Source organism: Tachypleus tridentatus, chromosome 6 (genome assembly GCF_004210375.1).
Source record: "Tachypleus tridentatus isolate NWPU-2018 chromosome 6, ASM421037v1, whole genome shotgun sequence".
Classification (NCBI taxonomy): Eukaryota; Metazoa; Arthropoda; class Merostomata; order Xiphosura; family Limulidae; genus Tachypleus; species Tachypleus tridentatus.
In genome coordinates this window covers 42,428,897-42,500,985 of record NC_134830.1, presented here as the reverse complement: position 1 = coordinate 42,500,985, position 72,089 = coordinate 42,428,897, and the positions used below count along the sequence as shown (strand labels likewise).

Below are 72,089 nucleotides of genomic sequence, written 5' to 3'. Positions count from 1 at the left end.
AAGTCTTCGTTGTTGTTAGATATTTTTATATGATAGGCCAAAGATAGACAACGAATTGCTGTTTTCTATACTTGTGATTGAAATACCTTATTGAACTGTCAAATGCAAAAACAGGTACACAGGCTATAGCTAATTTCGTCATATTTCTTAGCATAATAGATTAACTACAGAACTTGAAATATATGCTAATAGAAAATTGCATATAAGTACCACCGTTTAGTTTACAACGGAAGAGAAATGCGTATTAAGATATAAATATATATCGAAAGATATTTTTATGGCCACATTACGACAGATTTATTACGGTAAGCCTACAGCGTGAAAATGTAATTCATTTGTTATTTATGTGTGTGTTTTCTGAGAGCAAAGCCACATCGGGCTGTCTGCTGAGTCTACCGAGGGGAATCGAATCCCTGATTTTAGCGTTGTAAATCCGTGTTATTTATGTAGCCTTATATGAAATAACGTGAATAAATATAGAGATATATTTGCTACGAAAAACAAGTATGTCAAACATTAACTGATTACTTTTATCATAATAAGTATTATTTCGTATTTTGTTTACCGCGAATCTCCTTTTTTTACATATACGTTTTCGGATATGCAAATCAAAAATATTGTTTAACAAACCGAAATGGCAAATAAGGAGAAAGTGGTCGAAATGTACTTAGCCCGCCCAAGCCGTTAACGACGTAAAAACCCGGTAGCGAATAAAATGAACGAAATATTGCGTACGCTTTCATTGTTTTCATTAACAACAAGCTAATACAATAACAATTAATTAATTTTCTTAACAAGGCTTTTTTTTTCACGAAAAGGACTGATATTAGCATTTTATTCCAATCGGATGAACGACATTTATTTCTTTATTATTTATATATTTGAGTGTATTCAAAATTGTTGTATTTTTTACATCGACAGATGACTAACTTTCAATCATGGAATATTATAACTGTTGTTATTTGCTATGTACTATTCCTGTCATAAACAGCACTCAAAGTCCAAGTTGAAGCACGTACACAACACAGTAGCTGTTATGGTACTACTGCTTTCGTCTTAACCAATATTAGCACTAACCCTTTTTCCATACGAGATTCTTCAAACGTATTGTAAACACATCAAGATATTATTATGAATACGCGTGGCAACTATCTGTACTTGGCAGAAATCCAAGCTGAAAATCCGGCAAAACCTCTTGTGTATATTGAACCAATATGGCTGCACCTACAGGGTAGCCCGTAAGTCCCTACTCATCCATGTGTTATTATGTTATTTTCAATAATACTAATGATAAGTTGAAGGCAGCTGTTACTGCGGTTTTCGGAACAATAACCCCTGCTATGTTGAGGAAAATGTCTCAGAGAACATGGCGTCGCATAATATTATGCAGCGAGAATGAGGGACAGCACACAGATACACTGGATACATAAGATACATGGAAAGGACTATTAAACTTGATACAATTATTTAAATCGATGTACTTTTGTTCTTCTTAACCTCTGTTATATTATAATGAATGTTATGACTGAAACAATGACCTCGTTACCTTTGAATACAACTAAAAACATTTCCTATGTTAATATGAACACAAATATTTCATTGAAATTAGAGCATATAACGTAATTCGTAAAGTTTTGAATTTGGGGTATATAAACATATTAAACGCATATTTAAAATCAAGGTTCCCTCTCATGATGAAAAAATTTCGTTGGTTCTCATTCATTTTTTTATCACCAGAGATATTTTTGCGTTAAGCTTAGTGTTTGTAACTCTTCTCCATATTTTAGCAATTTTTCATTGCTAACATAATAGACGTCTATTTTATCCATGTAATTAGTTGCCCAGATGTACCCTACAACCAGTTTTGTTATTCTTGAGATGTTGCATCTTTTTACGTGCTGATTCTGAAACGAATATTGTTGAGGTTTACGTATAACTCTTATCGAAATAGCAAACGAGTGTAAGTGAAAAAAGATACGACTTTTTTCTACGGCACGTGAGAGCAATAAAACCTTTCTGTGTGTAAATGTTGCTGGGTAAAAAACACACAATAATCCACCCCATTGTCGTTCCTAACCGTTTTATGGATGAAATGAAAAACTTTCCTATACGGTTTGCACTTTCAAAAATTCAAAACACAGAGTTCTCCATGAGACACTGCGTTTACAGTTGTCGTAAACAACATATACACAGCATTTCCTCCTAGTATCAACCATATTATATACAAAAAATTATTCTAAATAAAATCATTTTCCAGTATATATGCTGTGTTGTATTAAATTTGGGGTATATTAGTATTTACTTGGTGTGTACAACATAACGTTTCAGTAGTGTTCAAGAAAATCATTTTCAAGTTCACATGTTCCATCCCTTCGATGGACCCAGCAGATAGCCCGATGTGGCTTTGCTACAGTAACACACACAACGCACGTTTTCCGTTTGCAACAATTACGTAATTTTCTGATACGGTGAAACTAATTTTGAAATTCTCTGAAGTCAACGAACCACGTCTGAAATCTAGGGAATACAAGGTAAAGGAATATAATTTTAAAACCTGAATATCATTTATGAACATAGACACTGAATAAATAGTACAGATAAACATTTTTCTTCGTGGGTTATTTCCATTTTTTTTCAAGCAAAACGATTCCTTTTTAATAACAGCAACATTTATAATTTATATGTATTAACATGGAAAGTTAATTATTTTATCATTAATGTAATTCGAATGTCTATTTAAATGTAAAACACCTAAGCTGGAGAAACCAGAACGGTTTTTGTGTTCAATACGTTGGACTATATCATAATGTTGCATCTCTGTCTAAAACCTATTTCTTCTTGGGTAATTGTCGTATTCCAAAGTTGTCTTAAAATTAATCTCAAGTGATTAATACACTGTTTAAAAATAAGTGCTATTTTGCAGAATTATCCAAAATGTTTTTATGTGGAATTGTTCGATCAATAGGAGGAGAAAGCATTGCAACGAATTTGTTAGATTCACAGCGAGCAATACTTAAACCCTTAGAGACATTGAAATAGATGAACTAATTTGTTAGCTGAATGCTGTGGATCTACTACTAAAGTGTCAGACTCAAAGAAATATATAGTAAATAGACAAATACTATTTGAAAACAGTGGTATTTGGCATTCCAATAAGCATTGTTGTTCTTTGTACGTCATAGATACCCAATGATACTTTAAACATATTTAGTCAAAATCGTTCATAAAGAAAAAACTGTTGTAAGCAATTTATTTAATATTGTAGTTTCTTTGTTAGCAAAGGGAACTTAGGGTTGTAATGATAACAATATGATTAGATATGGCTAAAACACTCGGGAAGTTCTAAAATATTTAACGTAAAATTTTGTAATTTGTTTGTTTTTGAATTTCGCGCAAAGCTACACGAATGCAATCTACGCCAACCGTGTCTAATTTAGTAGTGTAAGATTAGAGGGAAGGTGGCAAGTCATCGCCACCCACGGCCAACTTTTGGGATACTCTTTTATCAACGAATAGTGGGATTGTCTGTCGCATTATGATGCCCCCACGGCTGAAAAGACGACCTTCAGACTACGAATCGAGCGTCCTAACTACCTGTCCATACCGGTCACAAGTTTTTAGTAACTTCAAGGTGCGGCTCCGTTTCTGAATCTTTTGTTTTGTGAAAAGTTGTCCAAATGCTTGAAAAAGTTGTAGTCAGTGGGCGACATGTCTGGGAAGTAAGGAGGATAAGTCAATGTTTCTTAGCCCGTTTCGTTGAGCTTCTAGAGCGTCATTTTCACAACGAATGGCCGAACATTATCACGAATCAAGATTGATCCTCTTCGATTGACTAATGCTGGACTTTTTTACGCAACTTTCAATGCATATCTTCCAATTCTTGACAGTAAGCCTTCTAAGTGATATTTTGGACCTGGTTAAGCAGGTTGTAATGAATAATAACGGCCGAAAACCACCGTATAGTAACTATAACGTTTCATTGGTGCATCTTTGGCTATTGGAAGTTTTGGAGCCTTGTCACGGTTGACCCATTATGCAGATCGCTTGTGAAAGATTCACTATTCGTTGCAGGTGACAATTCGATCAAGAAATTGGTCATTTCTGTCACGCAAAATCAGCATAGAGCACAGTTGAAAACGGCCATTTTTTTTTATTCTCACTGAGTTAGTGTAGAATCCACTTGTCATGGTTTTTCACTTTTCTAATTTGCTCGAGATGGTACGAAATTGTGAAAATGCTAACAGTTCGTGTGCCGTTTCTTGAACAGTTTGATATTTTGATATTGATTCCTTTCCACTAATGCTCTCAGTAGAAGGACGTCCTCTGCTCTCCTTATCTTCAAGACTCACACCTCCATTACAAAGCTTCTGGAGCCAATTTAATAATTGGCTCGTCATGGCCAAGCGTGTTAAGGCGTGCGACTCATAATCTGAGGGTCGCGGGTTCGCATCCCCGTCACACCAAACATGCTCGCCCTTCAACTGTGGAGGCGTTGTAATGTGACGGTCAATCCCACTATTCGTTGGTAAAAAGTAGCCCAAGAGTTGGCGGTGGGTGGTGATGACTAGCTGCCTTCCCTCTAGTCTTACACTGCTAAATTAGGGACGGTTACCACAGATAGCCCTCAAGTAGCTTTGTGCGAATTTCAAAACAAACAAACAAACTTTTATAATATCCAAGTTCAGTTAACCGTAACCGTCATGGCCAGGTGGTTATAGCGTTCGACTCGCAACCTGAGGATTGAAGTTAGAATCCCCCTCACGCTACACATGCTCAATCTTTCAGCTGAGGGGGCATTATAATGTGATAATCAATCCCACTATTCATTGGGGAAAGAGTAGCTCAAGAGTTGGCGGGGGTTGGTGATGACTAGCTGCCTTCCCTCTAGTTTTACAATGCTAAATTAGAAACGACTAGCGCAGATATCCTTCGTGTAGCTTTGCGCGAAATTCAAACCAATTGAATTAATTATTTTTGTCACGCTATTGATCCTAATATAATAACGTTTAGCAGCACATGACTGTGTCCTTGGTCAACTGCTGCGTTAGTAGTAGCTACACACATGAATCAGGTTAAAAATACATAAAACTTGAAAGGGGCAAAGTTAACGATCCAAAGTTCAAGAATAAAAAAAACCAGATACTATTGGTTAAACCTCGACTTTTATTCTTTGCTCGGTACAAGCACGTATCAGTTAGTAGATTTTCATTTGTATGGGATTTCAACTATGAACTGTACTTACTAACTTCTAAGTTATATATATATTATAATAAGGAATACGTGGGTATTTACCTATATATTAGGTAGATAAAATCACCTTGAGTGGATAAAGTATACATGTTTTAATGTTAAAACCCGCTTCAAAAGTGATACTTAGATTTTATTATTTGTGGACCCATACATTTTATGGACCTAATTTTTAACGATATCAGTTCAGTTATCTGGTACTTTTCAAGTTGGTCTCTTAACAACTGATTACATTTTTTTCTAATAATTAAATATATGTATGTAAAGTTGTTTATCTAAATCAATCTGGGATTTGATTGATACTTTTATTTTACCGTCTCTCCTTCGAAATTATTTCGTTCAAGAAATTACTTGAGGTGGCTACTGGAAATTAAGACGATGATTTACAATAAATAAACAGTAAACTTTATATTATTCACTTCGTTGTAGTGACTAAAATTTTGGTTATCGATATATAAAGAGTCTGAGTACGTTATATGCAAACGGTTTTGGATCTTCACTTAGTCGTCACAGTCCATGTCGCCACGTTCAGTCATGCTTTTTCTTCGCAATATCCATGCAGTGTAGCTTCAACTACTATCATGTTCAAAGCACACTGTTACGTATTATAATTCACCTCGGACGAGTTTCCGATTAAATATGTTACGTATTACGATTTCTAGTGACCTGAAACTAAAATTAATTTAAATTTAAATTTAAAAGTTAATTAGATGTAGAAATGTATCAAAGTTAAGATGTTTACCAACAAGATTGATACACACAATTTTCTTTCCTATTACAAATATGTTTTGATATACAAACAATAATACAATTTATAATAAAGGTTATTATAAATAGTTTTTAAAATTATTGGTTTATATGCAAAAGTTTTACAAATTTACGAAGAATAACGAGTCTTCTATCTGGTCTGGAACTGAATATGTTAACATCAGTTCAGCCAGTCATCACCACCCATGCTACTCGAGGGCTACTCTTTTATCAACGAACAGTGGGATTGACCGTAACATTATAACGCCCCCACGGCTGAAAGGGCGAGCATAGTTGGTGTGACGGAGATTCTAACTCACGAACCCCTAATTACGAGTCGAGAGCCGTAACCACCTGGTTGTGCCTCCTACAACTCAAAACTTGGTTCTACTGAAAAAAAACTAATTTTACTTTAAAAGTTTTAAGACAAAATAAGCACCAGAAATTTCTTATTTTTTCTCAAACAACAACCTCGTAAAGTGTGATTAGTTTGTATAAAAACTAATTGAAATCCTTATTAAATACAAGATTTAGTAACAGGTAAAAAAATTGCTATTTATTTTAGGGATTTTTCTTGTGTATTCTTGTCGAGAATTTATTTGCATAATTATTTTCCTAATTAATTAAAAAATGTTAGATTTACTTATATAAATTACATTGAATTTACATATATATCACTTTGCTGTACTGTAAGGAAGCTCCCTACAGAAGGTGCAAGCTATTTTTTTTATGTTTGGTTAAAGTATACCTCAAAATAAAATGTTGATAAATCGGACATTTGCGCTTTTGGATATTTCTTTGCTTGTTTTAGAAATTATCTACACCGCCATAGTCAAAGGCCACTACAGTTACGTTTGTTTTTTGTTAAACTCAAATCAAGGTCATGGGTTAACTGTGGCGTGCCCACCGTGATTATTGAATCTGGGCCTTTAGTGTTATTATATAAGCCTGAGCCGCTACAAAGGTAAGAGGCATCACCACGGGAAGAAAGGAGACACGAGCTGTATACCTTAACAAATGCACGCGCATACAAGATACAGATAATTTACATAATTAATGTAGCATCCTCTACATTTAAAAATTATACTTCGAAAATTAATTTATATTATATCCGAATTATAATATTTATTCAGTGTCATGCACCATATTTTCATGATTTCTAAAGATTGTATAATATTTAATTCGTTTTTGATTCGCTCTAATTAATCAAATCAACATTACTTTAATTGATATAACCGAGCGGAGTTTGCCACGCGTTCAGCGAAAGATGATGATGGTTCAGCGAACTTCGATTTATCATCTATTTTGTAACTTCATGCTTCTCCTAACGATGGCGCTGCGGAATACAGCCTACACATGTAAAAAAAATAAAAATAAAAGTCCAATAAGACTTGATGGTGTGTTTTAGATTTTAATTAATGCTCTAATTGAAAATATATATATATAAAAACAGAAGTATTTATTTAATTACTTTAGTTTTTTGGACTGGTGAACAACCCTTCGTTAGGGGTGAAAGGTATAGAAAAAATAACTTAGTGAAAGAGAAAACAAACAACAAAAAGCATTGTCATATTGTTCCCGGGCCCGGCATGACCAAGCGCGTTAAGGCGTGCGACTCGTAATCTGAAGGTCGCGGGTTCGCATCCCCGTTGCGCCAAACATGCTCGCCCTTTCAGCCGTGGGGGCATTATAATATTACGGTCAATCCCACTATTCGTTGGTAAAAGAGTAGCCCAAGAGTTGGCGGTGGGTGGAGATGAATAGCTGCCTTCTCTCTAGTCTTACACTGCTAAATTAGGGACGGCTAGGACAGATAGCCCTTGAGTAGCTTTGTGCGAATTTCAAAAACAATATGTTTGATTCCCCAATGTAAAATGAATCACAACGTATTTGCAACGAAAAACTCCCGAATTTTTATACGATGCTCACATGAATTCTCTACCTTAGACAGAAAATTCTAACAAGGCTAAACTCACTTTTGAAAACAATTCTAAATATAAATTTCCAAAAAGACTATTTGGAAGTTAAACAATTTTCTTTTATAAAACAGTTTTATCACAATCGTTTCTCTAAGTTGTTTAATCGAGTATAATATAGTGAAGGTTCATAACAGGAATAATTTAGGTATGAGCCGTCATAAATCTGATTTTTCTAAGATAATAAAGTCGTATGGATAATATTTATTTCTGCGTATTCAAACAAAGACGTTGTTCTAAAGATATGAAAGCGTCGATAATACAGTGTATACATATTGTTTGTTTGTTTTTTTGAATTTCACACAAAGCTACTCGAGGGCTATCTGTGCTACCCGTCCCTAATTTAGGAGTGTAAGACTAGAGGGAAGACAGCTAGTCATCACCACCCACCGCCAACTCTTGGGGTACTCTTCTACCAACGAATAGTGGGATTGAACGTAACATTATAACGCCCCCACGGCTGAAAGGGCGAGCATGTTTGGCGCAACGGGGATGCGAACCCGCGACCCTCTGATTACGAGTCGCACGCCTTAACACGCTTGGCCATGCCGGGCCTTGTATACATATAATGGCTTTAAATTTCACAATAGCATTTATTATTTTTATTTGTAATAAGTTCGGAATTATTTTATCAATGCGAACTACTGATGACTTCGAGCCACAATAGAAGAGGGAACAGGAATGTGAATGGAACATCTGCAGATAGCTTGTTTTTAAAAGAAAATATATATTCGCCATTATTTCTTCATCAAATTCATATGATCTTTATAAGTCTTCGGATTGACAACACTAAAACCGGTGGCTTTGCTATAAGAAAATACACAGACACATACAAATGATCTTTTAACTTAATCTAGCAAAATGCTAATATTAAATTCATCAAGGCATTAAAAAATGTATCTCAACACAATAGATCATCGCCTAGAGCAACACGAACTTGATCGTGGATTCCAAATGCATAACAAATTTATTTGAGTATATTTTGAAGTAGGTATCGATGATGTAGGAAAACATCAAATACATCATGTTGCTTTGTTTTAAAAAATAATTGGTATATGAGTAATGTATCATTTTTACTTTACTGGTAATATCCTAGTTATATAACCCATCTAAAATAATGAAGGTTAATTGTATTTTATAACAATGATGTTTCTCATTTTCTGGTGGTCTTGGAACTACATTCTCCAACATAATTGTTCTTACTCTGGTGACCTTGGAACTACATTCTTCAACGTCGATTGTATTTACTGTGGTGGCCTTGGAACTACATTCTCCAACGTCGATTACGCTTACTGTGGTGCCCTTGGAACTACATTCTGCAACGTCGATTGTGCTTACTGTGGTTGTCTCGGAACTACATTCTCCAACATCGGTTGCGCTTACTGTTGTGACCTTGATTATATACAATTTAGCAACATTTGAGTTATTATCTTAAGAATTTTGTTTGAAGAATAGCAGGACAAATCTTAGACCACACATCTTGAGGTTGATTTGTTAGTTTGGTGTTTTATGGCACAAAGCACCTAGACTATCTTCGCCCACATCTTGAGGAAAATTCTATAGATTACACATCTTAAGGAATGTTCTCTAAACCCTTCTTTGGCCATTTTTGTTATCCTTCATTTCGAGGAATGGCCAGCCCTTGTGAGCTTTAAATCCTGGTTTATTATTTTGTCAGTTGCACTAAGAAATATACTTAGCTTCATCATGATTTTTTTGGGGATTATGGGGTTTATTTCAAACCTATGGCCTTAATTTTTGAATACAAGAGTTATATTAGTACATGCAGTTCATTCTTATATACAAAATATTATTAATCCTCGATACTTGCCATGATCATACAGGACATGTGTGATTCTCAGAAAACTATTCATCTGATGTTACCATAACATTTATTTTCCGAAGCTCTTTGCGCTAATTTCTCTTAAATTTATCCACTTTTAATGGCACGATAGAGAGTTCGTAACATATGATATAACAGTATATCGCTAAATGGTGCCATATTACCGGTAAATGTTTTCCAATCCATCTAGCGCAGATAGCCCTCGTGTAGCTCTGCGCGAAATCGTAAAATAAATAAACCAAGCTATCTACACTAACACTGAAAAATAATAATAATTACGTATTAAAGTTGGTTTCTTTATTACTTTTACGTAAATCTGATGGATAATTTCACAGTGATATTTTAAATTAAAGTAATTCAAATGGATAAGTTTTAATGTGTTTTTTCATATAGCAAAGCCACAAAGGGCTATCTGCTCAGCCCACCGAGTGGACTCGAAACTCTGATTTTAACGTTGTAAATCCGGAGACATACCGCTGTACTAGCGGGGGGCCAAATGGATAAGATATATTACATTAGCTTAATGAATTTATACTAGATGGTGCAAAATATTTTATAGCAATATTATTCAGGATTAATTCATATTTCTGTGTTTAATTAATATCAAATGAAATTTAAAGTATGAAAAACATCACAAAAATTTTGAAGCTTTTTCACTCATGGTATTCTGCGTTATGGAATAATTAATACACGGATTGTATACTTTACACATTAAACTTCAAAGGTTTTCGCTGGCGAATTCTGCATTAATGATTATTTAAACAGACAAAAAACAAATATTTATCCACTTTCAGACAATCATATAAAATAAATTCCACAGATAAAAACATTCGATGAAACAAACCGAGTGAACAAACCGTAATTGTAGCTTACAAACAAGGCAGGGGTGGACGTAAAATGCTTGGTCATACAATTACACTATTTAAATTACTTTATAGGTTAAACAATAGTAACTAGCATATATGTACCACCTTTTCTGTTTCAAAGAAGTTCCAGTGATACCTAAGTCCGCTCTCTAGAGTAAAGAACCTAAAATTATCATTGTCAAAAATGTCTCTGTCATGTGGTTCTTTGTCTGTTGATGCACACTCAGTGAAACGTTGGAAGATTACGTCACAGCTTGACAATGATGTGGCCAATAAGAGTCATTCTAAAAGGTGGACGTGATGCAAAACATTCATTCCATTGTGTTCTCCTGTTCTAACTTCTTGCAAGGTTTGGAGAATATTTTGCAGATTGTAGTAAAAATACAACATCGTAGTTTTCACTTCTGTATGCTCATCAATGTGCCAGAGATTCCATGTAGCGTCTGCTATTTTGTAACAGTTACATTTTGATAATTGTTGGGTCGCTACAATTACTATACTATAAGACTCGGAAGCTTTGATTGTGATTAAAGCTTATTAATCGGAACACTACAGAATTTGGCCAGGAACGTTTATAGATTTGGAACATTACAAACCATTCAACTTCAGTGAATTAACTTCAAACATTAGCATTTCTACGAGTATATTAAATATCTTCGTCGGTGAAAAGTCAGCTTGTAAGCGGTGTGAGGCCAGCCAAGAATAAATAACTAGCTAGCTTAAGCAAAGTGTAACAATATCAACTTAGAATTAATTCGCTCCTTGTAGACCTGGACAGTCGATAAAATATTTGGTTCTAGACCAGATAGATTGTTTGTTTGTTTTTTAATTTCGCACAAAGCTACTCGAGGGCTATCTGTGCTAGCCGTCCCTAATTTTGCAGTGTAAGACTAGAGGGAAGGCAGCTAGTCATCACCACCCACCGCCAACTCTTGGGCTACTCTTTTACCAACGAATAGTGGGATTGACCGTCACATTATAGACCAGATAGAAGACAGAATATTGTTTGTAAGTTTATAAAACTCTTGCATATAAACCATTATTTGTAAAAATTATTTGTAACAACCGTTATTATAAATTGCATTGTTGTTTGTACGTTAAACTATATTTGTGTTAAGAAAGAAAATTATGTGTGTCAATCTTGTTGGCAAATATCATCAATTCGATACATAATTGACATTCAATTAACTTATAAATTCAAATTAAAAATTTCGGCTATTTAAAATTGTAATACGTGCGTATCGTAATAAATCGGAGACTCGACAAAGATAAACTATAATATGCAACAACTGCAACAGTACTGCTACTGTCAACAAATGTGACCAGAAAGTATTATTAAAAAATAATAGCTGGGCCAGGACTTTGACCGTAGCGATCTTTGAAAGACACTTAGGTACTCTATCTCTGTTTAATAAACTTCATTAAAAGCGTACTTGTGTATATCGTAATGACATGTTTTCTTTGCACCAGTTTCTGGCTGGAGTGCCTGAACAATTTTCTGTTTTTCAAAGTGGGTATACAAAAGAGTAATGTGTCACAAACATAAATACGACATTATACTGTTTGCATGGTGCCAACAATCGATGGGCTTACAACAGAAGTGCATGTATTTTGATATCCAGACCGTGCTTGTGATAATTACCGAAGTAAGTCCATCCTAAAAATGTTGATGTGATATAACAATGATTCCAAAATTGTGATCAATTCTAAATCACTGCATTAGCAAGAAAAAGTATAATATCAGACAGGAGTAAAAGTTTAGATAATAGTGCTTAATACATAAGGTTGAACACAGTCCAGACAGTCCCTGAATCTAATATAATCTCCGCATTGCTTTTATACACATGAATCAGTGCTTTTGTAACCCAGTTGTCTAGGCCTTATTCAAATGACAAAACTCACCATCCTTTCTCCAAAATAAAGAAAATTCCCTCAATTTCTTTGTGATCTAATGAGATGTCCCACCCTTGAACTCATTACTAAGAAAGGTGATGTTTCTGATTTACATGGTAGATCTAATTATCCTAATAGACAGAATTTAAACTAACTTGTATACTAGGGTGACCTTATGTCTACCACAGCTATTTCATAATATCTTTTCCTTTGCAAAATAAAAAAAAATACTAATTAGCTGTATAGGTAGACAAGTTATCTTTTAGTTCTATCTGGTGAACCTTAAACACAGCCCTATGATTCAAAGTTTTCCACATGACCAAATCAGGACTTCAAATTTTCCACTACTATGTCGAAATAGCAGAGCTAATTTCGCATGAGATGATTGACAGAATCAAGGGCCAAACTTTTTAACTTGAACAGTAACTTGAAACAAACATATGAAGTAATTACGCTGTCTTCTCTGGACTGAATCTTTATTACTATTTGTTGCTGGTGGCACTGAACCCAGATGCCCTTGGTCAGTTGTATTGTTTAATGGCTTTACTATGGGCATTACTTACAGCAAAGAACTATTAAGAGTTCAGCAAGTATTTGTTTAAACCCGATTTTGGCTTAGTATGGCCAGGTAGTTAGAACGCTTCTCTCGCAGTCTGAGGTTTTCAGATTTGAATCTGCGTCTCACCAAACATGCACCCGCTTTCAGCCTTGGGGGCATTTATAATGTTATGGTCAATCTCACTATTAGATGGTAAAAGAGTAGCCCAAGATTTGGCGGTGGGTGATGATGACTAGCTGCCTTTCCTCTAGTCTCTCATTGTTAAATTAGGGACGGCTAGCGCGGATAACCCTCGTGTAGCTTTGCGCGAAATTCACAACAAACAAACAAACTTGAGCAGGAATATCGAAGTAGCAATTTTTTTAAAGTTATTTCATCTTTGTGTCCTATTGTAACAAATGAACGTGGCATGGTTTATAATCTATGCTTTCTGTTCCTGGAAGAAAAAAAAAACGTTTCTATTGTACTTCTTGCTTTGTTTGTTCCGCTTTGGACGATATTATACTAAGAATGTGGCGGTGGTTACATGAGGTTGAACTACAAATAGACTTGAGAGTATTACTTGTTAAAAAAAAAAGTGACTGCTCAACAGTTGAAACCAGGTTACTATATTCAGGGATTCCTAAAAATCACAAGGACTATATTTTTTCTCGGATTTTACTCTATAACGTCTGTGGGAAATAATTCATTGATCACATGCAAGTTCCTCGGGCTAACCAATAAACAGTTCGTCCGGAAAATGACTAAAACCCTGAAATAAAATGATTTCCTTATTGGGATCAAATCTTTGACGCTATATTTCCACTAACAGCAGTTTTTTTTACTATAGAGTAAGATCGCACATGAGTAATCACATCATTGAACATAAAATCAATTCCTGACAGTCAAGCTGCAGGAAAGACCACGTGAGTTGATTCTTGTACTGATGAATCACCTTCCTACAGTCATACAACACGAGCCAGCTAAAAATTGAATAAATAGGAACGTGGCTGACGTCGCTATGAACTCTCTCAAAGTATGGAGGCGTAAGTATACACAGAAAGAATTTAAAATTTTACACGCTGTCATTTTGACGTAATATGTGTCAAGCACGTGAACGTCAACTACATCTACTGTTGCTAGGCTCAGTCGTGATCGATGTAACCGAAGTGAGTTTGCGCAAAGCGTTGGCGTATACCCAGGACAACAATACGTGTACCTAAATCATTTACTGGCTTATTTTCATCTCAGTGAGCTGAAACTAAAAGAGGGTGTAAGATCACGTGATATATCACGTCCTGAGAACGTGCCTTTTTTACAGAGAAGCAAAATGGGATTTCAGTCAACCATTTTTATTACTCTGTATAACTCGCTATAGTTTAGGTTCATTTTTCTATCATCTTCACGAGGGGGAAAAATAACCTTAACAAATACATTACAACTTTAAATACAGGATTATTGGATTATGTAAACAGTGAAATTAGTAACTGATAAACGATATTCGTTTCTAAGTTCTGAAGATAAGTTCTTATGAAATTTGATTTGTGAACTTTGTGATTATTTTAAAACGTTGTTTTCGTTACACTTAACATAGCACATTGGCATCTTGCAAAAACCACTAGACATCGCAAATGATGAAGAAAAACGTACGAAGGAAAATGAGACAATTTCTCTAAGCGTCTGTCATGAGTCCGACTCAGTTGGTATCACAAACGATCTAATGTGATTAATCTATTCGATGTTCTTCGTTTTTGTTTTGTTTTTCTCAACGAAAAAACAAACAAGCAATGGACTATCTGTACTCTTTCGCAGGGACTTGAGCCCCGGATGTTTAACGTCGTAAGTCCGTAGGCTTACCGCTGGCCATCCATGAGATTCTTAATATTAGATTATGTTTCTTTTTTCTGTTCTGTAAATAAGTTTTTATATCTTTACTTATTTTTGTAGCTTCCGTTACACTGTTAATGTGAGAATCTCGTGTGTGTGCTTACGTTTTGAACATTGTTGGCTTGTTTACAAAAATTTTAGTCATTATATGATTTATTAGTTCCGTATATAAATTACATGCTTAGAAATATAGGTGTTTTTATTTTTACTACTAAACCTAAATTATACATTATCGGTTTTGGCTATTAGTGTAACACCACGTTATTCCAGAAAAGACAGTTGTAGACGGGAAAAACTTGAGATTAAAAAACAAGATAAAGCTAATGAGATTATGTTTGCAGAAATTGTGCAAATAGTCTCTTCTGCGCAAGTCCATACTAAGTTTGGAATAAGTTGAATCTACACAATCCATGTATTCTAATTTAACAAAGAATTTTTTAAAGTCAATCAACCTTAGGATTTTTTCATGAATACTAACCAAAAAAATGTAATAACCAGTTTTTGTTTTGTAGGTGCACAACTTTCATTACAATCCACTTAATATAATAGGAAAAAATGAAACGTATTACGGCTGGGTATCAGCAACTCTTAGCTAACACGAACCTCAAAATTTTAAATCAATAAGCAACAAAATAATCTTACTCAAAACGATATAACCAGTTAAGTTGAAATAAAAAAAAAAAACAACAAATCTAGTTGGTTTGTTTTGAATTTCGCGTGAAGCTACTCGAGGGCTATCCCGGACCAAAAAAAAAAAAAATCTAAAATAATTTACACCTTGGTCCGGCATGGCCAGGTGGGATTAAGGCGTTTGACTCGTAATCTGATGGTCGCGGGTTGGAATCCCCGTCGCACCAAACATGCTCGCCCTTTCAGCCGTGGGGGCGTTATAACGTGACGGTCAATTCCACTATTCGTCGGTAAAAGAGTAACCCAAGAGTTGGTGGTGGGTGGTGATGACTAGCTGCCTTCCCTTTTGTCTTACACTGTTACTTAGGGACAGCGAGCGCAGATAGCCCTGGTGTAGCTTTGCGCGAAATCCAAAAAAGCAAACAAATAGTTTATCATGTTGCAACATAAAATGATGAGTTTATTTTACACATTGTTTCAATTCTTGTCCATTCTCTAGGTTTCGACGCTTCCAGTTATTGTAACCATCTGGAGCAAAACAACTACTATGATTTTTAACTCTGAATGTAGTCTACACTTTAGGTGTTTTTTTTATTTTCAAAACATATAAATCAGATATACAGTTTATAATTAGTGTTAAATTATGAATCAAGTACCTAATCACTAGGCCAGTTCATAATACGAAATACTACGGAAGACAATGAAATTAATTTAAAAAGAAACTTAGTTTTAAAGTATAGTTTGAGCAATACTATTTTGTGCGCGTCATTTCCCGTTAAAATAATTGCGACATATTCTGTCTACAGATCATGGTTATCATGTGTCGGGCATACACAAACTATAACGCCATCTGTGATGCTGGAATAAGGTTCTATATATTTGATATTTGTGTGAGTCTCGTTAGGATTTTTAGTAATACCTCCCAAGGTTGGTATACGTGTGTGTTTGTTGCTTGATACTTTAATTATTTATTTAAACAGCCCTAACGTTCCATTAAGGTTAAGTTTTTTTGTATTTTCAACCTCCGCCCCAGAAAGTGGACGAAGATTATGTTTTCACCCATGTGTGTATGTGTGCTTCTCGAAACAGATTGAATGGATATGGACGAAAGATGGTACAGATTTAGACTATGACCTAACTTAAAAGTTACTAGTTTCTAGAGGGTCGAGGTCCCAGACAGGTCAAGAAAGAAAACTGTCTGTAAACATGGAGACTGATTTTTCACACTATTTTTGTTATTTAACTCAGTCAAAATGATCGGATTTTGCGGAAACGTGGTGGGCATATGTAAAATATTATTACCACCAAATATGGTGAGCATGCGTTGATAATGACAGACACGTTCTTTTATTTTTGGGAGTCAAATATGATCGAAGCTGCATTGCGGAGATATGCACTCTATTGAGGCACCTCCAGTTTCTCACTTCTTTTACGTGTTGTGTCCAATAGCCTACTTTATCTTAAATAGAAGAAAATAAAATATACTATAAATGCATGTAATTAAAATTTTAAACACAAATGTGGTAATTTACAAGAGATAACTTTTTATCACTGGTCGCCTAGTTGTAGCCGCTTCGATGTAACTCCTAATAATTATGGTAAAACCGATAATGTTTTACCTACAAAGCTATACCATCTTGAGTCATATAATATTAAGCGTTTTATCTGTTATCCTAACATGATGCATCACGAGCTTAAAGTACAAAATCAGATATGAAATAAAAATATATTTAAGTCAGTAAAATCGACGAATTTCTTCCTGGTGATATCAAGATTAAACAAAACAGTGACACGTTTTAAGTTTGTTTGAAATTAAGTACAAAGCTACACAATGGGCTATCTGTGCTCTGCCCACCACGGGTATCGAAACTTGGTTTCTAACAATGAGTCCGCAGACATACTGCTGTGCCACTGGGGACCACGTTTTAAGTATCACTTCATAATATCAAGTTAACAAACTCTGGCATGTTCTAAGTATCACCTGATAACATCGAGATAACAAACACTGGCATGTTCTAAGTATCAACTACCAACATTAAGATAAGAAGTAATGACATGTTCTAAGTATTAAAAGGCATCAAAACAACAGATGCGGCTGTGTTGTACATACCATCTTCAATGTGAACCAGTTAAAAATTGTAGGCTGAAAAATGTTGCACCTACAACAAAAAAATTTAGTAGGCTTATAACAAACTAAACATGAATTAAAGTTCTCATATGAACTTAAGTTTAATCTACAGTGCTACTTTACAATAAGCATATGTACGGAGGCACTTAAGATGTCAAAAAGTATTGAAAATAATGCACTTGAAGGTGTGGTTATAAGAATGAATTTTGTATGATTAAACACTCTGGTTTATGATGTACCTTACTGAATACACACTGTCGTATGTTTTCGACTTATAAAGCAAGAAGCCGTGTAACTATGTGATCCACTAGCTCACATATTAAAGTATAGAAATCTATGTATATTTATATGTATAATACTACCATAATGAATCATTTTCACAGGTTACTTAAAACTTCTAAGTAACGTATAAACAAATACCTTTTCAAATAATACTTATTGACCCAGACCTCACCTCTTGTCACTTGAATACTTGATTTATTTTACCAGTATTTCAAGATTTACTGCAACATAAAATCGTAACTGCTAGAAATTGTATTTAGTTAAACTAGCAAAGTCGAAAAAGGATATGTTACTGATCAGACAGTAACCAAGGGACATTATCACGTTTGTGTGACTTGTTTTTATTCACAAAAAAACTGTGGTATTTATTTTATCGTATTTTTGTCTGTGGAGAATTCATTGATACGTAATAGGTTATTGTCAACGTTAAAGTTTATCCATACGAGACATATTTCTGGAATAAGAAACGCTACAAACTTTAAATATTTTCTTTGGAGGTCAGGACATCACAAAAGGCATCCTACGGATCGACGAATATATCAATCGATAATCTCAGACACAAATGGTTGGTTCTTTATTTAAAGACAGGGTGATTTTATTTATAACCTGAGACCTCTAATATCGTACTTTTTTGAGCTATGCATCCTGAATAGCAACATGCCAATTTGTTTTAACGTCCATGTTTATTAGCTCAAGTTTCAAAGAACGCCATTTTGTAGTGATAATAACGTTTCAAAATAATTCTGAACATTTTTCGTTTCATACTACAAAATTTGCTGACTCAAAGGGCACTAGATAATTGCTACTTCCCTTTATTTCTTTTCTTTTCTGGGGTCTAACGTCGTCGTCCCTTTAGAACTGATGTTGGTAATGGAAGGGGCTCTCTGTGCAGAAAATCCTTAAGAAACAGATGGAGTCCAAGAAAGCTTTCACTTCAAATATCTACATGTATATAAATAGCCAATAGTTTGAGCTTTTCTATGCAAATAAATGTCCTTTTATTAAAGACCGTTTTCTTGATTGTGATTTCGCTAAATTGTAGGTAAGTACAGTGGGAATCTTATTTGACAACCTAAAGATTATTAATTGTAAAAAAAATATAACATCCGACGTCTCTTGGTACAATGAAAGGTAAAATCTTTATGATTGACTATATTCGACTAGTTTCGATAAAACAGTTGCCTTTCATCGTGTAGAAAAATCGAAGATTGTATTCTTACTCTTAATATATATAAAAACAAAGTGCCTGAAAGGAAATTGCCTAAAGATTATTATATATATATGTTTAAGAGTACAAATATAGGTAATTATTTTCAGTATCTGTTTTATTTGCAGTCATAAGTAAGAAGAGTTATTTAAGTTGATGGAAATTCGGAGTGAAAACTTGCGATTGTCATAAGTTGAGACCTCAAATTGGTGTGTCATTGTTGTGACTCAAAAAATTTCAGTTTGAAAACCTTTTTATTGCTACTTTCAATTTAAAAAAACCTTTTATTGTTCCTTTCAGTTTGAAAACATTTTTATTGTTACTTTCAGTTTGAAAACAATTTTGTTGTTCCTTTCAGTTTGAAAACCTTTTTATTGTTCCTTTGAGTTTGAAAACATTTTTATTGTTACTTTCAGTCCTAATGAAATATATATATATAAGGCAACTATGCAAAATGTTCTCTAAAATGAAATTACAAAAAGGAGAAATTAAAAAAAAATAAACATTGGCAATGAAAGTAACAAAAGGTTTTAAAAACTGAAAGTAACAACAAAATTGTTTTCAAACTGAAAGTAACAATAAAAATGTTTTCAAACTGAAAGTAACAATAAAAATGTTTTCAAACTGAAAATAACAATAAAAAGGTTTCAAAAATGAAAATAACAATAAAAAAGTTTTAAAAACTGAAAGTAACAATAAAAGGTTTTCAAACTGAAAATAACAATAAAAAGGTTTCAAAAATGAAAATAAATAACAGTAAAAAAGTTTTAAAAACTGAAAGTAACAATAAAAGGTTTTAAAAACTGAAAGTAACAATAAAAAGGTTTTCAAACTGAAAATAACAATAAAAATGTTTTCAAACTGAAAATAACAATAAAAAGGTTTCAAAAATGAAAATAAATAACAGTAAAAAGGTTTTAAAACTGAAAGTAACAATAAAAGGTTTTAAAAACTGAAAGTAACAATAAAAGGTTTTAAAAACTGAAAGTGACAATAAAAGGTTTTAAAAACAGAAAGTAACAATAAAAAGGTTTTCAAACTGAAAATAACAATAAAGAGGTTTCAAAAATGAAAATAACAATAAAAAAGTTTTAAAAACTGAAAGTAACAATAAAAGGTTTTCAAACTGAAAATAACAATAAAAGGTTTAAAATGAAAATAAATAACAGTAAAAAAGTTTTAAAAACTGAAAGTAACAATAAAAGGTTTTAAAAACTGAAAGTAACAATAAAAAGGTTTTCAAACTGAAAATAACAATAAAAATGTTTTCAAACTGAAAATAACAATAAAAAGGTTTCAAAAATGAAAATAAATAACAGTAAAAAAGTTTTAAAAACTGAAAGTAACAATAAAAGGTTTTAAAAACAGAAAGTAACAATAAAAAGGTTTTCAAACTGAAAATAACAATAAAAAGGTTTTCAAACTGAAAATAACAATAAAAAGGTTTCAAAAATGAAAATAAATAACAGTAAAAAAGTTTTAAAAACTGAAAGTAACAATAAAAGGTTTTAAAACTGAAAGTAACAATAAAAGGTTTTCAAACTGAAAATAACAATAAAAAGGTTTCAAAAATGAAAATAACAATAAAAAAGTTTTAAAAACTGAAAGTAACAATAAAAGGTTTTCAAACTGAAAATAACAATAAAAAGGTTTCAAAAATGAAAATAAATAACAGTAAAAAAGTTTTAAAAACTGAAAGTAACAATAAAAGGTTTTAAAAACTGAAAGTAACAATAAAAAGGTTTTCAAACTGAAAATAACAATAAAAAAGTTTTCAAACTGAAAATAACAATAAAAAGGTTTCAAAAATGAAAATAAATAACAGTAAAAAGGTTTTAAAAACTGAAAGTAACAATAAAAGGTTTTAAAACTGAAAGTAACAATAAAAGGTTTTAAAAACAGAAAGTAACAATAAAAAGGTTTTCAAACTGAAAATAACAATAAAAAGGTTTCAAAAATGAAAATAACAATAAAAAAGTTTTAAAAACTGAAAGTAACAATAAAAGGTTTTCAAACTGAAAATAACAATAAAAAGGTTTCAAAAATGAAAATAAATAACAGTAAAAAAGTTTTAAAAACTGAAAGTAACAATAAAAGGTTTTCAAACTGAAAATAACAATAAAATGTTTTCAAACTGAAAATAACAATAAAAAGGTTTCAAAAATGAAAATAAATAACAGTAAAAAAGTTTTAAAAACTGAAAGTAACAATAAAAGGTTTTAAAAACAGAAAGTAACAATAAAAAGGTTTTCAAACTGAAAATAACAATAAAAAGGTTTCAAAAATGAAAATAACAATGAAAAGTTTTAAAACTGTTGCCTTAATATATATATTTCATTAGGACTATCCTACTTTTCCTAAGCTGGCCAAATGTGGTAAAATTCGATTGATTTTATGACCGAAATATCGTTAAAAACGAGTGTACGTAAGTAATGAAACTAATGTATATTAATCTTTATTACTAAGAATATAACAAAAGTATAAATTTTTAGTTTGGATCTAAGTAGCTAGGTTACTTGGATCGAGTTTAACATTAACTTATACACACACCCACAGTTAATAGTTATCATCTATGTGTCTACACATATGTAAGTCAGTCTTTTACTTGTGTGAAATGCGATACCTGTCATCGTTGAATTTGTCTCGATCGTTTTCTCTGAATATCATGAAAAAGAAATGTGTTAAAACCACCCAATGGTAAGGTCTCATCCTAAAGCCTTTAACTTCAGTTCCTCTCCTAAACTGTACCGTACCCCAGTAAGGCAGCGATAAGTCTTCATATTTGCAACGTTAAAATCGGAAGTTTGATTTCCCCTCAGTAGATACAACAGATAGCCCGGTGTGGCTTTGTTGTAACTAAACGCACACATACACTCCAAAGCAGTAAACTTAGTATAATTTTTACCTTTCTCTAATTAGTTACATTATTGTGGATTTTACATATAATGAACTCGTGCATTTTAATGATTTTTAATTAAAATGTTTTTGTTTGGTTTAACTTTGAATTGTTGTTGTTATTTTTGGTACTGTAAGTATACCGTTTTAAATACATTTGTCTCTCCTTTACTTAGTTTAATAAACCTACTGCATTTTCATGTATATTTCATAAACTATTATTCATGTTTCACATAACACCAAAGAACCAGAATATGACTTTCTTTTCTCTCTCCTGGCGGTACAAAAACCAAAACCAAAACCAAAATACGTGAAAGCTTATTCTCATGCACACTGTTGTATTTTTTCTGTTCTGTCTTCAATAATTATTTGATTTATTTATACATTTTATGACCAACTGCTTAGTTTATTGAGTGAACGAATGAATAACATTTTTTTATTTAAATTAGGCTAAAACGGAAGTGAGAATACACATCTCCGGAGTATTATGTCTCAGTGTTAGTATCAATAGGGAAATATGAAAGTTTCTCAGAGCTTGTGAAGTTATTCAGAGGTGATTCGCCTTTAGAGTTAGAATTGAGTGAGAAGGCCTAGTGAATGAAGAGAAACTATTGTTTACTGCATTCCACAAAGACAAACCAACTATAATACATGCGCCTTTATTATAAGGTCAGAGCAAAATTAAACTGCTCATCAAGGTATGGATAATGAGTGAGTTTCTTTGCTCGTTTCACACTGTTAATCACAATAAATGAATTTCTCGCAGATAAGAGTTCAATATAGTCTGAGCACATTGCGAAACACAGAGACGAGTTTAGAGAGCTAAGGCCTGGTAACACAATTAACCAACTCTTATTGACAATCAAGACCCACATTAATGAACAGATTAAACAATAAGAAAGGAGAACAGGTGAGCTAACAATTATAGACTTTATTGTTCTGCACGCATTGTTGAGAATCAATTTTATTAACTTAAATGGTTAATGTTTTAATTAGATATATGAAAATGAGTCACTGGAACGCATACAGTTTTGGTTTATTCACAAAATAGCAAGTGAACAACAAATAACTTTTGAACCTCAGCTTTGGACTGCATGTTGTTAAGGGGAAACCCTTCAGTCTGTGAGATGTACCTAACAGATTCAAGTGTTTCAAGGAACCGACTAAACTTTAGACGAGCGACCCGACCCTGCATTACAAGTGACATGTTTTACAGTGCCTACTTGAATCTGACTTGAAGCTGAAACCACTTAAGTGAACCTCAACAATGACCCGAGTGGCTATTGTGGACGTGTAGGGAACCGTAAGGGGATAACTTCCAATTCTAAGAACGTTACTGTAATGGTCACATTCTACTACAAACAAGGTTTCCACTTTCAACGTGTTTGTCTCTTATAATAGTTACTTTATGCTAAAGTTTCCCTCTTGGCTGATGAAGAAATCTGGGATGATGCAACTCTGGATAAGGCTACGAACTATGAAGCTCCATTTCAGATATTAAGAAACCTACGTATCCGCTGGCTGCCTACCACAGACTAATCTACGTTAGTTCTGTTCAATAGTTGATATTAAAAACCGTTTTTGTTATGTCAGCGTGCCAATTTTAATGTTATTTTATCAAATGTAGTACATGAACAGCATAACAAGATAATATACAGATGACGTCTTATACAATCATGTAGTCTTCCAATAAAAAATATACATACAAGATTGGGAACAGTTACTACTATCAAAAGCCCATAAATCAACAGAGTAATAATACGATGTTCGAAATTTTTGGTACAAATTAACTATCAACAGAATAGTTTTTTTACTTCTTAAAACATTTAATTTCTTATCTCGTAATTAACGTTGTCCTCGTTGTTCTGATGCTAGCGGTAACAAAACTTTAATTTACCATGGCTTTATATATATATATTTATTTTTTAGGAAAACAACGCACACCAAATGACAAATCGGGTCACGTTTGAAAGCTACAAACCCGATGTTCGGAGTGTCTGGAGTAAAACGCTGAAACAAACCACTGCATAGACCGCGTATAAATGTTGTGACGTCACAGCTATTCAAGCCCAGGAAGGAAACACAAGAGTGGAGTCTCGTAACAGTGACCTTGGTTTGAGCACGCGCACTGTTGCTGTACTTGATGGCTAAATTGTAGCTGTAACAGACATGAAGGGGGAGGGAGAGTGGGTGTCAATGGGAATGATGAACATTGAGTTGAAGGTGGGGTGTTAGCGAAAACCAAATGCTTGCACAAAGGCTGTAGTCAAATAAGTTTCTATTTATTTTCATTTCCTTTTTCCTGTGTTGTTTTCTACGAGAGGATAGTATCTGTTACAAGAAAACGTCATTATTCGATACGTGTACTTGGGTACAGACCTACAGAAACACGACAGGCCGGATGTACGCTAGACATAATATGAAACGTTTTATTCTTAAATAAACCGGTACTTGAAACTCCAAAAGAAACGAATCTGAAGTAGCGACATTGCCTTTGTGTGTATTAGACTCTAGACAGCAGTTTAAGTACTAGTATTTAAATATATAGCTAAAAATTAATATATTTTGCAATAGTTTCATTACTTAAATAAAAGAAACGTGAAAAAGAGAAGATACCAATATTTATCGTGGTATGTTTAATCAAGTTGGGGTTATCAAATCCGTTTGTGTAAACGAACGTGTTTTTGAATCATTACGAAAGGTACCACAAATCCTCAATAGTCGTAGAACAAGTGTATTGATGAACGAAATCTGTGAAGACAATTCAATAGAAGTACCACAAAAGACGTAAGACATCAAAATATTGAATGATTCATCAGAAAATAATACGTTGTTAAAAGTTACTTAGTACTGAAATTTTAACACGATAATGTTTGTAACTTTTACACTGAAATAATAAAATTATCTTCAAAACGTCGTTGACATGAACAAAGTAGTTATTAGAACTTACTGCACTTCTCAAGGTAGTGTGAATAACAGATTCGGCTCACAACGACATTGGGTTAAGATTACGTAAGACTCAGAATATCGCTGAGAACGAGGGTACCAGCTAATGACCAAATGCATTTTACTAGTCAGTTTACTTCACATTTTAGGTTACGCTAACTTAACGTTTCTTTTGAATCATAGTCTAAATAGTTAGCTAACTTTGATGAGAAGTTTTCTAGTGTTTGGAAATTCTGAATGCTGTTTCATAGATTAACAACCTTCTGGATTCGAAGTGCTTCAACATTATACTTTCTTTGTGTCAAGACAAAACATATTGTAAAACTACCAAAAGAGTGACTTATTTCTAATGTAAAAATAAAACTATATAAAGAAGCAGAAGTGTAATAAAGGCCCAGCATGGCCAGGTGGTTAAGGCACTTGACTTGCAAATCTGAGGGTCGCGGGTTCGAATCCCCCTAACATCAAACATGCTCGTCCTTTAAGCCGCGGGGGCGTTATAAAGTTACGGTCAACCCCATTACTCGTTAGTAAGAGAGTAACCCAAGAGTTGGCGGTGGGTGGTGATGGCTAGCACAGATAGAACTCGCGAATTTTTGCGCGAAATTCTAAAAACAAGCACGGAATTCGTAAATTTTTGAGCGATCTGATTATACTTTTGTATATACAGCTTCGACTCTTTTAAACAATCACCAAGAAATGAACTAATCTTTCTTTCACTTACTATGAACCCAAATCTTCTTAATTAAGAATTACTGGATTTAATTATTTACTTCCACATTTCCAAGTTTTTAAATAATTCTTCCATCAAATACGTGTGGAAACTATTATCTACTCTTACCGACAAACAACACGTGTAACTTAACAGTAATAGGAATACATTTGAACCTGTTAAAATGGTTCTAATTAGCATGCATAGCTCCTAGAATTTTATTTAAGTTTTTTTCTAAACATGTGATCGTGCTAAAGAGTTCATATTGCTGTATTCTTTAATACAGTTCATGTATACTTAAGTTATTTCACGTGAAGGTAAATAAATAGTTTATAAACACTACATTTTGTTCGTTACACCGTTAGCTAAGTTTACAACGGTTCAACTGATTTTTCGATTTATTGTGCCTTACACTGCGACGAGTCTAAAGAAATAAACGTCAATCCACGTCCATGTCTGTGTTTCTTATACGTTTCCACATTTCTTGATCAACCAGCACCAAACTTGACACAATGATACAGGATGATCTAATTTCGTATTGGAAAAATTCCTGAAAACACTTATGTCTTTCTTTTCAGTATTGGTAGCTTTGTGTATTTATATTGCATTTCTAATGTTTATTATGTTAAAAAAAACAAATAGATGCACAAATTCTCACGAAGTTTTAGTTCAGCCTTCCAATGGACAGTAATCTAGTTATTGGTTTGCAAGCGTCGCGTATTGTTCGTTATAACGTTAACTAAATTTACACAGTTTACTTACGGTTTATATGGTAACACCTGACTTACTTTAGTTCCTTCGATATAGTTTGACTTACTAACGTATAGTGTTGTTGTTTACAGTAATTCACCCAATACTGCTGAGAAAACTTAAGGTGTTGGTCAGTATCTTATATAAGCTATATTGTGTCTTTTGCTGGAATCAACCGGTGAGAAGATTTGAAACATCAGCTAAGAAACTTACGGACTTTTCATCAGTTTGATGACTTTTTGATTTGACCGAAGTAGTTTCTTTGCCTCCAGGTACTGTTAAGCTATCAGATAGCAACCACTAATTTTCACTGAAAACTACCACTTGGCGTTTCACTTAAAAGTGTTATGATCTACGGTTTGTTGCCGTATACGTTCCATGGCGAGATATTAGGCATAAAACACACGAACTTGTTCAAGGGAAATAAAAACAATGTATTAGTTATTACTATCTGTATTGTGTTTATTAAATGTTCAAACAACAAATAAAAACCTGAACTTTTTTAAAACTTTACATTAATCTGATATCTAGTTCAGAGGATGTTATGAAACAAAGCTTTCTTCATAGTTTGATATCAGGGTTCGGATACTTTGAAGACAATTCGTACCTGAGAAGTTATTTTATTGGACAGTAAGAAATGTATCAAACCGAACTATTTTTATTTATCTTTATTTACTTTCATGAACAATACGAGCAGTTACTGAAAAAAAAAGCACAACTAAATAGTTGTAACAAAAATCAAATAACGTTAACTTCGAGTTCGAAGCTCACATGACTAGTTGAAACACACCAGAAATACAATCGCGTTAAAGCAAATTTCTTATTACATTTTGTAAAACAGTTTCGTTTTTAACGAAAAAAAAAAAAAAAGAATGTTAAGAAAAGTAATATAACGTTTGGCAACAGATCGAAATGTTCAGTGACAGAAGAACATCAAGAACTGGACACCACAACTTCACGCTCACAAACGACTATTACAATACCAGCACAAAATATACAATTTTCCAGAATGTATTAATTCTTATTAGCGAAATATCTAACAATCGATATTCAAACACGTAAACAATTTTCAGGCGAATGCGTCAAACGTACACTTACACAGTAATAACAAAAATGTTTCCTACAGTAAGCGGAAACATTATTAATAATCAGATATAAATCATAATAGCCCTCTTTACATTGAACTGTAACAAGGACACAAAGAAACGTGGAAACGACGATTACGTCGTTTGTCGGTTTTTTTCCCAAACTTATTTTTATTCCTGTATACGGAAAAACCTTTCCTTCTAAACTCATTTTCCCTCTTCTCATATTTCGCTTTTAACATTTGCTCCAAAAGACCAATAACTGGTCTATCAAAAGCTCAAAGGAATTCGACTCCTTTACTTTTACTCTTTCTGGGTTTCGTCAGCTCCAAAACTAGCTGGCCAACAAATACTACTTCCACAAAACCAAAGCAGACGTGGTTTCTTTCACGAATTCCACACGTGGGTTTCAAAAGGAATAACTGTGACACTGTTCCATTTCACATATATTACTTTCTTCAAATTTTTCTGTTATTATTTTTCTTTCTTTCGTTGTTTAAGTATCTCTCTCTTTCTTTCCTTTTCCTGGATTCAAATCATCACCTAGAATAGTGGCAATTTCTCCTTGCATGAAAGCCCATGGGACATTGGATCCCACCAGAGGGCACTTTTCTCCACTTGGACAGTAAACTTCATTTCCATTAGCTGCACCCTGGCTTTTGATACTCTCGCGAGAGCATGGGAAACAGAACTTGTGATGTTGTACTGATGGACACTGGACAAAATGAGTGTCCTCCAATCTCTCGTTACAAAGGGTACACTTGAGGCCAGTGGCTGTGTGTGTATCGGGAGATGTAGTTGTAGAAGTCGTGCTAGTGTTGTTGTTTTCCCCTTCTGAGGCGGAATTTCCAGAGTTATGACGAACTCCAGTAGATGTTTTCTTTCCAGCAGTAGAAGGCGCTACATTAGGGGAATGACGGGCAGCAGATGATGGCCTAGTCGCTCCACCAGGCTGTGACACCAGCTCTGAACTAGGGATAGCCCCTCTTGGTGATCCAGGAGTGAGATTGTCAGCAACAGACATAAGAGCCGCCATTGGTGATGGTCCATTCTGCGAGGTCGCTGGCGTAGCGCCCTCTGGTGATGATGTAGAGCGACTGTTCATAATAGGTGCAGATGTAACCAATGGACTAGAAACGCTTGTAGAAGCTAATACAACAAAAATAATAATACTGATCGTTAAATAATTATTAATATCACTCAATATTTTAGCCAGACATAATTATTTAAATTTTAATTAATACAAAATATACAAAAAAATTCTGAAGACCAAAGTCCATTTCAACTGTTCTTTGATCATTACATTTTAAATATATTTTTATACCGTCATATGGCATTATCTTATGTGTAAACAAAACACAGACACAAGACAATAAAAGAAACATTTATAATTAACGACTAAAAATATTCATAAATCATATTTTAAATTTAATTTTATATACCAATGTCGCTATGAAGGCTAGTTTTTGTTGTATAATGGTACCTTCATATGTAAGTAGGTTGAATAAACCAACCAGCGAAGGTGAATATCGTCATTTGACGCTATATCACACAGTATATAAGTAATACGTGATTTTAACGTGAGACCGTAACACATCACATACAACCATAACAACCAACAAGACTGACTTCCAACGTTTTTTCTTGACAGAATAACCGCGTGTCGCAGCATGTCCTCAGCTAATTTAACATATGCATTTATTCACTTATGACTTAACACGACATTTCGGTTTTTAGTTTATCACGCAAGTAGACACAAAAACTGTTATTCACGAATCACGTGGCACTTGGTATCACATTACACTGTCATCATTTATATATACACAATTAAAGTGAACTTTTGTATGTTTCCTCAGGAAAAAAAGAAAGTGTGTGTGTGTACGGATTGTTTCCTCGGAAAAAATTTAATGTGCAAAAATGTCGTGTAATTACTAGATTTCACTAAAGTAAAACGTAATTTAAGGAGCTACAATTTTTTCTTCATTTAACTCAAAATATTAATTTAATATTTCAGTACGTTACAGCCAGTTTAGTCGACGAATTATCGCCAGTTATTATTTCTCCTTAGTTAATCTCTGTGATGCACACTCGTGTGTAGAAGACTGTAAAACGAAACGTTGTGTCTAAATAAAAACAACATTTTGGTGTTATAAAAGTCATTTATCCTAGTGTTAAATATAATTATTTATTCTCATACACGTGAACGGCTGATATTGTGCATTACTTGAATTCACACGTGATCCAAACTGTTATCATCTCGTGAATTTACGAAACAGAACAATCTGTCGTATCGATGGTGGTGGATTTGGCGTTTTAAGGTGCAAAGTAACTTGACCATCTGCGCCCTGTTGTATTGTGTCTTTTAAGTTATAACACTACAACATAGTGGAACTCGACAAAATTAAAACTTGTATGTATGTATATATATATCATTCTATATTGTAGTTTTCATCATTTAAATACCATACTGTTAGTGCATGCATTATACGCGCATTTATTAACCCGGAAAACCGTTTGGAGCATGTACCATGCAAAAAGTTCATGGATTAATTTCATCACGAGAATGAACGTTATCTGCAATATCTATCAATTCGGGCCATGTATAATATCTATATTATCTCATGTTTAGAGGCTCGTGTTTCAACATAGACACACAACATCATGTGCACATCAGCACATACACCTTAATATCGTGAACTAATATTAAGTTACACTCAAACCAACAAATACATTTATTATCGTATGTATATTGAAAAAAAAATTGAAAAAGTTATAATTAACAACGCATAAATGACTTCGTAACAAAGGAACAGAGTTTTCAGCACTGTTTAAAACAACATTGGTTTAACAACACTTACCAGTGGCGGCTCTTAAGCCAGACACCGAAGCCCCTTCGAAGGAGTACATCCGACCAACCATGGGGTGATCCTTTTTTGTACCTGGCGTCAAAAGGCATACCCATCACTGCAGTTGGAAGACTTTCTCCCCGCGTTAAGGGTGGACGAACTGCAACGTGTTCATCCTGAAAGATTCGTTTGTGGCTACTCTCGGAACTGCTAGAATGATTCGAGTTTTCATCTTCGTCTCTGTCATTTGGCCTTTTGCCTGATATGGAGTTTTGACGACCGCCTGAGGATGACAGTGCTACGTGTGCCGGGGGATGGGCTATAGCTAGTGCTGCGAGAGGAGGTGTTCGGGCAACTAAATTCGGGCTTTTTCGATTCAGGGCAACTGATGTAGCATCGTGAGGGACTTCTTCTATTCTCTGAGCTTGTAAGCGCTGGTTACTATAATCCAACAATGCACGTGATCGAACGTCGTGAATAGTAAATCGGTCTACGGCCACAGCTGTCCGCGGGATGGCAGATGCAGTCACAGTGATGGCATGAGAAGGCAAAACCGTCGCCTCAACAGACACTGCTGCTCCATTCAGAGAGTCGTGATGGTTTCTACCAGTAACTGCCGACGGCTGAGATTTGTAATTCTGCCGATTATCCTGGAACCCATGAGCCCGTTTCATTTGGCGGGCCGTTTCTATAACAACCTCGATACGATCCGCACCTTCGTAATTCACACAACCTCGGCATACGGGTTCCGAAAAGTCATGCAGCATAGCCCATGGCATTCTAGGCAGATCGCACAAGTAGCATTGCTGCCTATGGCCACGAGATAGTGTCGACATCTTCACCATGGAGATTGTACAACTTGGTCCGGTTCTTTCCAGTCCTTACACTGTTTGCACCACCTAGTGTCGCTTCCTATCGCTTCACGATTTACTTAGTTAAGACCGACCGTTTGCTCTAACTAGCGCACGCGCAGTGAGACCCGCCCCCGGTTTCTGTTAAGTTTAATACCAGTACTGAACGATGATGTCATAACTACAACGACAAGAAACGGAATGTGGTCATTGGGGAAGAGGGAATGGACTCGTTCGTTAAGAGAAGGCCCAACAAAACTTAAGATGTCACAACTGTAGAGTACGTATTGGTGGATAACTACAAGAAACTGGAAAACAAACAGCAAAGTTTTAACTGTTCACGATTTTGCGTCAGTTAATGAGACATTTTAAATTGTACAGTTTAAATCAGTAATTATATTGATTAGTTAACTAAATTTATTGTACATTGACAAAAGATTTGGAACGAGTTTACAATAAATACATCAAACTAGTTAGAGATAACAAAAATATAATCTCGTTCTTAGTTAGCACTGAGTCAGTTGTAGAATGTATAAAATATAAATATATCGATGTTCGTAATGCTTCTAGTAAAATAACGAAAATGCTTACTTCTAAATTTCTTCTTTAATTTTAGTTTCCATCAACTGCCGCAGCGTGTAAGGACTGGCGCAGTATTAACATCAAGAATGCCGCAGCTGTCTATACGCGAGTGACGTCACAATATATTGATCGTTCTGCGCCGCTAGTAAGACCATGGCAATGTGCCAAAACGTGACGTTCAAATCTCAACATGAAGATACTGAGAGTAATTTGTGCACACGACACTGTACGAAAAACACGTCAGATTTGAAATACAGTTATAATAACAATGAATTCTCAAAGTAACAAACAGAGCAATATATTTAGTATTGTAAGAAAGCGTAAGAATAATATTACATACCTAATATATTAATATTTAATTTGCGCATGTTAGTAATATCTGACAAAAACTGTTAAATTAAATATTTTTTTCCTCACATGTACAACAACTATCTGTGATAGTTATAACAACACACAAAATCGACCGTTATATTTTTAAAGCACTGGGCTCAGAAATAAAAGTAATATATATATATACACGTTGTGTGTGTGTGTGTATATATGAATATGTGTGTGTGTGTGTGTGTGTGTATTTTAAATTAATACCAGTAAATAAAGTAATATACAAAACTGCACAATTTCACAAATGAATTTTGTAATCAGGTACGGTTTATGAAACCCGGAAATCAGTTGTACGTATATGAGAAATATTTTCCACAACCAGTCAGTAACGGATTTCCCTGTATATTTTATAAGTGGGTTAACCGTTTCAACATGCTATAATGCCTTAAGGGTGTTTTTAGTGCCAGCAATCACAGTTTAAAGTACCGAAGACAGGGGAGATGTAAGTAAACTAAAATCTTGAGTTTTGTATTGTTTGTAGGCTGACCTGCCTTAACACGCTACCACAATTGAATGGGGAAGTTGTGTTTTTGTTGAGCAGTAGCGTGAAACGAACATTTCGGGTATGGGTGACGCAGTCACGCGTGACTCGGAACTATTTATACACAATGTATGATTTCTCTTTTCCAAAACAAAATGGTGAAAAATAATAACAAACAAAAGAAAGGCGCACGAACTAGCGTAAAGAGTCGAACCTTCATTTCTGGTGATACAGATTTCCCCAGACAAATCATTAATAAAGCTTTCAACACGAGAGAGAAAAAAACAAACAAACAACAACAACACGTAACTTCCCAGTAATTTCTAATTCTGCTTTCATTTACTGTTAATATTTTAATGAGTTGGCAAGAACTTTATTATAGTGTTTGTTTGAATTTTTAAAAAAGCCACATTGAGCTATCTACGGTTTCTATCGCACGGAACTGAACACAGGATTTTAGTGTTGGAAGCCCATATTTGTATAGCTGTTCCACCGGGAGACTTTTCTTGAAATAATTATTTTAAATACATGTTATTGTTATTTACTTAAAACGTTAAAAGTGACCAAAGTTATCAAGAGATATCAACGATTCTATTATTATTCTATTATGTACAACTTTGTGGGTCATATAAATTTTATTTACACACACCTTCAATGACAACGACCTGTGTTGCAATATTACTCAATAAGCACAGCCCCAATATAGATAAAGAATAAAAACGGCAAAAAGGATACTTGGCATAACTTCCTTCTAGAAATGCCAGACTCATGTTTTCCATATTAATTAGGTTCCCAAGATCCCTTTAGGTGGTTCTACTAAAAGTTTTATAATTATCAGAAAGAAAGGTTTGCATATCCCGAAGAAGTGGACGTTAGAAAACTTTAAGAATTCAGCTATACAAGCAGGAGTAACATATATATAAATTAAATGGAAATCTTTAAAACTCTACGTAATATGGCTTTTGAGTTTAAAGTACGAAAATGCATTCCTTACTTGGTAGTCTTCGCCTACTGTAAAATAATGTTTGTTTTTGAACTTCGCACAAAGCTATATAAGGGCCATCTGCGCTAGCCATCCGTAATTTAAAAGTGTAAAGCTAGAGGGAAGGCAGCTAGCTAGTCATCGCCAATCCTTCGAATACTCTTTTAACCAACGAATAGTGGGATCGAATGTAACATTATAACGCCCCCACAGCTGAGAGGTCAAGCGTGTTTGGTATGACGGGATTCGAACGCGCGACCCTCAGATTATTAATCGAGCGCCCCAACCACCTGGCCATGCCGGGTCTATAAACTAATGATGATCTGTCTGCGGGTTTCTTTAGGAAATATGAATAATGTTGGTTTGGGGTGGACAATAAGATCAGAGGGTAAACAAAAATGCTTATATCCAAATTGATTATTTGGATTCAGAGAACTGGAGAGTATACAGAACTCGAAGACAAAGCACTTTGTTTTCTGGTACATTTTCTTCAACTACACAATTACATATTAACTTCGTCATTTTTCAATACGTGATGCCTTATTGCACCTCATGTTTACAGGCCTGACAACAAATGATACAAAAAAATTTAAAAAATATTCTAGTGAATACATTTATTTATCAACTCTGGAACGAAATTTTATAATGTTAACTATATTTTCTTCTTTTTTAAAAAATATTCGTTTGAATTTATGTAGGTGAATTTTCAAGTCCGTAACTCATTTATCATTTGTAGCTTTAAAGTCTAAATACAGAAGTAGAATGAATGGTGAACATGACTCGAAGCTAAAGTTGACCTAACGTTACAGAACTTTGCCCACAAAAAGTTATTTTGTTAAATTGTACTAGTGTTACATGGTACACCGAGGCTGTCCACCTTCCTCATTAAATCTGGTACAATCCTACTATGAACGTATAAATTTAACATACTTTAATATCAGTTTATCATTCTTTTGGTTCAAAATTAAAAAACGTGACCTACACACCAGTACTAACAGTGTGAAGGCACGACTATTACTAGCTAGTCACTGAAGCGGTAATCTTGTAGTCTTATAACGTGACATTTGAAGGTTCGATCCCTGTGGTGAGCACAGAACAGGTAGCTCATTGTGTAGCTTTGCGCTTGGATCCATAAATAAAAATATATTCCCACATATATACAAAGCGTTTTCAGCACATTTGTGTTATGTCATGTTTAATTATATCAATATTTCTTTAAACGGAATATTTATGAGTCATAACGTTCCGGAAACTTAGGTTGAAGCAAAAAAAAAAAATTTGTCTGAGTGATATAAAATTACAATTACCTTTTATTGTATTAATAATATTTAATGTTTACACAGGGTTTAGTGGTGAGTTCAGTCTTTCTGGGTAAAGAAATCACAATAGTATAAATCCAACGTCAGATTAGCATGTTTAAAGCTCGTGATCGCTGAGATTTGGTCCGCGAAATATTCTACAGCAGATAATACATAGACGAAACCCTTTATTAAGTTCAAGTTCGTGAAATCGCAAATAACTAATATTAATAAAAATAGGGCTACAAAAACAGATGAACAGATTATACCCGGTGGTTCTTTCAGTTGTATTGCCCTATTTCTCGTCTAATAACGATGCATGATTTTTTTTTCATAAATTAATACTCTTGAACAAAAAATGTCCACCATCCAAAAACCTTATTTTTTTTTTCTCTTGTTTTCATTTCAGGAGCGTATAAATTACCTTGCTTTCCACCTACCATGTCTCTCACTTTAACCATTACTCAGTTGTTTACGAGGGTTTTCTTAACCATATAACAGGGAAGAAAATTTTGAGAAAGAAAAATGTTTTTCGAAACGAGACAAGCTGTACTAGTGTTGAAGTGCGAAGAACTGAAGGACGTTTGGTCCCTAAGGCACTGTCCTACCAACACAGCTGGCTGGTACGGTGTGTACAGATTCGTTGTGTACGAGCTGAATGTTCAGACTAAAACGCCACGCAAACGAAGCTGCAGGGCGTGAACTTGCCCTAAAAATATTTAAATTCGCCACGTGAGCAACCGAGCGTGTTGCATACTTCTTTTGCTATTATCATAGTTCTGTTTGAATGTGTGCGTTGTTTCAAACCTGTTAGACCAGACGAGTTGCTGAAAAGTTGTGGGATGCGGGAATGGAATAATAATACGTTTAATATGTTGCATAATACGTTCTTTCAAGCTGAAATATCAGTAGGTGTATCTGTACTAAAAAAAACTCAACGGTTTACAGCTACATATTTGCACGTTGAAGCACTGGGAAGAAAAAAACTAAAACCAATGAGTGGGAGATGAGTAAAATTTAGTCTTAATTTCAATTCCGAACCAATAGGAAGTTTGGCAAATCAAATGATAGTAACCGAACGCAATAGTAACCTTCTTCAAAACTGGAAATTAATAAAGTCATTTCTCCAAGTCTACGCAAGATTTTGTATTTAAAATTCTATCTTTTACACACAAACAACCTATAAAAAGATTTGGGTTATGGAAGATTATAAGCATCTCTTTTACTACAGAAGTATATTACCAAGAACACTGAAAATTAGTTGTAAATTTGAAATAGGATGGCTTTCGAATAAAGGAATGTGTAAAAAAAATATCAAATCAACCACGTGGTAGGCACATATTTCAGAGTTTTTTAGGTGACGTTTTTATAAATACACTTGCGAATAAAGGCGATTTTTTATTATAAGTTCTGGTTAGCCGACCGTGTAACCGTTTGTGTTTTCGATATTCTAGAAACAAAAACAAAACGTTTTATGACGCAAAGCAACTAGGCTATCTTCGCCGTGAGGGGTATCAAAATATGTATGCACGAGATGAACTTTTACGAGTCAATAGACTAAATGTTTCGTGTGTGCTGAAACGTAAACATAAGTTTACAAATCTGAATAAAAATTACATAAAAATAACATATAAACTTACTTGCAAATTGATAACAAAGCACCCTAACCTGTTTAGTTTAATAACTGAATATTTCACTAAGTGAAAGACATTGAACTGATTCACTCACGGAATACTTCACTTACTAACTAATTCACTACCTGACATTTATATTATCACTCTTTTTCTACTTAATACACTAAACTTAGAGATCACTAGCTTTCCCAGAATCTTTCGATGACGTTATCATACGCTGCTTCTAGCAACAAGCATCTAAATTAAACCATAGCTTACAACGCTTCTTCATTCCTGGATTGTAATATGTGCATCCCATAGTAACTGTGCGTTTTCGTTTATGTACCTCATTGTAGCCGAAGCTAATCACTGGAGTTTCCACCAAATTTACCATATCTCAATTATTTCATGTCTAAATTATTCATTCGTCTGAACAGCTGTAGTCTTGTAGATTTTTGATACCCATGGTGGGCAGAGCACAGATAGCCCATTGTGTAGCTTTGCGAGTCTGCAGACATGCAGCTGTGCCACTGAACAGTGTACTCTCATAAATATCAGATTCATGTACGTAATAAAATATATCTCAGCTGATTCAAATATATAACAGAAGACACGCCTGTGCTGTTGCATCAAAACGTGTTCACCAACATGTACTTGCAGTACATGGTATCATTTAGAAGCTAGTCTAGTTCTCATGTAACCAACGTCATATCTGTCACTCAGGCACTACCTAAAGGACTAAACCAATTCCAACTCAAACAATATCAAAGAAGCAAAGGTATTCAGAAACAAAAATGAGCAGAAATGGTCTATCTTGCTGTTAAAATCTACCCAGATCACAATTAATGGGGACAATTGCAAAATACATTCTTACAAATATCGTCAATGTAAGAGGCAAAGACGTACAACATCAGAATTGCTTTTCTCATCATAACATAGCAATTTCCCGGAGTAACTACGTCTGTTTTAATAGTATTATCACTTACGGTTAACTACGTCTGTCTTGGCAGTATTATTATAGAGGGCAGGAGTCCCGAACTTTGCCAATTGGCGGAGTCCTTCATCTTCTTCACTGTACCAACAGACCACCTCCCGTTAAAAATAGTTTTTATCATGTGTAACTGGTGTACCGTATGCGTATTTTACTACCTTTACAGAGTCATTCTAGTTTTAAGAAAAGATAATAAAATATGGAAAAATAAAATATCTTATGACTTACTTTAATGTAAACGATCTTGCGAATTTCTGGGTTAATGTCTGACAGCTTTGGACGAAGATCCGTATGTTGTGATGTGTCAAGCCAACTGGAAATCAACTGTCTTGTTTTTGCGAACGACAGACAACGGTGCCAGGCGCACAACAAATTTACATAACTCAATTTATATTAATTACAATCATTAATTTGGGATATATATGACTATATTAGTTTCAGAATATCTTAGCATTTTATCTTATTCAGTAAATGGTAATTTCATAAATTTAACGTATTGCTGATGTATTACCATTACGTACTATCGTGGACCACAGGGGGCTGCTGACTACAGTTTGAGAACCTCTGATTTATGGCATATGAAAAACCACTACATCAGATAGGTATGAGAAAGAACTTAGATTTGTCGTCTAGTAAAATATTGTAAATTTTTATATGAATTACAAAGTCTATGTTAATATTTCTTTACCTCCAGGTGTAATTACGGAACACACTTTAGGAGGACTGGTATGTAACCACCAGGACATCAAGTACAACCTTACTTAGTGACATAACACAAAAGTAAACCACATTGATTTATAAACAAGACCTATACAAATTTACATTAGCAAAGTTTAGCCACTATTCGCCACGAAATTTAACCTGAGTGCTCGGAGCGTAAGAATTGCGCTTTCTTCCATCGTGTTGGTTTGGTTTGTTTCGAATTTCGCGCAAAGCTATACAAGACTTATCTGCGCTAGCTGTCCATAATTTAGCAGTGTAAGACTAGAGGGAAGGCAGCTGGTCATCACCACCCACTGGCAACTGTTGAGCTATTCTTTTACCAACAAATAGTGGAATTGATCGTAACATTATAACGCCCCCACAGCTGAAAGGGCGAGCATGTTTGGTGGGATTTGAACTCACGACCCTCGGATTACAAGTCGAGTGCCTTAACCACTTGGCCATGCCGGACCCATCATGTTGGTTAGTTAGAATTTCTGGTTGTCATGAGGCCTGGCATGGCCAAGCGCGTAAGGCGTGCGACTCGTAATCCGAGGATCGCGGGTTCGCGCCCGCGTCGCGCTAAACATGCTCGCCCTCCCAGCCGTGGGGGGTATATAATGTGACGGTCAATCCCACTATTCGTTGGTAAAAGAGTAGCCCAAGAGTTGGCGGTGGGTGGTGATGACTAGTTGCCTTCCCTCTAGTCTTACACTGCTAAATTAGGGACGGCTAGCACAGATAGCCCTCGAGTAGCTTTGTGAGAAATTTCAAAACAAACAAAACAAAATGGTTGTCATGAATATTCCCATAAACTGTCAGCCACTTTAAGGTTTTACCAAACAGCCTCGAGAGTTTGAATGGTATGCTCCACAGCTTGTTTGTTTGTAGTTAAGCAAAAATACTACACCAAGGGGGTTATCTGTGCTCTGACCACAACCGGTATCGAAACCCTGCTTTTAGCGTTATAAGTCCGTAGACATAACGCTGTGCAATGGCCATTTATATTTGGAAATGGTAACTATCCAATTGGGAAAATAGAGTATGACTATCAAAAATATGTATTAATTAAATATATTGTATATATATATATATATTCAAATATATAATATGTATATTTAAACACTTGATAAGTTATTTTACTTTTCCATGTTGTTTTAATGTTATAAACTTAATAATATTCAATAAATGAATATTTTGTTGTTGCTAATGGTACTCTCTAAGCCTAACAAGGCTTACTTGATGTCTTGCCGTTGAATTAAATTTTTATAACTTTCATACAAATAGCACATTTCTCGTTTCGTCACCTTACTAATTCTTTACTGAGATGGTCTGGTGGCTTAGGAGCTCAGCTCCTAATTTGAGGGTCATTGTTCAAATGTCTCTCACCGAATATACTCACCCTTTTAGTCATGGAGTGCGTTATAATGTCATGATCGATTCCACTATTTGTTGGTAAAAGAATAGCTCATGAGTTGGCGGTGGGTGGTGTTGACTAGCTAGCTGCCTCTCCTATCACTTTATTTCATATCCTTAATTCAAAAATTCAAACAAAACGAAACTCAACTGAGTTTGTAATCTGTTCTAAACCATAGTATTTAAACTTTGTATGTGGCTGTTTTCAAAACTGATCTTCATTAGTGGTGTCACAAACGAATGAGAATAAAGTTTGAAAAACAAAGGAAAATCGGGAGATTAATAAGACTTGGGTAGTTTTATTTTCAAGGGACAGTAGTTTCTTACGAATCCGACACACCAAAATCAGTAATTTTCCCAGTTTATTTGGTTACTTTTTTTTTTACACCAAGTAGTGTAACAGGTTAAAATATAATATTGCTCAGTACGTGAACCTAGTTATGATAGTAAATAGTTTAAAAACAAAATCACTTATTGAAGTATTAAATAATTATGCAAGTTATCACAAGGAAGCGAATCTTACGAATGGTTGAGATAATATAAAGTGAATCATATGATTGAAAAATATAAAACTAACGAAGAACTATCGAGATTCATCTCACTGAATTTAATAAAACAAAATGGAAGAAACACGCTGGTTCGTCATTCATTCAGTCTTTGTAATGAGTGGATAATTAAGAACACGTGAAAAATGTTATATATTTATGGATAATAATGCTGTATTTACTGAGACGGTATGTTAAATGTATGTCAAGAGAAGTGCATCACAGCGTTTGTTATTTCAGATTTTACACTCATGGTGAGTTTTCTTACGCCTGTTTTCAAAATATGTGACTGGTTGTAAACACTCGTGTTTTAGAATTTATTTAGCGAATAATTCACAATATATATTTAAGTGTGTATATCGAATTTGTTTTCTTTTAAGCTAAAGCTTCATTTGAGTTCTTCAGATATTATTATCTGTAATCGTAACATGATTTGGTAGCATGATACAGCAACAAATACGCTAAAACACATCGCAAATGAATGGGTAAAATCCTTCCTGCATCCTCAGAGCGAGAAGAAACTTCCAACCATCATCTTAAGGGTATGTACATAGTTTCAAATTTAAATTTGCAGTGTAAGAAATAGATTGACTATTTTTCAAAAGTTCGTTCTCTTATAAGTTTCCTAGTGGGTCAGCGGTAACTCTTCGGATTTATAACGTTAAAATCAGTGGTTCAATTCCGCTTGGTGGACACAGGAAGTATCATGATGTTGTTTTTCGATTAAAAAGGTATAACAATAATTCAGTTATATATATACTATAACATCACGTCTGTAAGTATTTTTAATTCAGCACACACCACATGGAAAATTTTGTTTGTTTGTAGTTAATTAAGCACAAAACTACACAATGAAATATCTATGCTCTGCCCACCACGGGTATCGAAAGCCGGATTATAGCGTTGTAAATTAGCAGACATTCCGCCGTGCCACTGGAGAGCTGGCTGAGAAATGAGCAAAGTAATTCCACCATATGTATGAGCAACTTGTTTGTTTTTTCACTTTTAAATTAGGACACGAAGAAGCTAGTTTTATGTACAGAACTGGTTTAATCATGTAGCTGGGAGTATCTTTATTGGTTTATTTTATCCGAAACGCGAAAGCTCTGGATTTATTATACTTATTAGATTAATATTTCAACGCCTGTGGTAAAAACAAACGAGTCGCTTTTCTGAACAGTTCAAAATATTCGTAATCATATAAACAACTGAACCGCAGCTATGAATTTTCGTCCTGTTCGAGCATTGTGGCAAACTTAGGCGGTAGCGAGTTTTAATGATATTTTATCGTAATTTAACAGTTGAATGTTTTGGTTGGAGAACTCGAACAATTGATTTTAAGTTATATCTCCTAGTATACTTAAACTTTACTGGCAAAATATACTATTAGATTCACTGATGGTAACTTTGAATTTCCATAGTATTTTTTTTATTCTAACTAATGTTTCATAATGTTTATTAATCATGCAACAATGATGTATATGTGTGTAAGATCAAACATTAAATATCCTTTTAGAAAAATTGAGGTAAAGTCCCTTGTTGTGAACGGGAATACCAACTTTATCTTCCTTTTTATTTGCCGTTTATATATTACACGTTGCTCTTAATTTATGTTTTTTTACCAGGAATATCCCACTTGCTCTACCATGTGCATGTATAATGCGTAATGTCAACCAACCTCAGCAAACGACTTTCCTATTGGGTTTGTCTCTGGAAAGCGGATACCTTACTCTATTTACATGCACCAGAGGGCAGCAACACAACATAATTCCTGGATGAATTAAAGGATATTTTATTTTATTTGTTGTTTCTATTAATGTTTGTTTATTTTTAAAGCACGAAGCTAATGCTCTGCCTATAGAAGGTATCAAAATCCGGCTTCAGCGTTATAAGCTCTAAGACTTACCGCTGAACTATCGAGGAGGCGCTGTTAATAGTTTGTTTATTTGTTTTGAAATTAAGCAAAAAGTTACACAATGGACTATCTGTGCTATGCCTACAACTACAACTGGTATCGAAACCAGGTTTCTCACAGTGTGAGCCCACAGACGTGCCGCTGTGTCACTGGGTGGGTTGCTGTAAATATAAAGCGGATTTAGCAAGGTTTCTATGAAAAACAATAAACATAGTTATGTATCCAAGTTAACAAAATATAAAATTTTACAATAATTAATATCAGAATATGTTTCAATACCAGTGTTGTTATAAAACACCTGTCTATAATGGCTTTTTATTATTAACAAATAAACCACATTTCTTTCACATCTTATTTTGTTATGATGCACTTGTATATTTTAGATCCTTAACTGATCCACACGAACTTAAATTGCTAAAATTTAGGGTTTGATTCCGCGTGAAGGACACAACAGATAACCTAACGTGGCTTTGCATTAAATTTAATAATTAACAAACAAACGAATAAACGTTTAATGTCACCAATCATTTTTGGACGATGCGCCCACATTTTGCCTGATTACGTATATCGTTTGTCTGACTGAGGATCACGGGTTCGAATACTCGTGGCCCGGCATGGCCAGGTGGTTAAGGCAATCGACTTGTAATCCGAACGTCGCGAGTTCGAATTCCTGTCACACCAAACATGCTAGTCCTTTCAGCCGTAGACGCGTTAAAAATTTACGGTCAATCCCACTATTCGTTGGTAAAAGAGTGGTCCAAGAGTTGGCGGTGGGTGGTGATGACTAGCTGCCTTCCCTCTAGTCATACACTGCTAAATTACGGACGGCTAGCACAGATAGCCCTCGAGTAGCTTTGTGCGAAATTCAAAACAAACAAACAAACCATCCTTACGCCACTGACCTTAAGTTTAACTAGCCTAACGATTAAGGCAAAATAAAGTTTCTTTAACACTGTTTCATCTTCGGCACCACCTATCAATAAAAACAAGAGCTTTGATGAGATATTTTATTTGTTTTAATAGTAAAACATATGATTGAGATTGTACACCTTCGGATAATCAAATCTCGATTGTTTATGGATCGCTTAAATATTATTGCTGAATTAAATAATGGCGAATATTGCTTATTATAATACTGTGTATTAAAAACAATAAAAGAATAGTAGCAATTTTCAACAAAGTCTTTGGCACCAAACTTAAACGTATTTGGAGGAACTTTAACCACAAAAACTATAAGCCTAGATTAGGTTTAGCTACTATTTGAAAACATTAAAAATTGGACCTTTTTTTCTTCTTGAGACTCCCTCTGAAGGACTTTTAATAGCTTGTAAATGCATTTTTACGTTATATTACGTCTTTTTTGCCATTTCTTGTTAATGTTGCATTTATGACTAAATCACTATTTGAAAGTATTCTTACATTTGTTCCTTACTGAAGCAACTACAGCGCTATCTAGTGGATTTTTCAAAACTATAAGTAACTAATCACATTCCTTTTTAACAGTTGTACAATTACACATAAACCTTTTCTAAGTGTTAGCTAAAACATTTTAAAGTCATTATTTGAACAAACGTAAGACATTGTTTTATGGTGTAAGGTAATGGTAGCAATGTGGTATTAAACCATTTCTCTCCAGTTGTCACGGTAAACATAATATTAAAAATAGTTAACTTATAAAAGGGTTGGATAGAAATTTTTCCAGTCTTTACAGAAATAAGATAGTTAGTGTTAAGATGTGAGACTGTGTTCTTAGTTCCCTTCAAAACACCATTCGTGCTTTAGAGGGAGTTCTAATTTCATTCATTTACACAATAGAAGTCCTCTGTTTGGGGGAATAACTTGGCTGACACTTGATTATCTGACTACAGAGTCACAACTCTCCATATTATAGTTCGTTCTTTAGATAAAATTTCTTCATAAGATCCATGTCTCAGCCACTTACGTTCACAGACCTGATATGACTGCTTAATTTACATAATAACATCCCCATGGCTGAAAGGGCAAGCATGTTTGGTGGGATTTAGATTGCGAGTCGAGCGCCCTAACTACCTGGTAATACCGGGCTCCAAACTACATAGGGTTAGTACTTTTAACTATCAATTCACTGTAGTACATTACGGGTTATGATTTTTGCATGTAGTTCAGATAGTACAATTGGGAAAGAAAACCACATATAGGAAAAAACAAATATTGTGGTGCAGGAACAATAATGTCTCTCGTTCATGTATTGTTCTGTATACACGTATGTTGATTAAGGTGTGAAAACATTTATTTTATAAACAATAGAACAACTCAATCAAAACTATTACACAAACAACAGAATACAATACCTTAAAAGATGCTAATGCTTTATCACACAAACAATAGAATACAACATCTTAAAAGGTGCTAATACTTTATTACACAAACAATAGAATACAACATCTTAAAAGGTGCTAATACTTTATTAAACAAACAATAGAATACAACATCTTAAAAGGTGCTAATAGTTTGTTAAACAAACAATAGAATACAATACCTTTAAAGGTGATAATGCTTTATCACACAAACAATAAAATACAATACCTTAAAGTATGTTTATAATTTTATCTGTGGTGGTATTTTTTTAAAAATGTAAACACACATTTCATGAAGCGTGTTGCACCAACTGATTTTAATAATTATTACTGATTTTTCATATCTAGTTTGTCTAACGCTCCCTTTTCTTTTTTCCTTCTCCCATCCCTAGAAACCGGTTTCTATACCCATAGTGATCAGAGTACAGATTGCCCATTGTGTAGCTTTCTGCTTCAGCAGGAAGCAAACATCTTTTTTTTTTTTTTTTTTTTTTTAAGCTGTTTTCCAGGTTTTTAAGACAAGTGGACTACTTTCTATTTTATACAATGAAATATAGCAGTTACATGTTTTACACAATGAAATATAGCAGGTATATGTTTTATACAATGAAATAAATCAGTTGTATGTTTTATACCAGGGGTCACCAAACTTTTTTCACAGGGGGCCAGATTACTTAGAAAATGAGAAGCGCGAGCCGCATGATCATTATGTTCAATACTCATAAGCTAGAACTAAAGCTCTCTGTAAAAGACTTAACACTAAGTTTAGAATGCCACATTAGCTATATGGGAGTAGCATGCAATACAAACATAAAATAAAAAACAAACAGAAATACAACTAATATTTTTATTTACCAAAAGGTTATCAAAGAAGGTGACATTAGCAAAAACAATTGTCACATCGCACAAAGTGAGTACATATCTGAATTTTACTAAGCCGCAATAAAAGTTAGTGAGATTTATGAAATTGGAGTTTGGCTTTCAAAATATCTTCAATGTTCGGTTTTGAATTGCTTTCAAATGTTCATCAGTCAACCTTGATCGATGTACCGACTTCACATACTTCATTTTGAAAATGCTTGTTCACAGACATAAGTTGTTCCGAACACTGATGCCATACCAGATGCCAACTGCTTCAGGTTTGGAAAATCATCTTCAGGTATGCAGCTGTAAAGTTCAATAAGTTGCCCCTCTCTGTGTTTTACTTTCAACAAGTAATTTCCTTGCAAATCGATGACCTCCAGTTGAAGTTCCATTGGCACGTCATCAATGACACAGTCAAAAGGATTCTGAAAAAGGAGAATGTCACTTTCGATTCTGTCGAGATCCAAAAATCTCTCTAAAAATGCTTATTTAAATCACCAATAATCTTTTACTGAAACTCCAGGTTGACATTTTCTGTGATTCCAGCATGAAACTCATTGAAACACTGAAAATGAGAGAGGTTTCCTCCTTCCAAATGTGATTCAAACAATGACAGTTTTCTCCGAAAACCTTTAATGATTCTACAGAGATCACAGACAAGGTTATTCTTCCCCTGATGTTTCAAATTCAATTTATTCATGTGGGATGTGATGTCAACCAAAAATGACAACTTTGACAAACAGGTTGGATCCGACAGAAGTGGATCGGCTCTATATTTCTCGATAAGAAATATATCTATTTCTCTTCTCAGCTTATAAAAACGAGACAAGACTTTTCCGCAGCTGAGCCACCTCACCGCCGTGTGATAAGGCAAGTCACAGAAATCCGAATCAATTTTTTCAAGAAACGCCTTGAACTGGCGATGATTAAGTGCATGACTCCAAATGAAGTTCACTGCAGAAATGACTGCTTTCAGTACGCAAGAAATATTAAAGTCTTTTCCACAGAGTGCTTGCTGATGTATGATGCAGTGTATGAACAGAGAGCTTGGGAGTTGAACATCTTCCAGCTGTTTCCTGATTAGCCCCACCAGACCCTTCTTTACTCCAGCCATGTTTTTTCCTCCATCAACTGTTACACCTCTAAGCTGATTCCACTGAAGGTTATAATTTTGCAAAGTTTTATGCACTTCCTTGAAAATGTCTTCTCTAGTTGTTCTTCCGTGCATGCTGCAAACTGATGCCAACTCTTCCGTGATCTGAAAGTCCAAATTAACTCCACGAATGAACACGAGAAGTTGTGACGTACTCGAGAGATCAGTAGACTCATCCAGTGCCAGAGAATACCATAAGAAGTTTCTAGCTTTTTGGCGTATCTGTAATGCGATGTTCTCTCCAAGTTCTTCTGCTCTCCGTACAACTGAAGTTGCTGAAAGGCTGATATTTTCAAAGAACTTGGCTTTTCCAGGACACAGCTCATTTGCTGTTTCCAACATACACTCCTTGATGAAGTTGCCGTCAGTAATAGGTTTTCCTCGCTCTGCCATCCTATGCACAATTTTGTAACTTGTACGAGTGACAGATTTATATTCAGCAAACTTTCTTGTGAAGAGATTCTTTTGAGATTCAAAAACACGTTTCATGGATTCAAATTTCTCATAACTGAACTTTCTTGAAAATGTCAAATACGTTGATAGATGTTTTGTTTCATAGTGACGCCGAAAATTGTACTCTTTCTAAACGGCAACACTTTTGGTTCATATCACACAAGTAGCTTTCTGGTTTTTTGTTTCCACAAAGAAACACTTTTCTCCCCATTCTTCATTGAAAGCACGACACTCAGAGTCCACTTTTCATCTTTTAAAAGCAGCCATAACGATGGGTGGAAAAAAAAAAAAAACAGGATATGAAAAAGAAAAACACAGAACGCTGTGAGAAAAGTATTGTACTGGTCCAAGAACGCACAAACAAAATATATTGAAACGTACGTTTGCCAGACACTTACCTAAAAACGAGTTACGAAAAACGCATAACCCGACTACTAAGAGAAATGAGCTTGCTGAAGCGGTAACTCTAGGCCGCTGAATTTACAAGGGGAGTCGATAGGACGAGGGTTAAGTCTGTACTTGTTTTCGAAATCCTAATGTTTTCATAGATACGTGCATCGATATGAATAAACGGGCAGCAAGGACGAAAGGAGAATTTTCCTATTGGTTAAAAATGCGAGTGACAGCCTTGTTTCTTTTTATCATAACGTCTTATGTTTGCCAGCTTAAAGCAACCATCGGTGTGATTTGTTTTGTTATGACAGTTAGACATTTGATGAAATGTCACTTTTAATTTTCAATCGGCTAGCTGCTGGCAGGCCGGACAAAATGACCTCGAGGGCCATAGTTTGGTGACCCCTGTTTTATACAATGAAATAAGCCAGTTGTATGTTTTATATAATGAAATATAGCAGTTGTAAGTCTTACACAATGAAATATAGTAGTTATATGTTTTATACAATGAAATAAATCAGTTGTATGTTTTATACAATGAACTAAACCAGTTGCACGCAACTGAAACACAAAATACCATCTTCAGTTATTATTTGGTACCTTTCTATTTAAATAACACTTGTTTATATTTGGTAGCAAACGAAGACTACAGACCGTAAGTTATGATACGAGAACAAATAACTATACAAACCAACACATCAACTCCCTCCCGCATTCACAATATATCCCAGTGTTCACAAAGACAAGCAATCAATCCAGACAGAGAGACAGCTTTCCGAAAATGGCCTTGAACCGTCTGCTAAGGAAGAATTAATAACGAAAGCAAATGGAAAAAGCCAAAGGGATGCAACTCTACACTCAACCATTAAATTATAATCACCAATATATTATGCTGTATCATATGATAAAGCAAGTTTAACCGGTTTCTAAAATTTAAAGTACATGCAAATTCATTTGCAAAGTACAATTGAGTGTGTTTTTCTTATAGCAAAGCCACAAAGGGCTATCTGCTCAGCCCACCGAGGGGAATCGAACCCCTGATTTTAGCGTTGTAAATCCGGAGATATACCGCTGTACTAGCGGGGGTAAGTACAATTGAAAACGATAAAACACTTCCAACCTCGCAACTCTTGCTGGTTTGCATTTTTTTTCTCTGTATAATGAACTGGTTTATTCGAGAAAATACTAATGTATAACGTTAAAAATATATATATATATATTCTTAAGTAACATTTAACCTAATTCTAGTGTATTGTGGCATACGTAAAACTGATAAAAAATACACTTCACCTGTTTATATTAAGTTTATATAGTTGTCATGGGATTTGGTGTTATAGAGTTTCAACCATACCAGACAAAAAATCAAACCAGTTCATGAATATCACTTAAATATGTAAATGATATCTCTTCCTGTTACTCGTCCTAATTATATATATATATATATTATGTCTACACCAACGAATAATTCAAATTAATTATACATATCTATAAACACAGTAATTCAATAATATCTAAACACAGAGAAAACATTCCACAATTTATGTTTTATAAACACGTTATTACAGTGGTTGATAAGTAATATCAGATCGCTTGGGATACGACAGACAAGAATAGTTTTAACGTTACTTTATTACCACAGAACGTCCCAGAATCAGAGAATTGTGCTCGCCCTCTACATTGAGCCACATGAATCAGAGAGATGTGAATAGAACCAAAAGAATTAGAGAGATGTGTATAGAGCCAAAAGAATCAGCGAGATGTGTATAGAGCCAAAAGAATCAGAGAGGTGTGAAGAGAGCCAAAAGAATCAGAGAGGTGTGAATAGAGCCAAAAGAATCAGAGAGATGTGTATAGAGCCAAAAGGATCAGAGAGATGTGAATAGAGCCAAAAGAATAAAAAAGATGTGTGATAGAGCCAAAAGAATCAGATAGATGTGTATGAAGTGTTGGTTGAGAGATAAAGTGGAGAAAATGCTCGTTTTAGTTCAATTTGGCAGGAAGTTCCTCAGCGACTATCTGCGCCATCAATTCATAACTTGAACTGATAGATTACAAAAAAGGCATTTAATTAGCATCATCAACCGTCAACTCTTGGGCTACTTTTTACCAACGAATAGTGGGATTGATCATCACGTTATAATGCTCTACACGGTTCAAACATTTAATAGATATAGGGTGGTTAACAATTTATTGTAGACTCCTCTTTATTCGAAGCAAAGGTTTTTCTTAATAACAACAATATTTTCAACATCCACGCCATATTACGTGATTTACATATCTAATATTACTTACCAAGTTCTTGATTTAACGAATAATACTTTCTTAAATGTTGGGCTCGGCATGACCAGCTGGTTAGGGCGCATACTTGCAACATGAGGGTCGCGGGTTCGAATCCCTGTACCATCAAACATCCTCGCTCATTCAGCCGTGGCGGCGTTATAATATGCCGTCAGTCCCACTATTCATTGGTAAAAGAATAGCCCAAGAGTTGGAGGTGGGTGGTGATAACTATCTGTTTCTAGTCTTACACTGCTAACTTAAGAACGGTTAACTCAGATATCCCTCGTGTAGCTTTGCGCGAAATTCAAAAAACAAACAAACCTACGAAGTTCCATTCAGTGCTCTTTTCAGAAGTTTATTATTTATCTACTTTGGTAAAATATTATTTTCCAGTAACTAATGTTTTGTTTTCAACAAAGATATAGGTTGGTAGCGTTGATTAAAGCAAATTCGCATTGAGCTATCTGCTGTGTCCACCACGGAAATCGAATCCCAAATTTTAGCGTTGAAAACTTAACCCTGCCCCACCAGGGAGCGATAGCGTACATGACTATCTGAATTTTGTTTGTTTGTTTAGAAGAAAGCACAAAGCTACACAATGGGCTGTCTTTGCTCTGCCCACCACGGGTATCGAAATCTAGTTTCCAGTGAGGTAAGTTCGCAGACATACCGCCGTGCCTATCGGAATTAGATTCATCAAGAATTCATGTTTCGAAGTCAAACTTCTATCACATAACTCTTCTTTTTTTAACGATTCACTTGAAATAGATTCAATATGTTATTGCGTAATTGAAAACTGTTTGTTTTTAAGCTGGTATTAATTATTTCACATCGAAAACCAAACAATTTTAGTATTTTTACTTTAACTAGATTAGTTTTTATGTTCATGTGTATATTTTTGTCATCATCTGGAAATCGTCACGTTTCTTTTTTTCCGAATAACTCCGACTTCATCTAGATTTACAATTTTTTTGTATCTATAACCAACCTACTATGCTTATCTGGTTATGTCCTTAATTTTGTGTACTAATCAGAGCGTTGATTGAAGTTAAGCACAAAGCTACACAGTAGGCTACTTGTGCTCTCCTCATCACTGGTATCGTAATCCGGATTCTAGTGTTTAACGGTTCGAAATATATTTTAAAAAATTAATTAGATACTTCGATTTATCAAAGAAGGTTTTTTTTTAAATTTCGCCCAAAGCTACTCGAGGGCTATCTGCACCAACCGTCCCTAAGTTAGTAGTGTAAGACTAGAGGGAAGACAGCTAGTCATCACCACCCATCGTCAAAAATAAAGTATTAATTAATTCGTCCATAATCACAAGCGATTACACTGAATGAAAAGAGGGAATTAAAGGAAATAATTATGAAAACACACACGTTATAAACATAATGGAGTTACAAAAACGAGTTATAATGAGTCAGTTAAAGAGATGATAATTAAAACAGAGGGCCCGGCATGGCAAGGTGGGTTAAGGCATTCGACTCTTAATTTGAGGGTCGCGGGTTCGAATCCCCGTCGCACCAAACATGTTCGCCTTTTCAGCCGTGGGAACGTTATAATGTGGTGGTCAATCCCACTATTCGTTGATAAAAGAGTAGCCCAAGAGTTGGCAGTGGGTGGTGATGACTAGCTGTCTTCCCTCTAGTCTTACACTGCTAAATTAGGGAGACTAGCGCGGATATCCCTCGTGTAGCTTTAGCATTGCGCGAAATTCAAAACAAACAAATTAAAACAGAAGTTATTAAACAAAAGTTCTGCAGTGAGTCAGTATTTTGGATGTAAGCCCTCTGTTTAATTTGGAATGTTAAGCCTTTTTTACTGTGTTGCCACACAGCGTACGATTGCGGAATATTGTTTCAAGTACCCTTTTGTGGTCGCTTTTTGACCTTCGATAATTTATACATACGTTCATGAAGCTTCAGGAAAGTTTAATATCGGGAATTTATGCAGCTAAAACCTTAGTTGTATCTTCAGGTTAAGAAGATGACCTAGGAAGGTCGAAACGTTGTTCTTTCCTTATCAATAAAAGTGTTAATACCCATACCAGCCGTTCTGAGATACATTTTTACTTCAAGTGGGTTTCTCGTCATCAAGAAACCTTGGCTGTAACTATTTCGCTGGCCTCTCTACCGTCAAAATGTCATTTCACCACGTGTCTTGAATGCTTTGGAACATGAATTCCCATTCAACGAGTCATGTTTCGGAAAGAATTGAATAATGGGTAATAATCTGCTCGTACTTGTTAGCTGTGAAGGTTTCAGAAGTTTTTGTGCAGATGACCGACATTATTGGTTAAGATGTAGCCTTAAGTCTATACCGATTCCTCATCCTGCATCACTGCAGATGTTGAACATCGATTACGTTACTGACCCCCCCTCAGAAACTGTTTTTCAGCAGCCATACCTTTATAGAGGCTTATTCGTAGCAAATATGAATTTTACCGTTATCTGGGTAATATTAATAACTGTATTTATGACATATATCACCCAGCTAGTCTGATAAGCCATGATATTAGACGAAAGGCGTCGTCGGTATTAGATATAGCGGACATGGTATGATTGACATATTGCTACATATTAGTCTCACAAGTTCTTAAAATGACAGTATTTTACGTTGTTCATCAACTATGTAGATTCAAAAAAACCAATTGGTTTTAAGAGAAAGGATAAAATCTGTAGAATATTTGCATGATTAACGATACTCAGAAACATACATTTTATTGGTATCCGCTAACAAGATCAATATTATTTCTTTCATTAAAAGTACAGACAATAAAATATGAAGTGGTTGTTGTCTTAATAAGAACAAACTTCCTGCACTGCACTATGGGTTTAAGGGCCCCTCATGGTTCACAAAGGTCTGTACTGATTAAATTACTTCATTAACCTTAATTATTTTATAGCCACCAAAAGAAGGAGTTGTACAACAAATTTCGCTCGTGATATCTGAACACGTGTCACAATTGGTTTGTTTGTTTGGAATTAAGCAGAAAGTTACATAATGGGCTATCTGTGCTCTTCCTACCACGGGTATCGAAACCCGGTTTCTAGCGGTGTAAGTCCGCAAACATATCACTGTGTTGCTGTGGGAGCGTCACGTTAGGTCCTGCTAATTTGGATCCGGCATGGCCTGGTGGTTAGAGCGCTCGGCTCGTAATCGGAGGGTCGCGGAATCAAATCCCCGTCACACATGTTCGCCCTTTTAACCGTCGGGGCGTTATATAGCTACGATCAATCCCACTATTCGTTGGTAAAAGAGTAGCCCAAGAGTTGGCGGTGGGTGGTGGTAACTAGCTACCTTCCCCCTAGTCTTACACTGCCAAATGAGGGACAGCTAGCGCAGGTGGCTCTAGTGTAGCTTTGAGCGAAATTAAAAAAAAAACAAAAACGTTTGCCTTTAATATATGCCAGAGCTTAACCGACCTCTAAAGGAATAACAAAAAATATATTATTAAAATGTGCAGAAATACAATACAGTCATTATTCTAAAAATTAAAAGCTTTATAAGCATAAATTAAGTAATGAAAAACAAACACAAGTTTGAAAAATATGTAAATTGTTACCTCGACTAATTACGATGTATCACGTGCGCCATTTTTAAAGGTATACGTGGTAGGTGATAACTAGTTAGAGAAATCATTTTCTTAGTTTTGTAAATTTGTGCTTGTTCTTCGATATTTATTTTATGCATACAAATCTGCAAGTCTTTACAATATTTGCAGATGGTACAAAGTGATAATTAATTTAATTAATATAGTTACTGATTTTGTTTTCATTTAAACGTAAACAGGCGATCATGGCTTCCATGTTTCTTACCGAGCAAACTGTGGACAATGAATAATGACAAACAGTGACCCTTTTAAAAACATACCGAAAATCAACAGTCAACTGTTCGTGTTCTGACAGCATTGGTTGGCGGAGAAGAGATAATAATGTGCGAACATGTATTCTAGAAAAGGTTTATCGACACACAGGCCCAGAAGACGAATGAAGAAAGCTGTATTTTTACTCTGACTCTTATCATAAATTCGTCCCACACCCTAATATTTTCTGAAACTGGTAAAGACATTAAAGGACTTCAGCCAGTTTCTTAAATAATTGGATCTTAGACATAACGATAATATTTTTGGGACATCGTGAATACTGTATTCTTGCCCACAAACCTCTTCATACAATCGTGAATCAACTGCGACTCCTAATATTTGTTACAAAATAAATTTTTCGACAGTTTGTGAACCACACTGAGTTCGAGATTACAGCCCTACTCGTCATTAAGTGAATATTCCACTAATTATTCTAGGTTGTGTATATATTTCCATTACTGGAGATATAGTTAGGTCTACGATAGTTGTGATTTAACTGAAAGCCACATAATGTAAATATTTCTTAACAGTCAAAGTTAACAATTCAAATTTCCATAAACAATGATTTATAGTACATAATTCTAAATATAAAAACGACACTGGTATATAAATGAAAAACACAATCTATTTTTTAACTTACCACTTGTCACTGAATTATACAGGTTCAGAGGGGGTCCTCTCACTTCTGATCAGTAGCCTTGAACAAGGACAAATTAAGAGAATACGACTAGGCTTCTCATAGTAGTGGAGCGTATATCACACGTATATAGAAAGGATGTTAAATTATATTAAAATTCACATCCTCACTTATTGTGAATATTTATATACATTTCCATACAAATAATTTTGTGTCAATGTTAAAATAAGTGTAAACTGCTTATTAAATAACCAACTTTGTTTGGTGATACATTTTCGTAGGATAGCATTTCTCACAAGTGATATCGAAAAGAGATCTGGTGGTTAAGGAGGTCGACTCACAATTTGTAGCTTGCGGGAACGTAACCTGTTGCTAAATATAATTGTGTTTTCTTCTTTTGGGACGTTATGATGCTACAGTTAAACTTTTTTTTTCACGAGTTGGCGCTGGATTGTTTTAATTATTTGTCTTACCTCTACTGCAAAATTATGGACATTATCCTTCAGTAATTTATCGCGAAACCTAGCAAACAAGAACAAAAAAGAACAAAAACAAAACTCCAAAAGAAACTTTAAGAAATGTGATTTACTTCTAATTAGTTACTTGTGACACTTATGAGTCTTGTTTTCCTTTCACTCTCAAGGAAGATAAGCAACTCACAATAGCCAAACAGTTGAGGATCTGACAAGCAGGTAAGATGGATATAACAATAATGACAAATAAAAACAAACGTGCTGTCAGATAATGCGATTTTACAAACACGTCTTTTATAGTACATACTAAGAATGTGTTATTGATCCGTCGTCATGGAATTTAAAATAAACTAACTTGTATGTAACTGATGCTTGGAATCGTCGGTACTTGGTGAAACTCTATAATTAAGGATTTAAAGAAATAACCAGAGACAATTGTACGTTTCACAAAAGCGTCATTGAAATGGTTTCGCCTGATAATGCCTTTAATGACGAAACCGTGGTTGTGAACAAACGAAGGTTTTGTAAAACGTTCAATAGTCTTTGCATATTTCTTCATTTTTGCAATATATTTTTATCAGCCACTAAACTGTAACGTACCTAAATGTACTCTAACAACTTAATATAGATTAAACTTTACTTTTTCATGATAAGACTTAACTTGGACACTAAATCTCCAATTACTGTTGTGAATCCCATTTTTTAACCAGTAAATGACAGAAATCCAACAACGTCAACCTACTGGTCAGGGCCCAATGGAACAGATAGATACATTAAGAAGCCTGTGGAATTCCTAAGATAACGTTCGGAGGAGGATAACAGTGGACTTCAAAATTAGAACCAAAGTTACAAAATTAAGAACGAAAATCTCTGTAAGTATGATTAATAGAATAATAAGATTCGTGGTCTGAATACCACAGCTTCAAATGACTTCACACACATACTTCATCATCTTTTAAAGACAGTATTTTGATCTGCACCTTTTGATATTCACCAGAATAGCAGATGAAAAATTTGTCTCCTAAGAAGCTCATACAATGAGTTGAAAACTCGTGCATTTTTTTAAGATTTTGAGTAGTCGGTATCAGTAATCGTTTTGTAATACATAACCAGTCCACTAGAACCTGTAACCGAGTCTTTATTAATTTTAATTTTAAGAAACTATATTTCTACAGCAGTTTTAGTAGGTGTTAATATTCTATTATACAGGGTGGTCTGTAAGTCCCTACCCATTCATATGTTTTATGTTATATTCAATTACGCATTTATTATAATTTGTTTCTTCTTTTCAGAGAAATATGGCGATCGATGTAAGCCCGTTTACACTTGAAGAGCGTATTGTGACAAGTATACTGGTGACACGACACGGATACACTGGATACATAAGATATACGGATGGGTAGGGACTTACGGGCCACCCTGTACATATGCATATATATATATTCACACCAAAACACGACGCTAATGAATCTTTTGTCGAGCAACGTACGGCACTGTAACCAAATAAAATATTAAGCCATTCTTCTTTCTTTTGAATTTATCTCAATGCCCATTTGTCAAAGATATGTCTCTGTATACATTAAATTTTAGATCAAGTGTATTATTTATCATGCTATAACAAATTGAATGCGTGTCACGTTCTTTGCTTGACCTCACGTTTGCATGCACTAAAAGTTACAACCGTCACTGTACGGTACGATATACTCATTCAAGCAATATGACGTCAGGTGCAGAAATGGGTCACTTTACGCTTATGAAAGACAAGCTGCCACTTTTTTTTTTTCGGTTGAAACTGATCAAAACAAATCAACACCGTACACCAGTATACTAAGACAGATAATCCAGGATTAATTCTGCGTGTAGTTTTGTATACACCTGTATATATATATATATGCAGTTAAATTCTTTCACAGTTCTTGAATTAGTAGGAAAATCTATAACAGGTAGATTTATGGTAGATCGGGAGGTGTCCTACCAAGAGAGTAATAAAAAGGGTTAAATGCCCCAGATTCTAACCATGGATACCCCCCCCTCTCCACTATGAATGCTCACATATGACTTAGTTCTCCTGTTGGCTACCTACAGAATATTGCTTACACTGAATATGTTGCATATAGACTGTACCATCTTTGCGGTTATTTATTCAAATGATCTGAAATACGATACAGACATCTAAAGCCTAACAAAGATGCTCTGTAATCAGTCAATGATTATCAAAAGGTAGTACAGGCAATAAAGATTACTTTAGCAGTGCTATTCAAACAAGGTTCTCATCAGTTGACCTTACCTTTGACACTAGGTGAGTGGAATTCTATTTCACTTTGTGATATATATAAGCTTAGTCTAACTTTCTATCAAAAACCCAAATGACCTAGATTATTCCTTTTTTATCCAACTCTTAAAATCTCATGAACCATTACAAACCTTTCACAAGACAGATATTTTATGTATCTCACAGAGATTTTGTATAAGCGGCTTGTCTTGCCACAGATATAATAATTATGTTTTCATCAAGCAAGTATAGAGTGTGCGAAAGAGAAAGAGTGGTGTTTAATATTTTGTGGCCAAAGATGTCCAATAAAGTCCAAAAAGTAAAGTTTATTTACTTAATAGGAGCTCAGATAAGGCTGTCAAGAGCTAAGAAACGTGAATAAAAGATTCATGACACATAGGCATAACAGAAAGAACAATATCAAATCTGTTTCCTATTGTTAAACAGCAGGTCTGTTTTCTAGTCAATTTTCTCTGTTTCGGAGAAGCTTAAGCGAATGAAAGGTTTTAATTAATCACTGAGAATATTCAGCATACAGAATGTTTATGACGCGATTCACGCATTTCTGAATAAAAAACAACAACGAAACGCAAGTTCCTTAAGTCAGTAGATATATTTTTAAAACAAAAGATTTCTAATCTAGTATTGTTTTAACAGTTGACTTATTGGTAACAAATATCTTTTGTGCCTTACTCGGACTGAAGACGGAAATAATATTCATTTTTGAGAGTTGTATTTCAACAGTCTTCCTGGTCGATCACCAGTAAGTTTACGGATTTACAACGCTAAAATTCGAGGTTCGATTGCCCCTGGCGGACAGAGTGCAAATAGTGTCTAGTTTGGCGTTAAAACAAACAAACAACTCTTCCTAAACCAGTGATTCCTGTATTTTATCTTTGTTTCAATGAAATAACTGTAAGTTTAATAACAACAACATGCACAACAAGTCATTTTTGATGACTACGCTTGGTAACAACCAAATATCATAAGAATTACGTCTCCTAATTAATAACAAATAACTGTTTCGCATTCTTTGTCAATCCTTAAGTGTTATTATACTACCAGTAAAACTGAGGTGAACATTTAATTTTCAAAGTATTCGAAGAATGAAAATGTGGAGAGAAATATAATTACCACTTTTAGTAAAGTGGATGGTCAGAGTAAAACCTAGAGCAAAACTAGAGAAGCAAGCAGTCAATAATAACAACAAAACCAATGTTCATCAAGATAGCAAACAAACGTGGAATACAATAACGCCCCCCCCCTTACCACTATAATATAACGATGTTAATTTTTACAGTGGTAAAACAACTAGCTAAACGTAATATACAATTTGTCTGTACCACTAGACATAGGATATTCTACTTTAATCCACTTGTGGGCTGTTGAAATAACGGTTTTCTTTACCAATGTTTAGAGGTGGTGTAACAAACAACATGCCACGAAACCAAAAATACAGAAAAGATAAAACTCCACTCGGTCACATAGTGTATAAATTAGTAAACAAAAACAATTATTTCGATTAGAATAACTTATAGAATAGTAAGTAGTTCAGGTGATTTTCTTTAGGATTTATGGTTGTGTAAAGCAGTAAATACACGAGATATTATTTTAAATAAATCAGACAACTTGTTATAGTTTAACATTCCGATTATCCTAACATTCTTAGGTCTTCTTTGTAGTTGTTTGACTATAATCCGGACTTGTTCAGCAGTTTTAAGATAATGATAAATGATTATATGACCTTCCAATAACAATTTCTTTCGAACAGAGGAAAAACTGATTGACGATTAGGGTAAGTTCAAACGATTCCAACACCAAAACCTTGTAGCAACAGCCATAAATATAAACAAAGTTAGTAATATAATTGCTTTTGAATATTTTGTTGCCAAGTTACATGTATGAAGTAATATAGAAGTGAAAATATTGTTTCATCGTGGGCATAAAAGTGCTTACGTGGAAACCTACGAACGAAAATATGTAATCCAAGCTTTTCTTTCCAATGAAAGAGATGGAAAAACACAAGGACAGATGACTGTTTCCTGTTTTTTTTCTTCTTTTTTTTAACTTCGCGCAAAGCTACACGAGGGCTATCTGCGCTAGCCGTCCCCAATTTTGTAGTGTAAGACTAGAGAGAAGGCAGCTAGCTAGTCATCACCACCCACCACCAACTCTTGGACTACTCTTATAGCAACGAATAGTGGGATTGACTGTCACATTATAACACCCCCACGGCTGAAAGGGCGAGCATGTTTGGTGTGACCGGGATTCGAACCCGCGACCCTCGGATTACAAGTCGAACGCCTTAACCCACCTGACCATACCATTTCCTGTTTAATATGCTCCAGTTTGTTAGTGCCACTCTCTTTCTCAAACACAAAAGGAAAATAGTTAATGTTTAATTTACATAAAGAAACACGTATTTATCAACGGTACATTTATCAAAATTTCATATTTACACTTAGTCCGCTTGATCCAGATTAATCTTCTTCTGATCCAAGTTCTTCGACTGTTTTTTTGGTTTATTTATAGTTAGATTATTTTGGATTGGATGCACGACGTTACGTCAGTAGTTCCTCAATTAAAATTTCGGTTTTTCCAAGTTTCACGGCCCGGCATTGCTAGGTGGGTTAAGGCGTTCGACTCGTAACCCGAGGGTCGCAGGTTCGAATCCCTTTCAAACCAAACATGTGCTTACTCTTTCAATCGTGTGGATGCTATAAAGTAACGGTCAATCTCACTATCTGTTGGTAAAAGAGTAACCCAAGAGTTTGCGGTTGGTGGTGATGACTAGATGCCTTCCCTCTAGTCTTAAACTGCAAAATTATGGATGGCTTACGCAGATAGCCCTCGTGTAGTTTGCACGAAATTCAAAAACAAACAAACCAAATTTCATTCTTAAATATTCTGAAGCAATCACATTGGTACACGTGAAACACAGACTTCAAAAAAATGAAGTTCACAGAGTTGTTGACACTAGTCAGTGGAGTTGAAGGGCTTCTAGTGTATTAACAATAATGTACAAGATTAATATATGTAATTTCACAATAATAATAATATTCAACGCAATCTAGTGTTTCAACAATAATGGGCATGATTAGTATGTAGTTTAATAATAATAAAGTTGTTGGACAGCTAATGTTTTAACAATAGTGAAAACATTATCAGTTTGTAATTTAGCAATAATTAATGCAGTCTAATGTTTCAACAATAATGGCTACGATTAGTCTGCAGTTTAACAATAATCAATGCAGTTGGTAAACATCTGAGTGTTTTAACAATAGTTGAAACATCTAGTGTTTTACAATAGTCTGTAGTTTAACAATAACAATAATCAATGAAAATGGTTAATATTGTTGTAAAATGATCAGAATATATTTTTAGTCACTGTAGAACAGTTTTCTATAATGACACAAACTAACCAACATACTATGTAAACATTATACGTATACATGTGTGTGTTAAAGATTTCTTTGCTTCTTTACTAGAAGTGAAATTGAAAAGAGAATCTCTGACCCAGAGACATATAGCATTGTTTGATTGACGGTACTCTCTATAGTGAACTGCAGTTCTGCCTATTTTAGTTTAAGACGCATCAGCAAAACTTGGATCAAGAATTCAAGGATTTGTTTATTTTTTTATACTTTCGCGCAAAGCTACACAAGGGCTATCTGCTCTAGCCGTCCCTAATTTAGTATTGTAAAACCAGATGGAAGGCAGCTAGTCATCACCACTCATCGCCAACTCTTGGGCTACTCTTACCAACGAATAGTGCGATTGATCGATACATTATAATGCCTTCACGTCTGAAAGGGCGAGCATGTTTGTATTCGAACTCACGAACCTCAGAGCACGAGTCGAGCGCTCTAAGTACCTGGCCATGTCGGACCAAATACAATGAAATACAATGTATGGTAAATTAAGAAGGACTCAAAATCCCATAGACATAAACTACATGTTATGTTATCATCGTAGACATAAACTACATGTTATGTTATCATCGTAGACATAAACTACATGTTATGTTATCATCGTAGACATAAACAACATGTTATGTTATCATCGTAGATATAAACTACAGTTATGTTATCATCGTAGACATAAACTACATGCTAAGCTATCATCGTAGACATAAACTACATGTTATGCTATCATCGTAGACATAAACTACATGTTATGCTATCATCGTAGACATAAACTACATGCTATGCTATCATCGTAGACATAAACTACATGTTATGTTATCATCGTAGATATAAACTACAGTTATGTTATCATCGTAGACATAAACTACATGCTAAGCTATCATCGTAGACATAAACTACATGTTATGCTATCATCGTAGACATAAACTACATGTTATGTTATCATCGTAGACATAAACTACATGTTATGTTATCATCGTAGATATAAACTACAGTTATGTTATCATCGTAGACATAAACTACATGTTATGTTATCATCGTAGACATAAACTACATGTTATGTTATCATCGTAGATATAAACTACAGTTATGTTATCATCGTAGACATAAACTACATGCTAAGCTATCATCGTAGACATAAACTACATGTTATGCTATCATCGTATAAACTACATGTTATGCTATCATCGTAGACATAAACTACATGCTATGCTATCATCGTAGACATAAACTACATGTTATGTTATCATCGTAGACATAAACTACATGTTATGTTATCATCGTAGACATAAACTACATGTTATGTTATCATCGTAGACATAAACTACAGTTATGTTATCATCGTAGACATAAACTACATGTTATGTTATCATCGTAGACATAAACAACATGTTATGTTATCATCGTAGATATAAACTACAGTTATGTTATCATCGTAGACATAAACTACATGCTAAGCTATCATCGTAGACATAAACTACATGTTATGCTATCATCGTAGACATAAACTACATGTTATGCTATCATCGTAGACATAAACTACATGTTATGCTATCATCGTAGACATAAACTACATGTTATGTTATCATCGTCGCCCACAATAATAAAACTTTAATAAGTCTTTCAGGTTTTTAAATTAAAGTACAACAAACTTTGTTATTGTTACGTATTACAATTTATCTCAGACGAGTCACTGATTTATTATGTTACGTATTACGATTTCAAATAGCTGGAAATCTCAAGTAAGAAGTTCATTGAATGTCAATATGTATAAACTTTATGATATTTGCAAACAAAACTGACACACACACAAATTTCTTTCTCAACACAATCATATTTTAACACACGAACAACAGTACAATTCATAATTGTTATTTCTAATGGTTATTACGTGTAATTGTTTATATACACGAGTTTTACAAACTTATAAACAATACTCAGTCTTCTATCTAGTCTGGAACTGAACATTTTATCGATGGTCCAGGTCCACGACGAGCGAATTAATTTTATGTTGATACACAGATAAGCTTCACTTGACGGGAACGCTAACTAGCTCTATTCTTATTGGGCCTAATGCGGTCTACAAGCTTACTTTTCAAAGAAGATAGATGTCTAATGTCCTCGTAGAAATATTAACGTCTGAAGTTAATTTTAATTCTCTGACGTGAATGATTTGTAATGTTCGAATTCTATAAATGTTCCTGGTCAAATATCTTTTTTCTTGATTAGTAAGCGTTTATCACAGTTATAACTTCCGAGGCTTGTAGAATATTTACTGTAACGACCCAAAATATTCTAAATTGTTTTCTCTATGTGTTGCGATGTCCAGCATTTATACTTATATGGCGGGAGTCTCGAAAATTCAGCTGGCAATCATACTGGTACTTACTGGTATTTCGCAAACTTATATTGTTAATTCTTACGCTCGAGAATCTTCTACAAATTTAGAGAACAGGAGGAAGTCGTGCAACATATGTTTAAAATTATACGTTACATGCACTAAGCTGAAACAAACGTTGATATTAAAATACATTTGTAACAGTAATTCCGTTACTAATGCAGAAATGTACATATTTCTCTTTTTGCGTCTTTCACTACAATAGTTATCTTTAAGTTACAATGGATAAATTTAACCGAGTAATTGTAATCTATTTCTGGTCTAGCCAAACGTCTCAGCAGTACATGTTTGTTGTGTAAATTTCACTTCACTGAAATTCAAAGCAAGACAAACCAATATCTTTAGGACCACGATAAGAAAAATATAACAAATGACTCACAAAATAAAATATATACAGGTATTCTTCAAACTGATTTTCATCGCATCGAATTAGTTAACAGCTGTCTTCCTAATTCTGAGGTATGTCGATTTCACGTGTAATGTATCTTTTTTTTTTAACATTACTGAAATAGCCTAGTAAGTGAACAGTGCCATCTGTTATCTAGAAATAGTAATTAGTCTGAAACGAAAAAGGAGAAAAAGCTTTATGTACTATAAATATTCACTACAACATTGTACAACCTATTATCACAAACTTTACAGAATTATAAAGTACAAAATAAATGTGAACAACAACAACATATTTCAATATAACGTTTGTTAGAGATGAACAGAGAACGTGAACTTTGGAGAATAAAAACAAATATCATGTGAAAGTGATAACAAAATAAAAAAATTAAGCTTTTTGTTTCTTGCTTCTATTATCATTAATATTTTAACTCACACATAAAGTTACAGTTTATTTATTAGTTTTAAAAATATTACACATTTATCTGTAGTTAATTTGAATAATCTACGTCAGTGTTTCTTAATATAGCGCGCGAAACTTGTCAGCGTTTTCAATACAAATAGTTTCTCTCTCTCGAACTCCTAACATCATGTAACATCAAATTGAAAGTACACTTTCTATACTTTTCAACAGTAACTGGGCAACAACAGCCGTTACAAATTCTCCCAAGCTAGTCGTTAAAGTTCCCACGGGAACGAAGCTTCTAAACAGAAGAGCACTCAACGTTATATTAAAAGTATGTATTAGATTAAAATTATTCAAATTTAAAAGAAATATTAATTTTCACATATATTAAATGTTATATTCTATTAATTAACGTATTTATGCATTTAACATTTTACGTTTTAAAATCTTCTTCGTAAGAATTTTTCTACCTTATTAATTTACGGCAAGAGATGCGATAACATATTCTGTAAACTAAAGATGAGTGTTTTGCGTATTTCTGTTATTACACAATGCTTATTGTTGAATGATTTCTGTGTTAGAAGTCGGCCTGCTATAGCCAGGTGGATAGGGCACTCGACCCGTATTCCGAGGGTCGCGGGTTCGAATTCTCGTCGCACCAAACATGCTCGCCCTTTCAACCGTGGGTTATATGTGACAGTCAATCCCACTATTTGTTGGTAAAAGAGTAGCTCGAGAGTTGGCGATGGGTAGTGTTGATTAGCTGACTTCCCTCTAGTCTTATACTGCTAAATGAGAGACAGCGAGCGCAGATTACCCTCGTGTAGATTTCCACGAAATTTAAACCAAATATGTTAGAAGTTGTCACCTGCTGGTATGGTACAACGGTAAAATTTGGGGTTCGATTCCCCTGGGTGGACTCAGCAGATAGATAGCCCAATGTGGCTTTGCTAATAAGTAAACATTGTTAGAAGTCTAATCAACAACCGTTTAACATTCACGTTGCGCATGCGTCATATCACCAAGCTACGACATCCATCAACGAAAACGATTTCAAATACAAGACCTTACTTGAGTGTACGTAGTAGTTCTATATCAAGTAATTCATGGGGTCGTGTTGTATTTCGAATCTAGATATATACAAGTGTGAAATCACAAAATCATTGAAATTTCATAAACACTATACGTTAGAACAAGATATTCGAGCCTGGCCAAAAATTAGAAACTATTAGTTATTTACTAACTTCTTAGATTCAACAACAATCTGATGAGTATACAGACAACGAAGCGTGCTGGGTACGTATAAAGTGGTGTATGCTGGTTTGTGTATGAATTAACGTTTGTTTTTTGAATTTCGCTAAAAGCTACTCGAGGGCTATCTGTGCTAGCCGTCCCTAATTTAGCAGTGTAAGACTAGAGGTAAGGCAGCTAGTCATCACCACCCACCGCCAACTCTTGGGCTACTCTTTTACCAACGAATAGTGGGATTGACCGTCACATTATAGCGCCCCACGGCTAAAAGATCGAGCATGTTTAGTGCTACGGGGATTCGAAACCGCGACCCTCAGATTACGAGTCGAACGACTAAACCCACCTAGCCATGCCGGGATGGCATATAATGTACAAAAGTTCGTTTGTTTAGAATTAAGCAAAAAGCTGCACAACAGGCTATCTGAGCTTAGCCCACCAAGTTATTTTGTATTAAAAAAAGATTTTTTCAATGAAATAGTCTTACGAAGGGTTTGTTTGTAAAAATATCGAATCTATTTTGCTATTAGTCCGAGTTATGATCAAAAACTGTTCTTTGTCCCAGAAATATCGTTTATGTAAACTCTGGGACTGCTTAAATACATTTCAAACGTTTGTTTTCAGTAAGTCTTTATAATTTGTTATTTTCTATACTCTATATCGGTCTGTATGTGACCAGGCGCAGCATGGCCAGGTGGGTTAAGGCGTACAACTCATAATCCGAAGGTCGCGGATTCGAATCACTGTCACACCAAACATATCTGCCATTTCAGCCGTGGGGGCGTTATAATGTTACGGTCAATCCCACTATTAGTTGGTAAAAGAGTAGCCCAAGAGTTGGCGGTGGGTGGTGATGACTAGCTGCCTTCCCTCTAGACTTACACTGCTAAATTAGGGACGGCTGGCGCAGATAGCCCTCGTGTAGCTTTGCGCGAAATTCAAAACAAACCACCTAATCAATCATTCAAATACCCCATACAAACTCTGTAATTTCTGTATTTTAATACAGCCTTCTGAGTTGAACGTGCATTGTAGGTAGTCTTGTTCTAGTTTTGTCAAACGATACTTATTGAACTAACTGAGGCTAAATATTAGCTAATTAACCAACATTCAACTCAAATAAGTTTTACTAGCAAAGTAGCAATAAAAATCTTTAAATAAAGAAATACAGATTTTTTTTTCCTTTTATTCGGCAGAACTTGGATGTACGCGATTTCATTGTTTTATAATCGCTATTGTTGTTTTATTAGTGCAAATATACATAACAGGTTATCTCCATTTTGTCCACCGAGGGAAATCTAACTTCGGAATTTAGTGTTGGCGGTCGGTAAACTTACATCTGATCAATCAGTCAATTGGTAATTGAAGAATAGGCTTTATGATTACTAATTCAGTAGCTTCAGGGCAGTTTACGATACAAAAAAATAAAATACATAAAAAAAGATAAATAAAAACTGTTGGTGGTTAATAACAAATATTTTTATTGAGAAATAAATATACTCGGTTTGTCCAAACGAGCAAATTTAAGTCGAGTTGCACTTGATTTATTCGATGTTGGGAAATTTGTTCTTTCACTGGAGTCATGCAGTAGGAACGATATAAATCCTCCTTGTAATGAGGACAGGTCATTTGATAAGCTACATCTGTAGTCGACATTTTGGTTTAAAAATACATTTCATTTGTAGGTGCAGATACACTGTACGAAGTATAAATGTAACGCATTCATCCATTCAGATTATTTTAAGATTTTAACAAGGACCAATTAGAAATATAAACCTCATATAAAAGATGAGTCTATTTACAATTATTTCCATGGTAGTTATACGTATGATAATACGAATATTTCGGGTTTAAATTTACGTTTTGTACAATATCATAAACACCACAACAATCTTAATAATTAGAACGAAGAACATTATTGAAATTTAAAATGCGTTAGAAACTAACCCTAAGAAAAAACAATAATGTTCTGCGTATAAAGCTTTATGAACAAGTATAACACCAAGAACAGTTTAGTTTAATATAGTTTTGACAGATATATTTAAGATATCATATATAACAGCTGGTGTTCCCAGTGGGAAAGCGGTAAGCCTATGAATTTAGAACTTTCAAATAAACGGTTCGCTTCCCCTCAGTGAATACAGCAGCTAACCAGATATGACTTTGTGGGTAAAAACCCACACAAAATCTGGGATATAAAATAACATGAAAGTCTGCGAAGGACATGTACCTCAGTGTCCCGCTAACCTTTAATTTATATGTTGTCTAATTTTTGTGTTTGGTAACAATATAAAAGCACTGAAACACAACACATCAGCATTTTGTGAAATGTCCAACTTCTAAATATACCCATATTTTACAAAACATAACACGATAAATGTCCTGTTTTAGGGATAAAATATATAAGTATGTTTATTCTTGATGGTGTTTTGCAGCTGCAAGTAGAGTTTTCGAAAACTTATTTGCCGATGTTTATAAAAATCTCACAAAGTTACCACCAATGTGGTTTTCCTATTTGTTTGTTTTTTTTGTTTGTTTTTGAATTTCGCACAAAGCTACTCGAGGGCTATCTGTGCTAGCCGTCCCTAATTTTGCAGTGTAAGACTAGAGGGAAGGCAGCTAGTCATCACCACCCACCGCCAACTCTTGGGCTACTCTTTTACCAACGAATAGTGGGATTGACCGTCATATTATACGCCCCCACGGCTGGGAGGGCGAGCATGTTTAGCGCGACGCGGGCTCGAACCCGCGACCCTCGGATTACGAGTCGCACGCCTTACGCGCTTGGCCATGCCGGGCCATTCCTATTTGTTGATTTTGCTTAAGTCAACCGACACAACTGTGACAAAACCATTATATTTCACGAGATATCAGATCTGCTTTTTTTTATAGAGTATGCTACTTTGAAAATTTTACACCTTAACTGATTCCGAAACGTAGTTTTTTTTTTTACTGCGAAGGCATAAAACTAGTGTTAAAAGTAATACTTCATTTTAATATTCCTTCTCAGTAAAAGTAGGCTTAAGGTGAACTGTTCTCAGGTTTCTTTATAAATGACTTTGTGTATTAATGTTTTCTTCTTTCTTTTCTGTTTGAAATGTTACTTTGATTTTCCTGTAAAGTATGTCTAGTCATATAAAATCCTTTTCCTTATCTGTTTAGAGCAAGATCTAGCTGAATATAGCAGGAAATTAAGTTGCTTTGTCTGATTTTAAATGAAATTAGCTTAAGCGGAAAATTTCTTTCTGAAGGCGGGAACGTCTTAATCATATTTTGTACAAAGTTTTTTAGAAACTGTTCGTTCTTTTAAAGGTTACCTTTCGAAAAGGATTTGTTTGTGGTTAAGCACAAAGCTGCACAATGGGCTATCTGTGCTCTGCGTATCACCGGTGTAGAAACACGATTTCTAACCTTACAAGTTCGCAGACGTTCCGCTGTGCCACCTGGGGAGGGGTTTTTTAGAAAGGATTGGTTTGGTTTGTTTTGAATTTCTCGCAAAGTTAAACGAGGACTATCTACGCTAGCCGTGCTTAATTTAGCAGTGTAAGACTAGAGGGAAGGCAGTTAGTCATCATCACCCACCGCCAAACTCTTGGGATACTCTTTTACGAATCAGTAGTGAGATTGACCGTGACATTATAACGCCCTCACGGCTTAAAAGGGCGACCATGTTTGGTGTGACAGAGATTCGAACCCACAATCCTGGGATTACGAGTCGAGTGCCTTAACCACATGGCCATGAATCAAATGAAATGTATGACGATATAATACACGTATAAACAACACAGATGTGCCTTCAAAAATATAGTCCGTACATGGATGACACGAATAACGTTTGGTGATTGAAGACTTATGGTCTACGTCGTTAATATCTAGTAAATGGTATTTGTTATATTATCCACCTTTAGATCAGCTTGAAAAAATATATTTAACCAAGATTAATTTCGACACTATTGATAAGTGTACAAAATGTCAGCAAATATCCTACATTTCCTTCGAATTAAAGAAATGAAAGACAAATATTTCATTACAGAGGCCAGATCAACCACCAAATAACTGATTCAGTCTTAATGCTCTGTTAACATGCTAAGTTTAGGTATATAAAGTCATAATATACATTGTTACCAATATTGGAATGTATAATATATAATATATTTTAACTTCACATGATTTGTCGTATTTATAATATTACAATCAGTCAGTCATATACAACTATTCTATCGATATGAAATCTAAGTTTTAACGTTGACACTTATTCTTAGGGGGTTATCCCTCTTTGTTAATGTGTATCTTTGTAAGCGATGTTGTAGTATAGACGGCACAGTTGCAAGCGTTGTTTATCAAAGAATAATCCAGAATTCTGGATTTCACACAATAGCGGACTTGAGGTTGTGTGGGCCCAGGAGCTAATAATTTTTGTGGGCCCTACAACACATGTAATTTTACATAGAATAATATTATCATTGGGATCCCATTAAAACCATGGAACCTGGGGTTGAGCCACATTTAGCCCCTACCTAATTACGCCACTAATTTCACATCTTGACCATTTTAAGCGAACATAAATCTACTAATATAAACAAACATCTTAACACTGTAACAGTAACCTATAACAGTGTGACCATTGTGTAAGTAACCTATGACAGTGTTACCACTGTATGAGTAACCTATAACAAAGTTACCACCGTATAAGTAACCTATGACAGAGTGACCACCGTATAAGTAACCTATGACAGCGTTACTACTCTCCGCATGGTCAGGTGGTTAAGGCACTCGACTCGTAATCTAAGGCTCGCGGGTTCGAATTCCCGTCACACTAAACATGCTCGCTCTTTTAGCCGTGGGAGCGTTATAATATGACGGTCAATCCCACTATTCGTTGGTAAAAGAGTAGCCCAAAAGTTGACGGTGAGTGGTGATGACTAGTTTCCTTCACTCTAGTCTTACACTGCTAAATTAGGGACGGGTAGCGCAGATAGCCCTCGTGTCGCTTTGAGCGAAATTCAAAACAAACAAACGAACAAACTAACAGAATTACCTCTAATGATTTTCAAGAAGTGTTACTGAAAGGTTTGGATCATTCCATATTATTTCAAGTTTTCACTCACCTTTAAAATACAAGTAACATGACAAAACACTAAATTAATTTCATTATTTTATCAGGTATAAAGGTATATTTATATATATGTTTAATGTAATACCATTCTTCATTGCACAAACTACACATCAGTTCTTATGTGTGTACTAGAATTCGTAAAGTATATCGAACGGCTCATTCTGCTCTTACTGGGTTGACTAATATAGAATTTCATCAGTGTAGTATTTTCTAAGAAAAGTATAATTATTTGCAATATTAATAATGATATATCAGAATACCTCTATAATTCATCTTAAAGGAACGTTTTTATCATTCTAAATCACAATGATTTATATATGGCTATTCTTTATTCTTAAACTGTTTGTTTACATTTCTGATAGATACGTGTACTGCGTGTGAAATCAATAAATTTTGAACTCCTCAAGAATATAAATCACACACACACACACATATATATATATACTTCACACCAGATAAAATATCGTAAGTACGAACCACATGTACAATACAACTGAAATCTGAAAACGCTGCAAACAAGATGTAAAGGAAACTTTATAACTACTTTACACATTCTGTTGAGCACCAAACAAACCCAGTGCCTGAGAAGGTCGGTAAAGAAAAAAAATCATAAAGTCACAAATTTACCAATCTGACTGACTGACATTGTTCGTGTGTTCATCCAGGTTCACCCACTTCTTTTTATACTAGTCCAGCGCAAGTTGTTGTTGTTTTGAATTAAGCACGAAGCTACAAATGGGATATCTGTGCTCTGCCCACTACGGGTATCGAAATCCAGTTTTTAGCGTTGTAAGTCCGCAGACATGCCGCTGAGCCAATGGAGGGGGCCAAAGGCAAGTTTAATAGTATTATTTCCATATGAGATTTGTAAATAAACACAAAAATTAGAAATCTTCGAAATTTTATCAATTATGTGAAATAATAATTGTTAATATATTTTTCAAGCCTTCGTTTTCTTCAAATTAAGTTTTACTGTCTTAAGGTTTAAATAAAGTTTTTTGTTTTTTATTTATCCGGAACAGTTTTTCTTCTTGCTTTACACAAGTGCTAATATCTTATAAACTGTGTAAACTTACAAGTTTAGTCCGTTTATTCTTTTAATTTCCTGGCAGAATTTTATTTAGGGATAATTTTACGACAGGACGTTATAAGAAAGTATTTGCTAACAGTTTCCAATACAGATTATTACATAATTTCAGTAATAAAAAATGAATACTTTTAGCGCTAAATAGTAATAAAACATGACTTTTGGAATCACTTTACTTTGTCTGTTATTAAACGCAAAGATACACAACGTACTATTTATGCTCACTATGATATCGAAACTCGGCTTGTAGCGAAGAAAGCCTTTGGATTTAACGATAAGCAACCGGGAACCCTACAGCGAACACATAAAATGTGTCACAAATACACGAGAATTAGCCAACGCACTTTTTATACGGACTGTACACGTGATGTTTATAAGAACAAGTAGGTTGCATGTGAACAGTCCTACACCTTTGTCGACGCTGTCTCAGTCAAGTTATTTTTATCAAAGTTTGTCAGATGCCCTTATTACCTGAGACGTGAAAAGACAAATTTAATCTTGTAAGCCTACTTCTTAATTGATATGGAGGATTTGGATCGATTTTTCAGGAATTGTAGCAGGAGATTGGCTAAGACCAAATGGTGTGACGTCTCTCGGTGAGTATGGGTGGCTCCATGACCTCAATGAGACCCGGATACGGAGCCGATGAGCATTTGAAAGAGATTCGAAGCTCGACAACGTATAATTATCGTTAACTTGATCAGAAATGAATCAATCTTAACGGAAGTGGTGGTGGGGGTGGGGGGGTGTAACACGGCTAGAAACTGTAACATGGGTAATGTTGCGAGTTTGGAAACACCCGTAATTCACTGAAGTGTATGTGCTCAGACATTCGAGGCTTTGAAGATATTGAAATTATAGTTAGTACTTTACTAACGGGTTCTAGCTGTAAACTACATTACACCGTATACTCTCGACCCTATGAGAGATGTCTTGTTGCTGACGCTTGTTTTGTTTGAAAAACAAGTACTGGCCATTCTACTACTTACGGGGTTGAAGAGTTTGTTTTGGTGTCTTACAAGATAAGACGTCTAATGGAAGAGCCGCTTTGCGTCAAA

At 34.7% G+C, this 72,089-nt stretch overlaps 1 protein-coding gene and 1 long non-coding RNA gene across 2 annotated transcripts; one reads left to right on the top strand and one right to left on the bottom strand.

The window, feature by feature from the left end:
- The first annotated feature begins 14,162 nt into the window (after positions 1–14,162).
- Positions 14,163–23,050, top strand: LOC143252333 (uncharacterized). Its single transcript, XR_013028933.1, has 2 exons — positions 14,163–14,949; positions 22,906–23,050. It is a non-coding gene; the product is annotated as an uncharacterized LOC143252333 (long non-coding RNA).
- Positions 23,051–27,200: 4,150 nt separating this feature from the next.
- On the bottom strand, positions 27,201–32,419 carry LOC143251601 (interferon regulatory factor 2-binding protein 2-B-like). The gene is given in 3 exon segments (XM_076502871.1): positions 27,201–28,781; positions 30,491–30,566; positions 30,568–32,419. Coding segments are annotated over 3 exon segments (1,485 nt in total). The 5' UTR covers positions 31,324–32,419; the 3' UTR covers positions 27,201–28,128.
- Positions 32,420–72,089: the final 39,670 nt, after the last annotated feature.